This window comes from Petromyzon marinus, chromosome 85, assembly GCF_048934315.1.
Source record: "Petromyzon marinus isolate PM22_M1 ecotype Great Lakes invasive population chromosome 85, UKy_Petmar_22M1.pri1.0, whole genome shotgun sequence".
NCBI lineage: Eukaryota > Metazoa > Chordata > Hyperoartia > Petromyzontiformes > Petromyzontidae > Petromyzon > Petromyzon marinus.
The window spans coordinates 1,882,565-1,953,084 of record NC_133750.1 but is presented as its reverse complement, the minus strand read 5'-3'; the positions used below and the strand labels follow the sequence as shown (position 1 = coordinate 1,953,084).

Here is a 70,520-nt window from a genome sequence, read left to right as displayed (position 1 = left end):
TGTCTCTGTGTATAATGTCTCTGTGTACAATATGTCTCTGTGTATAATATGTCTCTGTGTATAATATATCTCTGTGTAAAATATGTCTCTGTGTATAATATGTCTCTGTGTATAATATGTCTCTGTGTATAATATGTCTCTGTGTATAATATGTCTGTGTATAATGTCTCTGTGTATAATATGTCTCTGTGTATAATGTCACTGTGTATATGTCTGTGTACAATATGTCTCTGTGTACAATAAGTCTCTGTGTATAATATATCTCAGTGTATAATGTCACCGTGTATAATATGTCTCTGTGTATAATGTCTCTGTGTATAACGTCTCTGTGTATAACATGTCTCTGTGTATAATATGTCTCTGTGTATATGTCTCTGTGTATAATATGTCTCTGTGTATAATATGTCTCTGTGTATAATATGTCTCCGTGTATAATATGTCTCCGTGTATAATATGTCTCTGTGTATATGTCTCTGTGTATAATATGTCTCTGTGTACAATGTCTCTGTGTACAATGTCTCTGTGTATAATACGTCTCTGTGTATAATGTCTCTGTGTATAATATGTCTCTGTGTATAATATGTCACTGTGTATAATATGTCTCTGTGTATAATGTCTCTGTGTATAATATGTCTGTGTATAATATGTCTCGTGTATAACGTCTCTGCGTATAATATATCTCTGTGTATAATGTCACTGTGTATAATATGTCTCTGTGTATAATATGTCTCTGTGTATAATATGTCTGTGTGTATGTCTCTGTGTATAATGTCTCTGTGTATAATGTCTCTGTGTACAATATATCTCTGTGTATATGTCTCTGTGTATAATATGTCTCTGTGTATAATATGTCACTGTATAATATGTCTCTGTGTATAATGTAACTGTGTATAATATGTCTCTGTGTATAATGTCTCTGTGTATAACATGTCTCTGTGTATAATACGTCTCTGTGTATAATGTCTCTGTGTATAATACGTCTCTGTGTATAATACGTCTCTGTGTATAATATGTCTGTGTATGTCTTTCTGTATAATATGTATCTGTGTATAATATGTCTCTGTGTATAATATGTCTGTGTATAATGTCTCTGTGTATAATGTCTCTGTGTATATGTCTCTGTGCATAATGTCTCTGTGTATAATATGTCTCTGTGTATATGTCTCTGTATAATATGTCTCTGTGTATAATATGTCACTGTATAATATGTCTCTGTGTATAATGTCTCTGTGTATAATATGTCTCTGTGTATAATATGTCTCTGTGTATAATATGTCTCTGTGTATAATATGTCTGTGTATAATATGTCTCTGTGTATAATGTCTCTGTGTATATTGTCTCTGTGTATAATGTCTCTGTGTATAATGTCTCTGTGTATAATGTCTCTGTGTATGTCTCTGTGTATAATGTCTGTGTATAATATGTCTCTGTGTATAATATGTCTCTGTGTATAATATGTCACTGTGTATAATATGTATCTGTGTATTATATGTCTCTGTGTATATTGTCTCTGTGTATAATGTCTCTGTGTATAATGTCTCTGTGTATAATGTCTCTGTGTATGTCTCTGTGTATAATGTCTGTGTATAATGTCTCTGTGTATAATATGTCTCTGTGTATAATATGTCTCTGTGTATAATATGTCTCTGTGTATAATATGTCTCCGTGTATAATGTCTCTGTGTATAATATGTCTCTGTGTATAATGTCTCTGTGTATAGTATGTCTTTCTGTATAATGTCTCTGTGTATAATATGTCTGTGTATAATACGTTTCTGTGTATAATACGTCTCTGTGTATAATACGTCTCTGTGTATAATGTCTCTGTGTATAATGTCTCTGTGTATAATGTCTCTGTGTATAATGTCTCTGTGTATAATATGTCTCTGTGTATAATGTCTCTGTGTATGTCTTTTTGTATAATATGTCTCTGTGTATAATATGTCTCTGTGTATAATATGTCTCTGTGTATAATATGTCTCTGTGTATAATATGTCTCTGTGTATAAAATGTCACTGTGTATAATGTCTCTGTGTATAATGTCTCTGTGTATAATATGTTTCTGTGTATGTCTCTGTGTATAATATGTCTCTGTGTACAATATATCTCTGTGTATAATGTAACTGTGTATAATATGTCTCTGTGTATAATATGTCTCTGTGTATAACATTTCTCTGTGTATAATACGTCTCTGTGTATAATACGTCCCTGTGTATAATACGTCTCTGTGTATAATACGTCTCTGTGTATAATACGTCACTGTGTATAATATGTCTCTTTGTATAATATGTCTCTGTGTATAATGTCTCTGTGTATATGTCTCTGTGTATAATACGTCTGTGTATAATACGTCTCTGTGTATAATACGTCTCTGTGTATAATATGTCTCTGTGTATAACATGTCTCTGTGTATAATACGTCTCTGTGTATAATACGTCTCTGTGTATAATACGTCTCTGTGTATAATACGTCTCTGTGTATATGTCTCTGTGTATAATACCTCTCTGTGTATAATACGTCTCTGTGTATAATACGTCTCTGTGTATAATGTCTCTGTGTATAATATGTCTCTGTGTATAATATGACTGTGTATAATGTGTCTCTGTGTATAATATGTCTCTGTGTATAATATGTCTGTGTATAATGTCTCTGTGTATAATATGTCTCTGTGTATAATATCTCTGTGTATAATATGTCTGTGTATACTATGTCTCTGTGTATAATATGTCTCTGTGTATAATATGTCTCTGTGTATATATCTCTGTGTATATGTCTCTGTATCTCTCCGTCTGTGTCTCCGCGTGTCTCTCCGCGTCTCTCTTCGCGTTTTTCTGTGTCTCTTTGTGTCTCTCTGTGTGTGTCTCTGTGTGTCTGTGTGTGTGTCTCTCTCTGTCTCTCCGTGCGTCTCTCCATGCGTGTCTCCATGCGTGTCTCCGTGCGTGTCTCCGTGCGTGTCTCTGTGCGTGTCTCTGTGCGTGTCTCCGTGTGTCTCTCTGTGTTTCTCTCAGTGTGTCTCTCACCGTCTGGATCATCAGCTCCAAATGAAGTTGTTCTTCTCTGTAACACAACACAAGATGGGCGAGTGGGTAGTCAGTGGGTGGTGAGTAGTGAGTGGGTGATTGAATGAGTGACTGGGTGGTGAGTGGGTGGGTGAGTGGGTGAGTCGGTGGGTGAGTGGGTGGGTGGGTGAGTGGGTGGGTGAGTGGATGAGTGGGTGGGTGAGTGAGTGGGTGGTGGGTGAGTGGATGGTGAGTGGGTGGGTGTGTGAGTGGGTGGGTGAGTGGGTGGGTGGGTGAGTGGGTGGGTGGATGAGTGGGTGGGTGAGTGAGTGGGTGGGTGAGTGGATGCTGAGTGGGTGGGTGTGTGAGTGGGTGGGTGGGTGAGTGATTGGGCGAGTCGGTAGGTGAATGAGTGAGTGGATGGGTGGATGAGTGGGTGGGTGAGTGGTTGAGTGGGTGGGCGAGTGGTGAGTGAGTGGGTGTGTGAGTGGTTGGGTGGGTGAGTGAGTGAGTGGGCGAGTGAGTGGTGAGTGGCTGAGTTCGTGGTGAGTGGGTGGTGAGTGGGTGGGTGAGTGGTGAGTGGGTGGTGAGTGGGTGATGAGTGGGTGGTGAGTGGGTTGGTGGGTGAGTGGGTGGGTGAGTAGTGAGTGGGTGGTGAGTGGGTGGCGAGTGGGTGGTGAGTGGGTGGCGAGTGGGTGGTGAGTAGGGGGTGAGTGAGACCTTCCCAGGACGTTCCGTGGGGTGGAACACGAAGCTGGCTGGGGCAATGGTTTTTCCAGTGCGGTCTGCACAACCACCACAACACAACCACAACAATAACCACAACTACTGTCAACCACCACCACAATCACCACCACAATTACCACCAAAGACAAAGATCCCCCGTGTAGTCTCTAGCAGAGTGTAGGGGCAAGTGCTGTCAGTCGCGAGGAGCAGCACCTACACACAAAGATCCCCCGTGTAGCCTCTAACAGGCTGTAGGGGCAAGTGCTGTGTGAGTATGGAGGGAGAAGCAGCAGCAGCAGGAATGTGGCCGCCGCCACCACCACCTCGCCCGGCCGCCTTTGTCTCTCCCGAGTGGCGATGTTTAACTCCGCACCGGGTGCCCGTTTCGACTCGCAGGGTCGCACACGAAAGACGCAGCTGTCCCGGTTACGAAGCCTCTAACGGGGCTGTTGTGTTGGTGAAGTGGGGAGTTTTGCGATGCCATTCCACGTTCCTGTGGCCGGGAGCTAGAGTCGCGTGCATCCAAAGCACAAAACCGCTATCCAGACTTCCGTCACGGGGTTCAGGGACTGGGTACTTGTTTTCCCCCCCTCCAATGTAAACGCTTCCAATCGCGAACCCCTATTTAACGAGGTTCCAATTCCACGTTCCTGTGGCCGGGAGCAATATTTTACGTTGGAGGAATGGGGGAGCCGGTGAGGCGAAGCGGGCTAAGCTGCGCGGCCTAGCATTTTCCTCGGTCTCCGAGTGGAGCCTACCGCCTTGCCTGGCCGCCTCTGCCGGGCCTCCCCTCACCATTAGCGGCAGGGAGACAGATAACCACCCACCCACCCTCCGCCGACCCCCATTCCTCAACCCAAGATTGGACTTCCCAATCTCATTTCGCTACCCCGCCTCAGGGTCTCCCTCTCTCTTCCTCTCCTCAATGAAAACCTCGCATCGATTAAAGATTTAATAAACAGAAACTATTAATCAGCGAAGCTAAACAACGTTAAACGGATAGCAAGGCCGCAGGCTTCACATTTCCCACAGCGGATAGGCGAGGCGCCCGCGCCATTAGCCGGCGCCGCCCACGTGACGGCGCGATCAGCCAATGGCGCGCGCGCCTCTCGCCTATCCGCGTTAGGAATTGCAACGCGGATAAGCGACGAACTCGGGGGGGGGGGGGGGTTGTGGAGATTTTCCCGCCAAAAAGAATCCTGAGGGGGGGCACGGGGAATGTGGGGGGCACCATTAAGTGAGTGGTGGGGGGGGCGCGAGGAGGAGGGGGCGCGAGAGGGGGGTGAGGGAGGAGGGGGGGGGGGAGCCCCTCTCCCCCGGTCGCGAGACGCTCACCGTCTCCGCCCGACTCCGCCATGACGGTGGCGAGACCCACAATGCAGCGCGGCGGAGAGAATGAAGGGGGGGAGGGGTGGAGGAGGGGGTGTGTGGGGAGGGGTTGGGGGGAGTGGAGGGGAGAGGGGGTGGGGTGGGGTGCCCAGGTGGGCCTTCCCTAGGTCGACTCAGCCTCGAATGAGTCGCTCTTGTTGCGGTGTGTGCAGTAATCATGGCCAGGTGGGGAGACAAAGGCGGCCGGGCGTGGTGCTGGCCACCCACCCCCTCTGTGTGTGCCGCAGTGCCGGTAGCCTTCGTAGGCGCTGCTGCTCGCTACTGACAGCACTTGCCCCTACAGTAGCTAGAGGCTACATGGGGGATATTTGTCTGTGTGTAGGGTGTGTGTTTAAGTTGGCACAGTGGTTGCCTCTGCCAGGCATCTCAGTCAGTCAACCCCTGGCACCTGCAAGGTGTGTCCCGTGACCTCCTACCGCTGCACCTAACCTGGCAGTGCTGAGTCTATGGGCAGTGCTGAGTCTATGGGCAGTGCTGAGTCTGTGGGCGGTGCTGAGTCTATGGGCAGTGCTGAGTCTATGGGCAGTGCTGAATCTATGAGCAATGTTGAGTCTATGGGCAGTGTTGAGTCTATGGGCAGTGCTGAATCTATGGGCAGTGCTGAGTCTATGGGCAGTGCTGAGTCTATGGGCAGTGCTGAGTCTATGGGCAGTGCTGAATCTATGGGTAGTGCTGAGTCTATGGGCAGTGCGGAGTCTATGGGCAGTGCTGAGTCTATGGGCAGTGCTGAGTCTATGGGCAGTGCTGAATCTATGGGCAATGTTGAGTCTATGGGCAGTGCTGAGTCTATGGGCAGTGCTGAGTCTATGGGCAGTGCTGAGTCTATGGGCAGTTTTGAGTCTATGGGCAGTGCTGAGGCTATGGGCAGTGCTGAGTCTATGGGCAGTGCTGAGTCTATGGTGCAGTGTTGAGTCTATGGGCAGTGCTGAGTCTATGGGTAGCAGTGTTGAGTTTATGGGCAGTGTTAGTCTATGGTGAAGTGTTGATTCTATGGTGAAGTGTTGATTCTATGGGCAGTGGTGAGTCTACGGGCAGGTTTGAGTCTATGGGCAGTTTTGAGTCTGTGGTCAATTCTTAGCCTATGAGCAGTGCTGAATCTGTGGGCAGTGTTGAGTCTATGGGTAGTGTTAAGTCTGTGGGCAGTGTTAATTCGATGGGCAGTGAAAAGTCTACGGGCATTGTTGAGTCTATGGTGCAGTGCTGAGTCTATGGGCATTGTTGAGTCTATGGGTAGCAGTGTTGAGTCTATGGGTAGCAGTGTTGAGTCTATGGGTAGCAGTGTTGAGTCTACGGGCAGTGTTAATTCTCTGGTGATGCACATTTGCCCCGTCCACTTCGTTCTGACACCCAGACGTTTGGTGACACTGCACGTCACGTGGGTGCTCTCTGACCTCAGGGCACATAGGCCCCGCCCACTTCGTTCTGACACCCAGACGTTTGGTGACACTGCACGTCACGTGGGTGCTCTCTGACCTCAGGGCACATAGGCCCCGCCCACTTCGTTCTGACACCCAGACGTTTGGTGACACTGCACGTCACGTGGGTGCTCTCTATCCTCTGGGCACATAGGCCCCGCCCACTTCGTTCTGACACCCAGACGTTTGGTGACACTGCACATCACGTGGGTGCTCTCTGACCTCAGGGCACATAGGCCCCGCCCACTTCGTTGCGCCGCGGGAGCTCTCGTGCCACGCCCATTTTTGAAACCTTCGTTCAGCGGTTTTACTTCACTTGATTCCTCTGTTTGTCTGGGTCAAATCCTGTAATCAAAATCTCGTCCACTTCCCGTTGTCCAATCAATTCCACATTTTGCACACGTACTCAGATCCGGTGACAATGCATGCCTCTATCAATTAATTCACTACTTTCAAGCAATTTACATTTTGTATGGACGCTTTATTATATATATTTGTGTAGGTCAAAAACGCCGCGGTCTCTATAACTGTGGAATCGGCTCGCACAAAAAGCAGGCGCCACGTGTCTCAGGCGCCATTAAAGCACTTCTCGACCGTGAGTTAAACGAAGTTGTTAATAAAACCATTGTTTAAAAACAAAAAATTCTAAACGAGTTTATTGAAACCTTGGTTGTGTGGTGAAGATGCCAGTTTATTAACACAAGGGTAACAAATGACACCAGAGATAGGTGTCCCTACACTTGGTCCTTCACTCGGACCTCCGGCTCTATCGGTCCCTAGCCCCAGCTATCTCTTGGGCTCTCTCACTCGAGTTGGGACGGGGGTTCAGCCAACACCGCCCGACCGAGGACAGCAGCTCCCCTCGTAACTCTGGCCGGCTCTCCGAGACTTCGCTGAGCCCTACTTCCCCTGGCTCTCTCGAATTCAGCTCTCCTACTCGTAGAACCCGGACAGGGGATCAGCCAACTCCGTCCCGTCACGAGCAGGAGAGGCCTCCTTGTCAGACGCTCGGTGTCCCCCGGCTCCCACAGCGACCCCCCTACGTCACGGGGTCCCCCTTAAGTACCCCCCTGACAATCCCCGTGACGTGACGTCATCCCGATTCACGGTGCTCATGACGTCATGTCATCCATTACTCCCCTACACCTTCACAAGCGGTTGCTTTCGGTGACTTTCCCCCTCTTTCCTCCTGAAGACGATCGCTTGTGTTGTGATGGAAATGTCGTGGTTTTTGTTTCTTATTTTTTTTTATTACCGAAAGAACCAAGAATAAGTCTACATAATAGACTGCCAGTACGCTCACTCAGATTAAGAACCAGGCTACAGTCTACATTATAGACTACCAGTACACTCACTCAGATTAATAACCAGGCTACAGTCTACATTATAGACTGCCAGGATGCTCACTCAGGTTAAGAACCAGGCTACAGTCTAGATTATAGACTGCCAGTACACTCACTCAGATTAATAACCAGGCTACAGTCTACATTATAGACTGGCAGTACACTCACTCAGGTTGAGAACCAGGCTACAGTCTACATTATAGACTGCCAGTACACTCACTCAGGTTAAGAACCAGGCTACAGTCTAGATTATAGACTGCCAGTACGATCACTCAGCTTAATAACCAGGCTACAGTCTACATTATAGACTGTCAGTACACTCAACCAGTTTAATAACCAGGCTACAGTCTACATTATAGACTGCTAGTACACTCACCCAGATTAATAACCAGGCTACAGTCCTCATTATAGACTGCCAGTACACTCACTCAGATTAATAACCAGGCTACAGTCTACATTATAGACTGCTAGTACACTCACTCAGATTAATAACCAGGCTACAGTCTACATTATAGACTGCCAGTACACTCACCCAGCTTAATAACCAGGCTACAGTCTACATTACAGACTGCTAGTACACTCACTCAGATTAAGAACCCGGCTACAGTCTACATTATAGACTGCCAGTACACTCACCCAGGTTAATACCCAAGCTACAGTCTAGATTATAGACTACAGTACGCTCACTCAGATTAAGAACCAGGCTACAGTCTAGATTAAAGACTGCTAGTACACTCACTCAGATTAATAACCAGGCTACAGTCTACATTATAGACTGCCAGTGCGCTCACTCAGGTTAATAACCAGGCTACAGTCTACATTATAGACTGCCAGTACACTCACTCAGGTTGAGAACCAGGATACAGTCTACATTATAGACTGTCAGTAAACTCACTCAGATTAATAACCAGGCTACAGTCTACATTATAGACTGCCAGAACACTCACTCAGCTAAATAACCAGGCTACAGTCTACATTATAGACTGCCAGTACGCTCACTCAGGTTGAGAACCAGGCTACAGTCTACATTATAGACTGTCAGTAAACTCACTCAGATTAATAACCAGGCTACAGTCTACATTATAGACTGCCAGTACACTCACTCAGATTAATAACCAGGCTACAGTCTACATTATAGACTGTCAGTACACTCACTCAGATTAATAACAAGGCTACAGTCTACATTATAGACTGCCAGTACACTCACTCAGATTAATAACCAGGCTACAGTCTACATTATAGACTGCCAGTACACTCACTCAGATTAATAACCAGGCTACAGTCTACATTATAGACTGCCAGTACGCTCACTCAGGTTGAGAACCAGGCTACAGTCTACATTATAGACTGCTAGTACACTCACTCAGATTATTAACCACGCTACAGTCTACATTATAGACTGCCAGTACACTCACTCAGGTTAATAACCAGGCTACAGTCTACATTATAGACTGCCAGTACACTCACTCAGGTTAATAACCAGGCTACAGTCTACATTATAGACTGCTAGTACACTCACTCAGATTAATAACCATGCTACAGTCAACATTATAGACTGTCAGTACACTCACCCAGGTTAATAACCAGGCTACAGTCTACATTATAGACTGCCAGTACACTCACTCAGATTAATAACCAGGCGACAGTCTACATTATAGACTACCAGTACACTCACTCAGATTAATAACCAGGCTACAGTCCTCATTATAGACTGCCAGTACACTCACCCAGATTAATAACCAGGCTACAGTCTACATTATAGACTGCCAGTACACTCACTCAGATTAATAACCAGGCTACAGTCTACATTATAGACTGCTAGTACACTCACCCAGATTAATAACCAGGCTACAGTCTACATTATAGACTGCCAGAACACTCATTCAGGTTAAGAACCAGGCTACAGTCTAGATTATAGACTGCCAGTACGTTCACTCAGCTTAATAACCAGGCTACAGTCTACATTATAGACTGCCAGTACACTCACCCAGATTAATAACCAGGCTACAGTCTACATTATAGACTGGCAGTACACTCACCCAGGTTAATAACCAGGCTACAGTCTACATTATAGACTGTCAGTACACTCACTCAGATTAATAACTAGGCTACAGTCTACTTTATAGACTACCAGTACGCTCACTCAGATTAAGAACCAGGCTACAGTCTACATTATAGACTACCAGTACGCTCACTCAGATTAAGAACCAGGCTACAGTCTACATTATAGACTGGCAGTACACTCACCCAGGTTAATAACCAAGCTATAGTCTAGATTATAGACTACAGTACGCTCACTCAGATTAATAACCAGGCTACAGTCTACATTATAGACTACCAGTACGCTCACTCAGATTAAGAACCAGGCTACAGTCTACATTATAGACTGCTAGTACACTCACTCAGATTAATAACCAGGCTACAGTCTAAATTATAGACTGTCAGTACACTCACTCAGATTAATAACCAGGCTACAGTCTACATTATAGACTGCCAGTACACTCACTCAGATTAATAACCAGGCTACAGTCCTCATTATAGACTGCCAGTACACTCACTCAGATTAATAACTAGGCTACAGTCTACATTATAGGGAACCGGTTCCCTATCTTTTAACATGGGCTAATGTTAAGTGATAGGGAACCAGAAATTTGTCACAATGGACTCGGGCTTGCCCCCCTGTGGGACTTTGTCACAATGGACTGGTCCAAGCCCCCCTGTGGGACTTTGTCACAATGGACTGGCCCAAGCCCCCCTGTGGGACTTTGTCACAATGGACTGGCCCAAGCCCCCCTGTGGGACTCGATGATAATGAACTCAGTTTCAGTTTAATTTATTTGGCATAGCCCTGTGAGCCATTCGGCTCTTGAATCGGGTGCAACCGCAACAAACAAAAAACAAAAACATGAACAAGAAATAATCTTAAAGTGACTATGTGACTGTGCAAACAGAAAATCCAGGAAAAAACAGCAAAATATTCCAGAAAAAGCACCGTACACCAACGCTGTGTGCAACAACAACAACAACCACAAGACAACTTAGATTAAGGCCATCAGTCTAACTCCGTACTACAACAAACAAACATGGCCAAACCAAAAAACTTTTCGAAATCACCAAAATAAAGCCATAAAAGCAATGTAACAGTAATCACAGGAAGTGTGACTGGATTTTCACGATAAACTACATAAACAACATGTAACACCAAACCCTGCAGCCATAGCTGGCTGCATGAGTCACTCCACAACAACAGGAGCATCAGAGTATCAAATTTTTCAACGCACCTTTAAGATCAGCACACTAAATCAAAATACAGATAATACTTTGCAGCGGTCATCCGGACCGAAACATTTTATTTTATTTTAGGCCACTGAATAGCAGTGGCAGCTAGGGGTGTACAACTCCTCTAGAGCAGTTTTGAGTGAAGATCTCATTGGTAGTGATTCAAGTTGCAGTTTATTGACAATAGCATTCCAGACCCTGGGGGCATCAATAGCAAAGACCCTTCCTCCAGTTTTTGTACGGCAATAGGGAATGTGAAGCTGGTAAATGAGCGAAGACCTTAGGTCAAATTTGTTCTTTCAAACAGAGAGGAGATCCAGTAGGTAGTCTGCGGATTTTTTTGTAAGTACATCGTGAATAAATAAGATCTGGTGCACAAGCCGTCGTACATTAAGAGATGTTAAGTTTGACCCAATGTAGAGATCACAGTGGTGAGTCCTATATGGGCAGTTCAATGCAAATCTTAAGGCCGAGTGATAGATGGAATCAAGCTTCTTCAGTACAGTACTTGGGGCTGATTTATACACGATGTCACAGTAATCAAGTGGAGGCAGTATGGTAACTTTTATCAATTCCATACGGAACATAGGGGGGAAGCAGTGATTGTGTCGATACAGAAAAGCAATTTTTATTTTTGTTTTTTTTACCAATATAATCAATGTGATCTTCAAAATTCAGTTTTGAATCCAGGATAACCCCAATATACTTATAGATCTTGACTTGCTCTATTTGATAATTATTTAAGGAATGTAATTGGGGAAAAATAACTTCCTGCTTTAGTTCTGGTGAGAAGCATAGCACCTTGGTCACTCCATTGCACTCTGTCCATAAGGGACTCGCTATACCCGTCACAGTTCACATCTATCAAAAAAAGAGCTTTATAGTTCATCGGATTCCTGCAGTATAAATGATAGACTCGCCCAACACCGCCCCCACCCCGCGCGACTCGGTTATAATGGACTCGCCCAACCGGCGGATCTCACGCGTCACGTGACCCGCTTCTCTTCCTTTCTTTTTTGGCGCGCAACCTCCGTCCCTTGAGAGGAAGAACGAAGCAGCAAGCAGCCGCCATGTCGACTGGTGAGGCGATTTCGTCCATCCGCAGCCATCCTCCCCTCCATCACATCGCGGGACTCGCTGCGATGGCACCGCCGCATGCGGCGTCGGTTGCCGCAGCGGGTTTCGGCAAAAATCGCTTTCGCGGAGCTCGATGCTCGGAGATTTGTTTCTTTTATCTTAGGGGAGTCCCATCGGATGGCGGCGATGGCTCGCCCCTGCTGGCGTCCCCTACCGGCGGGGGCTGGGTCAGCCCGGGAAACCCCGTAGCGCCGCGCGCCATTCGCGCTCGCTTTAATAGGCCTCAACCCGGCCCTAAAGTCGTTGAACGTTAAATATTTTATGTAAACTCATTTCAAAAATATATACACGAAAGATTCGATTGATATGAAGGGGTTATTTAAAATCGTGGATGTTTAATTTGTTAAGCTGCCTGTAAACGGCGATGTTTTTAAAATCCGATAAAGAAGTGCTTAGTCTATGGCCCACGATTCGGGTGGCGGTGGCGGTGGTTGATGATGGCGGTGGTTATGGTGATGGTAGGTGATGGTGATGATTTTGATGGTGGGTGTTGGTGGTTGTGATAGTGATAATAGTGGTGATGTTGATGGTGGTTGTGATGTTGATGATAGTGGTGATGGTGGTGATGTTGATGGTGGTTGTGATGTTAATAATAGTGGTGATGTTGATAATAGTGGTGATGTTGATGGTGGTTGTGATGTTGATGATAGTGGTGATGGTGATGTTGGTGGTGATGGTGATGTTGATGATAGTGGTGATGTTGACGGTGGTTGTGATGGTGATGATAGTGGTGATGTTGATGGTGGTTTTGATGATGGTGATGATAGTGGTGATGTTGGTGGTTTTGATGGTGGTGATAGTGGTGATGATGGTGGGGGTAATGGTGACCATGGTGGTGGTAAAACATTCTGTGAAGGCGATGCTGGGATCTTTGCGTTTATATCTACGGGAGAGACAAAGGCGGCCGAACAAGGGGTTTGTGGTGGTGCTGGCCCACCCACCCCCTCCAAGTTCCACAGTTCCGGCCTTCAAAGCTGCTGCTGCTTCCTGACTGTACTTGCTCACAGGGCTATACCAGCCCGCTAGAGGCTACCTGGGGGAGCTTTGTCTTTGTATCACAGCTGCTGCTTCTCACGAAGTGCACTTGCCCATCCAGTCCGCTAGGCTACCTGGGGGAGCTTTGTGTCTGTGACAGCACTTGCCCCAACAGCCCCCCCCCCCGCTCGAGGCTACCTGGGGGAGCTTTGTCTTTTCTAGATTTGAAGCTTTCGTGACTGCTAGGATCCATACTCTTTGGTTCTATTAGGTAAAGTCACGTAGGTAAAAAATAAAATAACAAAAATCACGACGTTTCGGCCACAACACAAGCGGCCTTCATCAGGTGAAGGGACGAGACTGTCTGGAGGACAGCGCTGGAGTGAAAAAAGCCACGCTCAGATCACGACCTTTAAGCTGTGTGAGAAGAAACAAAAGCGCCTTGACAAAGGAATTAGCATATAATTTAGCATTGAAATAGCTGAGTGATTAGCTTGTAACTGGTCACAGAAATAGCTATGTTAAAGTCAGAGCATATACATTCACCGAGGCACCTAGTACAAATCAAACAGCTGCTGCTTCTACTCACGAAGTGCACATGCCCATCCAGTCCGCTAGGCTGCCTAGAGGAGCTTTGTGTCTGTGACAGCACTTGCCCCAACAGCCCCCCCCCCGCTAGAGGCTACCTCAGGGAGCTTCGTATCATAGCCATTGCTGCTCGCTGCACTTGCCCCGCTAGAGGCTACCTGGGCGAGCTTTGTCTTTGTGGTGTTGGACTCAGGGCCGCCTTTGTCTTCCCTCACCCCCTCCCAACGCAGATTACGGAGCCTACAGCAGCAGCGGCGGTGGCGGCGGCGGCAGCGGAGGAGGGGGAGGTGGGGCAAGTGGGGGAGCAGGGCAGGGGTGAGTACCGGGTGTCTGTGGGTAAAGAGCTTTAAAGCTCATCAGATTTTTCTACTGTACATATTTGGTGGGGGGGGAGGGGGGTGAGGAGGTGGAGGGGGGTGAGGAGGTGGAGGGGGGTGAGGAGGAGGGGGGGTGAGGAGGGGGGGGTGATGAGGAGGATGGGTGATGAGGAGGGGGGGGAGATGAGGAGGGGGGGTGATGAGGAGGGGGGTGATGAGGGGGGGGTGAAGAGGAGTGGGGGTGAAGAGGTGGGGGGTGATGAGGAGGGGGGGATGAAGAGGAGGAGGGGGGTGATGAGGAGGGGGGGGATGAGTAGGAGGCGGGTGAGTGGTGAGTAGGAGGTCGGTGAGTGGTGAGTAGGAGGCGAGAGAGTGGTGAGTAGGAGGCGAGTGAGTGGTGAGGTGTAACTGCGGGCTGTGTGTGGACAGGTATGGAGCGTACAGCGGTGCCCAGGCGCAGTATGGACAAACCGGCCAGGTGAGTGTAGGGATCATCATCAATAATAGTATAATATAATAACCTCTACTTTATAAAAAGCGCCTTTTGTTTCGGAATATCTCAAAAGTGTGAAAATGCTACAAAAATGACACTCGCAAGCATCCACGAAAATCTTAAGCAAAATCGAATATCAAAGACTCTTCTTGAAATTACAATAAAATTAACAATTATGATACAAGTGGATAATTATTACTGGTTCTTTCGGTGAAGTCACGTAGGTAGAAAATAAAATAAATCACGACGTTTCGGGCGCAATACAAGCGTCCATCATCAGGTGGGCAAGATTGGTCTGCTGCTGAGGCAGACTGTTTTAAAAGAAAAACTCGTGCTTTATGTTTTAAATAAGACCATGCTTTCACACTTGATGACGGACGCTTGTGTTGTGCCCGAAACGTCGTGATTTATTTTCTTTTAATTGATACCTACGTGACTTTAATCTGGATTTGACTTTACCGAAAGGACCAAAGAGCACTGCCCATAGACTCAGCACTGCCCATAGACTCAACACTGCCCATAGACTCAACACTGCCCATAGACTCAACACTGCCCACAGACTCAGCACTGCCCATAGACTCAGCACTGCCCATAGACTCAACACTGCCCATAGACTCAACACTGCCCATAGACTCAACACTGCCCATAGACTCAGCACTGCCCATAGACTCAGCACTGCCCATAGACTCAACACTGCCCATAGACTCAACACTGCCCATAGACTCAACACTGCCCATAGATTCAGCACTAGCCATAGACTCAACACTGCCCATAGACTCAGCACTGCCCATAGACTCAGCACTGCCCATAGACTCAGCACTGCACCATAGACTCAGTACTGCCCATAGACTCAACACTGCCCATAGACTCAGCACTAGCCATAGACTCAACACTGCCCATAGACTCAGCACTGCCCATAGATTCAGCACTGCCCCATAGACTCAACACTGCCCCATAGACTCAGCATTGCCCATAGACTCAACACTGCCCATAGACTCAGCACTAGCCATAGACTCAGCACTGCCCATAGACTCAGCACTGCCCATAGATTCAGCACTGCCCCATAGACTCAACACTGCCCCATAGACTCATCACTAGCCATAGACTCAACACTGCCCATAGATTTAGCACTACCCATAGACTCAGCACTACCCATAGACTCAACACTGCCCATAGACTCAACACTGCCCATAGACTCAACACTGCCCATAGACTCAACACTGCCCACAGACTCAGCACTGCCCATAGATTCAGCACTGCCCATAGACTCAACACTAGCCATAGACTCAACACTGCCCATAGACTCAGCACTGCCCATAGACTCAGCACTGCCCATAGACTCAACACTGCCCATAGACTCAACACTGCCCATAGACTCAACACTGCCCATAGACTCAGCACTAGCCATAGACTCAGCACTGCCCATAGACTCAGCACTGCCCATAGACTCAGCACTGCCCATAGACTCAGCACTGCCCATAGACTCAGCACTGCACCATAGACTCAGTACTGCCCATAGACTCAACACTGCCCATAGACTCAGCACTGCCCATAGATTCAGCACTGCCCCATAGACTCAACACTGCCCATAGACTCAGCATTGCCCATAGACTCAACACTGCCCATAGACTCAGCACTAGCCATAGACTCAACACTGCCCATAGACTCAGCACTGCCCATAGATTCAGCACTGCCCCATAGACTCAACACTGCCCCATAGACTCAGCACTAGCCATAGACTCAACACTGCCCATAGATTTAGCACTACCCATAGACTCAGCACTACCCATAGACTCAGCATTGCCCATTGACTCAACACTGCCCATAGACTCAGCACTGCCCATAGATTCAGCACTGCCCATAGATTCAGCACTGCCCATAGACTCAACACTGCCCATAGATTCAGCACTGCCCATAGACTCAGCACTACCCATATACTCAACACTAGCCATAGACTCAACACTGCCCATAGACTCAACACAGCCCATAGACTCAGCACTGCCCATAGACTCAACACAGCCCATAGACTCAACACTTCCCATAGACTCAACACAGCCCATAGACTCAGCACTACCTACTTGGCTTTACCGAAAGAACCAAAGAGTATGGATTCCTGCAGTCATGAAAGCTTCGAATCAAGGCTTTCCCTGCAAATCAAGATTATTGGATAATTATTACAGAGTAATCCGATTGGACAACAGATTTTCTGTTTTGAATGTTAAGTTACAGGAAAAGCCTTGATTCGAAGCTTTCGTTACTGCAGGAATCCATACTCTTTGGTTCTTTCGGTAAAGTCACGTAGGTAGAAAAATAATAGACCAAGACGTTTCCATCGCAACACAAGCAGTTGTCATCAGGTGGAAGAGCCACAGCAAGAAGACAAAACTGCTGAAGTGGCTGTCCCACCTGATGACGATTGCTTGTGTTGTGATCGAAACGTCGTGGTATATTATTTATACGCTTTCATTTAACTGTCATTGTATTCTCAAATCTTGTAACTCAATTTTAACCCACTTCCCAATGTGGTATCGACTGCAAACTTGGTATACTCATGTCATACTGATGACAACACTATATTCTATCATAAAAAATATATACAGTAAATCCTTGGATTGCGAGTAACTTGGTCTGCGAGTGTTTTGCAAGACGAGCAAAAATTCTAAATAAATATTAATTTGATAAACGAGCCAGGTCTTGCATTACGAGCAGTGCACGTGTGGACGCTTTGTCTGCTGAGCGTCACGTGATCACAACTGATGTACTAGTGCTTTGATATACGAGTGCTTTGGATTACATACACGGTTCCGTAACGAATTATGCTCGCAATCCAAGGTTTTACTGTACTTTTTAAACATTTTTTACGTGTTATGTTTCGGCATGAATCTAATTGCCCACGCTCAACTAACGTTGGCTGTAATTGGCCACGGTCCCTTACGCCATTGCAAGCTTCGGGGCCACTTCCTAGAGTCGTGGAGTTCTGCCATTACTAGTACATTTCATAAAAGCGTATTTTAAAATTTTAAAAAATATATTTTTCTATCTACGTGACTTACCGAAAGAACCAAAGAGTACAGGGAAAGCCGCTCTCCCCCCAGTCCCTGGGGCCCTGAGTGGTGCTGGCCACCCACCCCCTCGTGTGCCACAGTGCTGGCCTTCATCGGTGCTGCTCGCTCACAACACTTGCCCCAACTGTGTTAAGGCTATATGGGGGATCTTTGTCTTTTGTGTGGCGGTGGTGGTGTGAATCAGCAGAGCTATGGGAGCTATGCTCAGCCCACTGACTCCACCTCCTACTCGGCTCAGGGCCAACAGCAGACCGCCACCACTGGGGGAGCCTACAACCAGCAGAGCTACGCAGGTGAGAGGCTGACAGCCCTGTGGGAGCTCCTGGGGCTACTAACACTCAGCCCTGTGGGAGCCCCTGATCCTACTAACACTCAGCCCTGTGGGAGCCCCTGGGGCTACTAACACTCAGCCCTGTGGGAGCCCCTGGGGCTACTAACACTCAGCCCTGTGGGAGCCCCTGGGGCTACTAACACTCAGCCCTGTGGGAGCCCCTGGGGCTACTAACACTCAGCCATGTGGGAGCCCCTGGGGCTACTAACACTCAGCCCTGTGGGAGCCCCTGGGGCTACTAACACTCAGCCCTGTGGGAGCCCCTGGGGCTACTAACACTCAGCCCTGTGGGAGCCCCTGGGGCTACTAACACTCAGCCCTGTGGGAGCCCCTGGGGCTACTAACACTCAGCCCTGTGGGAGCCCCTGGGGCTACTAACACTCAGCCCTGTGGGAGCCCCTGGGGCTACTAACACTCAGCCCTGTGGGAGCCCCTGGGGCTACTAACACTCAGCCCTGTGGGAGCCCCTGCGCTACTAACACTCAGCCATGTGGGAGCCCCTGATCCTACTAACACTCAGCCCTGTGGGAGCCCCTGGGGCTACTAACACTCAGCCCTGTGGGAGCCCCTGGGGCTACTACACTCAGCCCTGTGGGAGCCCCTGGGGCTACTAACACTCAGCCCTGTGGGAGCCCCTGGGGCTACTAACACTGAACCCTGTGGGAGCCCCAGGGGCTACTAACCTATGGGAGAGCTTACAGTGTGTGGCCGTCCCATCCTGCATGTGTCTCAGGTTATACTGGCAGCAGCTCCTACGGGGGCACCCAGTCTGCGCAGGGCTACAGCAGCAGCGGCTACGACTCCGGCGCTTCCTCGGCCGGATCCTATGGGCAGCAGGCCGGGGGGCAGCAGCAGCAGGGCAGCTACGGGAGCGGCTACAGCAGTGGACAGCAGCAGAGCACTCCTGCTGGCAGGTACGGTGGTTGTTGCGTTGTGTGAGTGTCTGGGTGAGTGTCTGGGTGTTGTGTGTTTGTGGGGGGTGTTGTGTGTGCGTTTGGGGGGTGTTGTGTGTGCGTTTGGGGGGGGTCAGTGTGTGCGTGTTGGGGGGGTCAGTGTGTGGGGGGGGGTCAGTGTGTGGGGGGGGTCAGTGTGTGGGGGGAGTCAGTGTGTGGGGGGGGGGGGTCAGTGTGTGGGGGGGGTCAGTGTGTGGGGGGGGGTCAGTGTGTGGGGGGGGTCAGTGTGTGCGTGTGGGGGGGGGGGTCAGTGTGTGGGGTCAGTGTGTGGGGAGCAGTAGTGGAGTGGTTCGCACGCTGTGCTATGAACCTGCCCACCTGAGTTTGATTCCCGCTCACGGCCATCAACGTCAGTGACGATTATCTGAACCGGTCCTGGGCCTCCCCTAGGTCGACTCGACCTCAATTGACTACCTGGTGCGATGTGTGAACATCGCTACTCGGGAGACAAAGGCGGTCGGGTGTGGTGCTGGCCACCCACCCCCTCGTGTGCCGTCCTGGCCTTCATAGGTGCTCAATAACAGCACTTGCCCCAGAAGTGTGTTTGAAGACTATACAGGGGATCTTTGTCCTTTGTAGGTGTGGGTGTGTGTATATATGCGAGGGCCATCTGGGCCATCTTTGTGTTATGAACCCTCCCTCCCTCTCTCCCTCTCTCCCTCCCTCAGCTACGGAGGGGGGTCCAGCAGCAGCTACGACCAGCAGGCGTCCGGCTACAGCAGCGGAGGCGGCAGCAGCGGCCAGACGGCCACAGCCGGCTACCAGAGTCAGCAGCAGTCGTCGGGAGGCTACGGAGGAGGGGGGCAGTCGTCGGGAGGCTATGGAGGAGGGGGGCAGTCGTCGGGAGGCTATGGAGGAGGGGGGCAGTCGTCGGGAGGCTATGGAGGAGGGGGGCAGTCGGGAGGCTACGGAGGAGGAGGAGGTGGGCAGGGCGGCAGCTACGGTGAGTCCGAGGGGGCGTCAACGCGACGGCGGCTTCTGTGCCGTCTCGGCAGAGGACGGTCGCCGCGCCGCGCGCTCTGGGATCCTACGTTCGGACGCTCCTTGACGTGTAATCGATCGCTGCGTTGCTGGAAAAGCTCGCGCGTACCTCGTCACGTACGTCAAAAGCAATTTTCCCATTGGTGTTAGCAGTTCTGCACACCGGTGTGTTGGAGAGAATTCTAAATGTTAGTGGGTTTATATTCTTAGCTCTTTCGGTAAAGTCACGTTGAAGGGAAACGATAGAATAAAAAAAATATATAAAACAATACAAATTCTCACGATGTTTCGACGATAAGACAAACGGTCGTCATCGGGCGTGTAGGTTTGCATTTATTTATTTTTAAAACGGTGTACTTATAAAACGTCAGCGCCACGCGCAGCGATTTGGCAGTTTATTTAGAAGGACTTAGTCCATCTATGTTCTGAAAAGAGGAGGGGGGAGACGAAAAATTAATGTATGCTGTCTGAAAGCCACTGTAAGCGTGAACAACCAAGACCTGAAATGGTTTATCAAATCTTTCCAATGATTTCTAAGCCAGAATCCATCTTCTCGGTTTAAATTGTCTCTGTGCTTGTATATGTGGATAGCCTCATGAACGAATCTCTCATGGTAGCCAGATGGCTTACAAAGAACCTCTGTCTTGGAAAAGTCAATGTCATGTGAGCCTACTGAATTATAAAAATGATCTGCCACGGCTGAGGTGTTGGTCCTACCGTGTTTAAGGTCTGCTTTGTGTTCACGAATGCGGTCCGAGACATGGCGTTTGGTTTCTCCAATGTAACTACTACCACAGAGGCAACTTAGTTTGTAGACACCAGGGTACTGTATGTCCAGAATCACATCTTTTACAGACGGAACCAGATCACGGATTTTATGTAATGTGTTGAAACGGACCTGGATCTTGTGTTTATTCAAGATTTTGGAGATCTTTTTTGTGATCCCCGCAATGTAGGGTAAAGTGATGGTTTTGAAAGGCTCCTCAAGAGGGTCCTTCATGGTTTGAGTGATAGCTTTGCGGATTGTATAGTCGGAGTAACCATTAGCCTTAAGAGCTTGGTGTACGTGCTTGAGTTCACTGCCTATGTGTTCCTGGTCGGATATGCATTGGGCTCTATGATACAGTCTTGATGAGAGAATTCTTCTGTGATGGATGGTGGTGGGAATCCGGTTTCAGATAAGCATCCATATGGGTAGCTTTCCTGTAGACAGTGGCTCATTGAACCATCAGGTCTCTTTTTAATTAGGACATCCAAAAAAGATAGCTTGCCATCTTTTTCGACTTCCATGGTAAATCTGATGGCTGGGTGTATGGAATTGATGTGGTCGAAGAATTGGTCTAGAGCAGGCCGACCATGTAGCCAGATGACAAAAGTGTCATCCACGTACCTCTTCCATAAAGTTGGGCGCAGAGTGGCAGTCTGGATGGCGTCAGTCTCAAATTTCTCCATGAAAATGTTAGCTATAACCGGAGATAGGGAGGAGCCCATTGGGGTACCCTCAGTTTGTTTGTAGAAAGTTCCATTCCAAGTGAAGTATGTATTGGTTAAACAGTGTTTCACCAGGGGGGGTATCTCAGTGTTTAGTCCTCGATGAGCCAAGTCTTCAATGATTGCGATGGTGTCAGGTACAGGAACCTTGGTGAATAAGGAAATTACATCAAAACTGACAAGCAGGTTGTCTGGGGACAGGGAAATACCTTTGATTGTCGATACCAGGTGATAGAATTTTGTACCGCAGAGGTGGTTTTTCCAGTGAAAGGACGCAGGATTTCAGACAAAAAACGAGCCAGTTTGTAGGTGGGGGAGTTGATAGGGATCACAAAAAAGATCTCCAAAATCTTGAATAAACACAAGATCCAGGTCCATTTCAACACATTACATAAAATCCGTGATCTGGTTCCGTCTGTAAAAGATGTGATTCCGGACATACAGTACCCTGGTGTCTACAAACTAAGTTGCCTCTGTGGTAGTAGTTACATTGGAGAAACCAAACGCCATGTCTCGGACCGCATTCGTGAACACAGACCTTAAACACGGTAGGACCAACACCTCGGCCGTGGCAGATCATTGTTATAATTCAGTAGGCTCACATGACATTGACTTTTCCAAGACAGAGGTTCTTTGTAAGCCATCTGGCTACCATGACAGATTCGTTCATGAGGCTATCCACATATACAAGCACAGACAATTTAAATCGAGAAGATGGATTCTGGCTTAGCAATCATTGGAAAGATTTGATAAACCATTTGAGGTCTTAATTGATTGTTCACGCTTACAGTGGCTTTCAGACGGCATACATTAATTTTTCGTCCCCCCCCTCTTCTTTTCAGAACATAGATGGACTAGTCCTTCTGAATAAACTGTCAAATGGCTGTGCGTGGCGCTGACGATTTTTTTAAAATATATAAATAAATAAGTACACCGTTTAAAAAAAATTAATGCAAACCGACACACCTGATGACGACCGTTTGTGTTATGGTCGAAACGTCGTGAGAATTTTTATTGTTTTATATATATTATTATTTTGTTTCCCTTCAACGTGACTTTACCGAAAGAGCTAAGAATATGAATTACTGCAGTCACGAAAGCTTTAAATCAAAATTTGTAGTGGGTTTACTCTCCAACACAGAATTGTAAATGTAGTGGGTTTACTCTCCAACACAGAATTGTAAATGTGGTGGGTTTTCTCTCCAACACAGTTTCTCTCCAACACAGAATTGTAAATGTAGTGGGTTTACTCTCCAACACAGAATTGTAAATGTAGTGGGTTTACTCTCCAACACAGAATTGTAAATGTAGTGGATTTAATCTCCACAGAATTGTAAATGTAGTGGGTTTACTCTCCAACATAGAATTGTAAATGTTGTAAGTTTACTCTCCAACACAGAATTGTAAATGTAGTGGGTTTAATCAAACGTGTACCGGTGTACTGAAGGAGCCCCTGGGGAGTGCCATTGTCCATAATTTGTAATGTAACAATAGGTTTTACCCTCTCTAGCAATTAAACAGGTGTCAAGATGTTAAAACGCCAAGCAGAATCCTTATTCATCTTGACAACACTGTTTCATTGCCAGAAACAGGGTGAAAATATTTTTTTAATGCTGGTAAGAAAGGTCCCATATCATTCGGAATATTTGATAATTCAGCAAGGCCAGGGCCATATGTGTGTCACATGAACCAGGGGTCGCTGTCTTTTATTTGACTAAAATGCCGACAAAAACCGAGGCCACGTTCATTGGCTTCCACCCCCGCTCTAGAATTTGTTTGCTTCGCCTATCAATGCAGCACAGTCCCGAGTTGGATTCCCGCTTGGGCGATTGTCTAAAACCGGTCCTGGTGGGTCTTGCCCCACCCCCTCCTAGGTCGACTAGGCGTCAAATGAGTTGGCTGGTGTGGTCTTGTCCCCTACAGCCTGCTAGAGGCTACACGGGGGATCTTTGTGTCTAGGTGCTGCTGCTCGCTACAAACAGCACTTGCCCCTACAGCTTGCTAGAGGCTACGTGGGGGATCTTTGTTTAGGTGCTGCTGCTCGCTACTAACAGCACTTGCCCCTACAGCTTGCTAGAGGCTACGCGGGGGATCTTTGTGTGTAGGTACTGCTACTAGCAGCACTTGCCCCTACAGTCTGTTAGAGGCTGCATGGGGGATCTTTGTCTGTGTGTAGGTGCTGCTACTAGCAGCACTTGCCCCTACAGTCTGTTAGAGGCTGCATGGGGGATCTTTGTCTGTGTGTAGGTGCTGCTACTAGCAGCACTTGCCCCTACAGTCTGTTAGAGGCTGCATGGGGGATCTTTGTCTGTGTGTAGGTGCTGCTCACGACAGCACTTGCTGTACAGTGTTAGACTACATGGGGGATCTTTGTGTATTGCTGCTGCTACTCTTGCCTAACAGCATTTGCCCGTATGGTCTGCTCGAGGCTACTCGGGGGATCTTTGTGTATAGGCGCTGCTGCTTGCTGATAGCACTTGCCCTTACAGTCTGCTCGAGGCTACTCGGGGGATCTTTGTGTATAGGCGCTGCTGCTTGCTGATAGCACTTGCCCTTACAGTCTGCTAGAGGCTACTCGGGGGATCTTTGTGTATAGGCGCTGCTGCTTGCTGATAGGTTGGTGGGTTGTGGTGGGTGATGGGGGTGGTGGTGGAGGGTGATGGGGGGGGTGGTGGTGGATTGTGATTGGGGGGGTGGAGGGTGATGGGGGGGTGGTGGTGAAGGGTGATGGGGGGGTGGTGGTAGAGGGTGATGGGGGGGGGTGGTCGCGGGTGATGGGGGGGGTGGTAGAGGGTGATGGGGGGGGTGGTGGCGGGTGATGGGGGGGGTGGTGGGGGGGGTGATGGGGGGGGGTGATGGGGGGGTGATGGGGGGGGTGGTGGCGGGTGATGGGGGGGGTGGTGGTAGAGGGTGATGGGGGGGTGGTGGTAGAGGGTGATGGGGGGGTGGTGGTAGAGGGTGATGGGGGGGTGGTGGTAGAGGGTGATGGGGGGGTGGTGGCGGGTGATGGGGGGGGTGGTGGGGAGGGTGATGGGGAGGGTGATGGGGGCGGTGATGGGGGGGGTGGTGGGGAGGGTGATGGGGGGTGATGGGGGGTGATGGGGGGGGTGGTGATGGGGGTGGGGGGGGGGCGATGGGGCTGTCGTGACGACGGCTTGTGGTGGTGGTGGTGGTGGTTGGGCGCTCAGTCTGACCGTATTTTCTGCTGCTGCTGCTGCCACTGCAGGTGGAGGAGGGGGAGGGTACGGGCAGGACGGGGGATACCGCGGGCGAGGAGGAGGAGGCTTTGGTGGCCGTGGCGGCGGTGGCGGTGGGTACGACCGCGGAGGGTACGAGCGAGGTGGTGGTGGTGGGGGGTACGAGCGAGGTGGTGGCCGGGGCGGGCGCGGCGGAGGTGGCATGAGGTAGGCACCCACCCACCCACCCGCACCGTGATGACCGGTGGCGCGGGCAGACACTACACCCACTACACCCCACGCTCACGCTCACGCCTCGCACTTTGCGCACACGCACCACTTGCGCTTCACACACCAGACTCGCACGCTGCAGTCCCCTCGCACTACTATCTCACACCACACTCGCATCACACTCTCACACTATCACACTACTCTCACACTATCACACTACTCTCACACCACACTCGCACTACTATCTCACACCACACTCGCATCACACTCTCACACTATCACACTACTCTCACACTATCACACTACTCTCACACTATCACACTACTCTCACACTCTCACACTATCTCACACCACACTCGCACTACTATCTCACACCACACTCGCATCACACTCTCACACTATCACACTACTCTCACACTCTCACACTATCTCACACCACACTCGCACTACTATCTCACACCACACTCGCATCACACTCTCACACTATCACACTACTCTCACACTATCACACTACTCTCACACTATCACACTACTCTCACACTATCACACTACTCTCACACTATCACACTACTCACACCACACTCGCATCACACGCTCACACTATCACACTACTATCTCACACCACACTCGCACTACTATCTCACACCACACTCGCACTACTATCTCACACCACACTCGCACTACTATCTCACACCACACTCGCATCACACTCTCACACTACTCACACCACACTCGCATCACACTCTCACACTACTCGTGCGCCGCTCGCGACACTACTCGCGCTACTAACACTACGCACTCCACACACTACTCGCTGTACACTCCATACACACTACACTCACGCTACACGATGCTCGCACACCCCACTCGCACACCCCACTCGCACACCCCACTCGCACACCCCACTCGCACACCCCCCACTCGCACACCCCCCACTCGCACACCCCCCACTCGCACACCCCCCACTCGCACACCCCACTCGCACACCCCACTCGCACACCCCACTCGCACACCCCACTCGCACACCCCACTCGCACACCCCACTCGCACACCCCACTCGCACACCCCACTCGCACACCCCACTCGCACACCCCACTCTCGCTGGCGTGCCGGGCTTGTTGGTGACGGAGCTGAGACAGAGACTCAGGGTCGGCGCCGCACGGCAGAGGCAGCCACGGGGTTTTGGGTTCATGGCGCCCATAGGATCCGGATGCAGTCTGTGGGATCCGCACGCAATCTGTGAGATCCACACTCAATCTGTGGGGTCCGCATGCAATCTGTAGGATCTGGATCCATACAGAATCTGAAGGATTTGCATAAAATCTATAGGATCTGTATACAGTCTGGAGGATCCGGACACAATATCTGTCGGATCCGCATACAATCTGGAGGATCCCCACAGAATCTGTAAGATCCAGATACAAATCTGGTAGGATCTGGACGAGGAATTCCCCGGCGATTCCTGCCTCAGGACCCCGATAATGAGTCCCTTGGTCTCAGCTCCGGCGATCAATCCTACTGACTGTGTGGTGGTGGTGATGGTATTGATGATGGTGGTGGTGGTGGTCTCCGTTTCCAACGCTGCTCGTGCCTCAAGACTCCAACCTCCCACCCATCCCCACCCGTACAGAGACAGAATCTGAATCAATAATTTTCCCCGGAGGGACCCTGCCACCCTGTTAGATTCCCGATGACCGGTCAAGGTCTCAAGGCCCTCTCTCCTAGGAGTCCGCTTGGCCCTCAAATGAGTAACCCCCTCCCCCGGGTGTACATAGCGGTGTGTGTGGTGTGCATCGCCCACTGGGGAGAGACAAAGACGGCCGTGGGGGGGGGGGGCGGCGCGTGCCTGCTGTCGTAGGCGCTACTCGCTGACAGCACTGCTGCCCACCTTGGTGGGGGGGAGCGCTTTGGCGGTGGCAGGTGGGTCCAGGGGCCCCTAACGCGCCACGATGGCAAGGAAAAAATGTTGAATACCTCGCCTGGTATACAGGAGGTCGTGGGTTCGATCCTGACCCTGACACCACGGTGGCTAGGAGGTGTTGACTACCTCGCCTGGTACGCAGGAGGTCGTTGCTTCGATCCTGACCCTGACACCACGGTGGCTCGGAGATGTTGACTACCTCGCCTGGTATACAGGAGGTCGTGGGTTCGATCTTGACCCTGATACCACGGTGGCTAGGAGGTGTTGACTACCTCGCCTGGTACGCAGGAGGTCGTTGCTTCAATCCTGACCCTGACACCACGGTGGCTCGGAGGAGATGTTGACTACCTCGCCTGCTATACAGGAGGTCGTGGGTTCGATCCTGACCCTGACACCACGGTGGCTAGGAGGTGTTGACTACCTCGCCTGGTACGCAGGAGGTCGTTGCTTCAATCCTGACCCTGACACCACGGTGGCTCGGAGGAGATGTTGACTACCTCGCCTGCTATACAGGAGGTCGTGGGTTCGATCCTGACCCTGACACCACGGTGGCTAGGAGGTGTTGACTACCTTGCCTGGTGTACGCAGGAGGTCGTTGCTTCAATCCTGACCCTGACACCACGGTGGCTCGGAGGAGATGTTGACTACCTCGCCTGGTATACAGGAGGCCGTGGGTTCGATCCTGACCCTGATACCACGGTGGCTAGGAGGTGTTGACTACCTTGCCTGGTACGCAGGAGGTCGTGGCTTCGATCCTGACCCTGACACCACGGTGGGTAAGAGATGTTGACGACCTCGCCTGGTATACAGGAGGTATATTTGGAGTTTGCTCATTTCAATCTTTCCCCCCGTGGTGATCACTGCGTGGATTTTTTTCCCCCCTTCACATTTTAGAATCAACGCATCTACGCATTTTTAAGAGTTACTTTCGCTGCCGCTATAAATTTCCGCCCGATGACGACGATGATGGTGGTCGAGCTGCTGTCGTTCCGTGCAATGGCCAGGGGTCGCTCCAGTGTTGAGGCCTTTCCCCCGGTAGAAAATTCAAAAGAAGACGAAAATACGAGTAGCCATCATCGGAAGTCTCCCTCGCACACGCACGCAGCGCAGGGAACGGAGAACGCGCGCCAGCCACCCCCTTGTCTCATGTCCGGCGTTAAGGCTGCCAGGCACTGTTTCTGTCTGCCTTTAATTGAGTGCGCTGGGTGGTGGTGATGGTGGTGGTGTTTGTTGAGTCATCCCTTGAAGGGTGTTTGTGGGCGAGGAGGGTGATGGTGGTTCATTGTTGCTGCCGGCGGGGGCGGGGAGAGACGAGAGGTCGAGTTGAGCAGTAGGCTGGTCAGGGGCTGGTGTGTGACCCAAGTTGGTTGGTCGGCATATCCCAGAGGTTGGTTGGTCGGCTGGTGTTGAAGAGGCGGTGTAACAGAGCCACTCACAGCTCACACGGGGAAATCTGCTGAGGCAGCGCCTGCCTGGTGGTGGTGAGTGATCATTTGAGGGGGACTCCAGGGATGGTGGGTGAGGGTGTGGGTGAGGGCACGGTTGGTCCAGCGTTGCTGCTGGGGGAGTGAAGAGGTTTTAGCGAGCGAGTGGTAGGCAGGCCGGGTCACCCGTCCGTCACCGATGCCATCTCTGTGGAAGATGGAGGGTGGGGGGTCCCTCGACCCTAAGTGGTGGCCACGTGTGACCAGGGCGCTTGGTTTGTGTTGGGTGGTATCCCAGAGGGAGGTTGCTCGGTTGGTGTTGGTTGTAGAGGTGTAACAAAGAGCCACTCTCAGTTCACACGGAAGGCTGCTGAGGCAGCACTTGGTGGTGGTGGTGCTAGAGGTGGTGGTGGTGGTGCTAGGGGTGGTGGTGGTGCTAGGGGTGGTGGTGGTGCTAGGGGTGGTGGTGGTGCTAGGGGTGGTGGTGGTACTCTGGATGGTGGTGGTACTCTGGATGGTGGTGGTACTAGGGGTGGTGGTGGTACTAGGGGTGGTGGTGGTACTAGGGGTGGTGGTGGTGGTGGCGAGTGACTGCACGTGAGCATGCTCGGCCAAACGCCCCCATCTCGGGGCCGAATGAGGAGTGTGGACGTCTCTTGGTCTCAAGGTGGTTCAAGGTGGTGGTCATGGTGAGGGGTGTCAGGACGGTGGTGGTCAGGGTGGTTGGAGGGCTCCTGATTCATCACGACACAAGAAGTAGTTTGACACCCGTACGAGGTGGTGGTCTCTCTAGGGGTGGGTGGAGGCCTCCGTGAGGTGTCGTGCTGAGTGGCGAAGAGGGTGGGGGGGGAAGGGTTGCGGGGAGGTGGTCCGGTCCGTGGGTGTCGTTACCGAGTGCTATCTGAGTGTTGGTGGTCTGTAAAAGTTGTGGTGGTGCCTTGGGTGCCTGCGTGGTAGTACACGGTACAAGAGGTGAGATGGTGGAGGTGGTGGTGGAGGTGGAAGAGGAGGAGGAGGTGCAGCCCTCGAGTTGATCTGCTTACGATGGATATCCTCCAAGCGAGACCCAATGGATCGGCTCAGTGACTGTCACCGTCCCTGTCAATCCCGTGTGCTTGTGTCCGTGCCTGCGAGTGTCACTGCGAGTGTGCGTGCGTCTTGTCCGTAACCTCTGGCATGAGCTGTGGCTGTGGTGGAAGTGGTTGGACCCCTGTGCTGTGGTTGGATGGCTTGTGACGGAAAGTGGAAGTGTTAATGTTTGCGATGCATTTGTACACTGCAGGTTACAAACTCTCCCCCCCCCATCCCCTCCCCCCCCCCCCCAACACACAAAGGCAGACGCAACAAAACTGAGCAGGAGTGCAAATGGCCACACACAGGGAGAGAGTTGGGGAGAGGCAGGGAATATCAAAGCAAATCGAAGCAATGCTGCCACCACAGCTTTTGTAGTCACGCCCCCCCCCCCCCCCCATCAAGCCGAGTTGCGTTGCCCCCCCCCATCCCTCCCCCACAGAACAACCACGGCAGTAGTTGCCAGCGCCCCCCCCTCTCCTTCTGGGTTTTTGGTCAAAGTAGCGTGAGGGGTGTGCTGAGGGAGAGGCAGAGGTTTTCAGTTTGTGGTGTCAGGCAGGTGGGGTGATGGTGATGGTGGGAGTTGGTGGATAGCCAACAAACATCGGTCTGGTGTCAGGTTTTTCAGTGTCACCGTTGACACCAACAACTTAAATGCCAACAACAATGCCAACAACCCTCCACGATGGTTGGGTGGTGGGAGTGGTGGTGTATAGACAACAGTAGGACGATCGATCGGGTGTCAGGTTTCATTGTCACCGTTAACAACTCGCAACAACGACACGACGAGATGGATTTTCCGACCACCGTGGTGGGAAAGGTGGTGTCTAGCCAACAATTGGCGCCCGGGTGTCCGGTTTCAGTGTCACTGAACGGCAACAACAATAACAACGCCAACAAGGACGCACGTGGGTTCTACCAGCAAATCGGCGGTCAAAATGTCAGGTTTCGGTGTCACTTCACAACAACGCCGACAACTCCCAACGACAGAGATGGGGTTCGTTCTACCCACTGCCATGCTCGAGTGGTGTTAGAGGTGGTGGGTATCTAGGCAACGATCGGCGTTCAGGTGCCAGGTTTCAGTTTCACTGTTAACAGCAGAAGAGCTAACAATGGGAACAACCACAACAGAGATTGGGCCACCCACCGCTGCCGTGGACGAGCGGTGGTTGTGGCGGTGGTGGTGCTGCAGCCGAATCCTCGTGGCCGGAGGTTCACAGGGGGGCGTGGGGGGAATCGGCCTCGAGGCTGACAAATGGCAGGTGGGGAGGTGGTGGATGACCAGCGATCGGACGACAGACGTTAGCGCGGGGTTCTGTACCGGCAGCGTTCGCGCCCACAGCGCGCGCGTGGGGTGGTGGTGGGTGGGCGCTCTGAAAGGTAGAGCGGTCGCTCAACCCACGGCACCTGCAGGGTCTTGTCCCGTGACCTCCAGCTGCGCCTAGCCTGGCACAGCAGTCAACCCACGGCACCTGCAGGGTCTTGTCCCGTGACCTCCAGCTGCGCCTAGCCTGGCACAGCAGTCAACCCACGGCACCTGCAGGGTCTTGTCCCGTGACCTGCCAGCAGCAAGCGAGCCTTCGACGCGTCACGTGAGGGCCTGGCGCAGGCGCCGTGGTGACGTCGCCGCAACTTTAGTGGAGGACGTCGACACAGTCGGGCGCCAATGCCACCGCCGCCGCCGCCTGTGGGTGCTTTGACCCCGTACTGCCGGTAGTGGTGGTGGTGGATGGCGACAGCAGCGTCAAGACCGCCCACACCACCACCACCACCACACGACAGCGACGAGCCACGCAGCTTAAACAAAATGCAGGAGAGAGCCGGGGGGGGGGGAGGTATCATCGGCTCCCCCCGGTGTGGCAGCGGTGGTGGTGGAGCCGGGGGTGGTGGAGCAAGCGAAGGGTGGAGCGGTTGACCGCTCCTCGGCGGTGGTGGGTGGGGTGGTTGTGGTTTTATTTTCGGTGCCACAGTCCCCCCCCACCCCCTCCCATGGAGAGTGCTTCACTTTTGTCTGCCGTGTCCTCTTGTCGCACCGACTACAGCGCTGGTGACCATAGCGGATACGGTAAACCCAGTGGTAAGTGAACCAGAGTTACTACTACTAACTACTGCCTTCTGTGGTGCCGGTGTGTTGGGGAGAGGCGTGGTGGTGTTAGGTTGGGGGGGCTACTTTGGTTCCTATTTGGCTTCCTAGTTGGGTAGCGATGTCCGAGACATCACTGCAGTGGGGCGGGGGTGGGGTGGTGCAACGCCGGCTTGCCGGGGCGGCGGTGGCGCACTCCTGCCTCTGACCCCCAGCCGTTGAGGCAGCAGCGCCTGGGGTTGGTGGATCGCCGCAGAGGTGTTGGGAGACTCCCTCAACCCCTGGCTGCTTTGAGGAGTAAGCCGTAGCCCCTGGCTTCTTCCGGAAGGTGGTAGAGCGCAATGTGTGGACTGTTCTCTATCTGTTAAACACTACCTCGTGGGTGGGTGTCGAGGAGCCGTAGCCCCAGGCTTCTGCCAGGAGAGGGCGGTACAGCACAGTGTGGACTCATCTCCCATCTGTTCCATCTCCTTCATTCCGGTGGGTTGGGTTGGCCGTCAAGGAGTAAGCCAAGGCCTCTGCCAGCAGAGTGCCGTGCAGCAGCACGTGGATTGGTACCGCCTGTCCATTCTGTGCGATGTCTCGACAGCTGCAGAGCAGTCGGTATCGCCGGCTCGACACCACCGCAGCCCCGCCACAAAAGGAACAATCTTGATTTGAAGCTTTCGTGACTGCAGGAATCCATACTCTCTGGTTCTTTCGGTAAAGTCACGTCGTTAGAAATCAAATAAAAACATCATGACGTTTTGATTGCAACACAAGCAATCATCATCAGGTGGGAAAACCACAGCAAGAGAAAACAATTCTTACTGAAAAGATGTTTTTTTCTTGCTCTGGTTTTTCCATCTGATGATTGCTTGTGTTGCAATCAAAGTCGTGATTTTATTTTATTTTTAACTACGTAACTTTTACCGAAAGAACTAAACAGTACAAAAAGAACAGTGAGATCGAGGGTTATAATTTTTGTTCTCGCCCAGTGTGGTATGCGAGTTGGGACTGCAGTGTTGGTAGGGAATCCTCTGGAGGGGTAGTAGGTAGAGGGAAGGACTGTTTACAATTACTTTGTGTGCACTCATTCTTTGTTGGTTGGGGGTGGGAGGTGTCTTGACTTGGTGAGTAGTTGACACGGGGGCGCTGATAATACGCAACAGATGTGGGATCCCCACGCTTTGGTGTCCAGCTTCTGAACAGAATTTAGACTAAAGTTCCCAGTGTAGAATTCACGGACTCCAGCTCTAGTACAGAGATCAGACTCCAGCTCCAGCACAGAGATCACAGCTCCAGTACAGAGATCACGGATTCAAGTGGTACAGAGATCATGGATTCCAGTACAGAGATCACGGATTCCAGCTCCAGTACAGAGATCATGGATTCCAGCTCCAGTACAGAGATCACGGATTCCAGCTCCAGTACAGAGATCACGGATTCCAGCTCCAGTACAGAGATCACGGATTCCAGCTCCAGTACAGAGATCACGGATTCCAGCTCCAGTACAGAGATCACGGATTCCAGCTCCAGTACAGAGATCACGGATTCCAGCTCCAGTACAGAGATCACGGATTCCAGCTCCAGTACAGAGATCACGGATTCCAGCTCCAGTACAGAGATCCTACTCCAGCTCCAGTACAGAGATCACAGATTCAAGCTCCAGTACAGAGGTCACGGATTCAAGCCTCTGTACAGAGATCAGACTCCAGCTCTAGTACAGAGATCACAGCTCCAGTACAGAAATCACGGATTCAAGCTCCAGTACAGAAATCAGATTCCAGCTCCAGTACAGAGATCACGGATTCCAGCTCCAGTACAGATATCACGGATTCAAGCTCCACCGAGTCTCCGTTGTACTGCATCATTACGAGTGGACGGGGTGATGCATGGGGTTAACATTGGCCACCCGACGGATGGGCGCACGGCCGCGCCACAACACAAACCCCCTCGCGTTTAGCCGGGGTGGCGCGACACTCCCCCAATTAGTGGTGTAGTGCGTTGAGGCGACGCCGGGATAGGAGGGACTGCCCGTTGTGGTGGTGATAGTGGTATTGGTGGTGCTGGTTTTCCCCCTCCCTGTGTGGGTGAGGGTGGATGGGTGGTGGTGGTATCACGTCAGCCTTCACGCAGACCGCTCCGTTACAAAAAGAGGAAGTTGTGACCCAATGCCACCTCAGCCCTGGCGACCGAAGATGGACCGACCCGGTTTTTTTCTCTGGTCTCCTAGAGCGAGAGCTCAAACTCGCCGTGGCCTAGAGATGTTGACTGGCCTCGCTTGTTATACAGGAGGTCGTAGGTTCGACCCCAGACCCTGACACCACAGTGGCTCGGAGATGTTAGCTACCTCGCCTGGTGTACAGGAGGTTGTGGGTGAGATCCCGACTTAACACCGGTATATTTTGAGTTTGCGCGTCTCAATCTCCTTTTGGTTGCATGGATTTTTTTTCCCCTTCAAATTTAGAATTAACATCTCTACACTTTAAGAGTATTTGGTTGCTTTAAATGTGCACATGATGAGCCTGTTCTTTGAGATATAATTTTTGACAGCCAGGTTGCTTCTGAAAGAGCTGTGTAGCTCAGTTGACCTTACCACCTTGTAAAATGAAAACAGTTTAGTTTTAAGTTTAATAGTGGGCAGTTACAACGGATGCTGCACTGCAAGTCCAAGGCAGTCGCCCTCCAAACAACAACAGCGGAGGGCAGAGGAGCGACGCTCACAAAGAGCGGAGCGCCGGGCGGATAAAACGCAATGAGTTGGCACAGTTGGGATAGCACCAAGTGGTGCGTCTGTCGGTCAACCCATGGCACCTGGGTTTGTCCTGTGACCACCGCCTCCTGCACCTAGCCTGGCACAGCAGTCAAACCCATGGCACCTGCAGGGTCTGTTCCGTCACCTGCCAGCGGCTAGCCTTCGACACTTCATGCGATAGCCTCGGTGCACCCAGCTTGGCACGGGTGCCATAGTGACGTCCACCGCCGCTTGCTAGGGTGCCTCCAATTGAACACGGCTTCGTACGGTGCGAAAGAAGTTAATCGTACACACGCACGTATAGAGAGCTGAACGGCGGCTGCTGTAATGCGATTCGTGCAGACGGCGGCCAATCGAAAACAGCGGGGCGGGGGGGGGCGTTTAACCCTCGATGAATCGATGCTCTTCCGATGTGGATGCGTTCGTGATAGACTTCGAGCGGAATCGATTCGCCGTCTTGTGGTTCGATTGACGATATATGGGCAGAGACGTCCCCCTTTGCAGCCAAAGACACACCTACTTTGCATATATTGGCAGGTCCTCTGATGGATATGGATACCTCGCCAGGTATGCAGGAGGTCGTGGACTCAATCCTACTACCTCGCCTGTTATACATTAGGTCCTGGGTTTGATCCTGACCCTGACGATACCTTGCATGCCTCATCATCATCACGCTGACTAGGAGATGTTAACCACCTCACCTGGTATACAGGAGGTCGTGGGTTCGATCCCGATCCTGACGACACCTGTATAGTTTGAGATTGCGTCTCTTTCCCCGTGATGGGTCACTAACGTGGATTTTGTTTCCGGATCTTCCCGGTTTTCCCCCTCCACATGTGGAATCGACATCTCCCACACGTTCAGGAGTGTTTTGGCTGCTGCTATCAATTTCCACGCGGTGGTGATGATGATGATGAGCCACCACTTCGGCTGAGCTATTGGTTGATGCCTTACACCTGGTAAAAAATAAAATAAGGTTTAGTTTTCAGTCGTTTAGGGGAGGACGAGGATGAGCAGTGTCCCGGATTATGGTGAGATCCGCACGGTTGGCTACTGTGCGAAAGAAGTTCTGCAGACTGACATTGATTCTTTGCCCTAAGCTGGTTAAGCTTAAATTGGTGGGGAGGAGAAGGGGGGGGATGGAGGGGTGGGGAGGTGGTCGAAAGTCCGGTCGGGGAGAGGCAGGGGTGGGGGTGTGGATTGGGGGCGGTGGCTGCCCTGGGCCCCACGCTTTGGGGGGCAGCGATTGCGCCGCCATTCTTCCGCTGCTGGGCGGTTGTTGGTTACTGGTTGTTGTTGGCGGTGGCGGTTGTTGTGGTTGAGCGGTGGTTGTGGACAGATTTCTCATCGCTCCCCCCCCCACCCCCCCCACAGACCAGGATAATGCAGACAACAACACCATCTTCGTCCAGGGCATGGGCGACGAGGTCACTGTGGAGCAAGTGGCGGAGTTCTTCAAGCAGATCGGCATCATCAAGGTGAGATGGAGGAGGAGGAAGGGGGAGCTAGGTGGACGTGGGAGGTGGAAGGAGGTGGTGAGAGTGGGAGGTGGAGGTGGGAGTGGGAGGTGGAGGTGGAGGGGGGAGTGGGAGTGGGGGGTGGGAGGTGGGGGTGGGAGGAGGGGGTGGGAGGAGGGGGTGGGAGGAGGGGGTGGGAGGAGGGGGTGGGAGGAGGGGGTGGGAGGAGGGGGTGGGAGGAGGGGGTGTGAGGAGGGAAGGATAGGAGGAGGTGGAGGCTGTGGCTCTAGATTTGTAGGTCTCTTGAGTCTCTTAGTCTGTGGGTGAATCTCTTTGGTCAAGGTCTCTGTGTGTCTGCGTGACAGATCAACAAGCGCACGGGTAGCCCCATGATCAACATCTACACAGACCGTGAGACCGGCAAGCCCAAGGGGGAGGCCACCGTCTCCTTTGACGACCCCCCTTCCGCCAAGGCCGCCATCGACTGGTTCGACGGTGAGATGAACGCACACGCGCGTGTGTGTTGTGTGTGTGCAGGCACGTGCGTGTGTGTTGTGTGTGTGCAGGCACGTGCGTGTGTGTTGTGTGTGCAGGCACGTGCGTGTGTGTTGTGTGTGTGCAGGCACGTGTGTGTGTTGTGTGCGCGCTAGTGTAGGGAGCACAGGTGGTGCATCAGCCAGTCATCTCAGTCAACCTATGGCACCTGGGTCTGTACCCGTGACCTGCCAGCGGGCATTTGACGCTTCACGTGGCTTTAACGTGCACATAGCCTGGCACAAGCCCCGTGGTGTAGTCACCGCCACTTGGTGGTGAATGGCAGTGCACTAGCATGCGTACAGGCATGTTTACAGGCGTGTGGTTGTGATGGTGATGGTGGTGTGATGGTGATTGTGGTTGTGGTGGTGGTTGTGGTGGTGGTTGTGGTGGTGCAGGCAAGGAGTTCAACGGAGGCAAGATCAAGGTGTTGTGGTGGTGATTGTGGTGGCGATTGTGATGGTGATTGTGGTGGTGATTGTGGTGGTGCAGGCAAGGAGTTCAACGGAGGCAAGATCAAGGTGTTGTGGTGGTGATTGTGGTGGTGATTGTGGTGGTGATTGTGGTGGTGCAGGCAAGGAGTTTAACGGAGGCAAGATCAAGGTGTTGTGGTGGTGGTTGTGGTGGTGATTGTGGTGGTGATTGTGGTGGTGCAGGCAAGGAGTTCAACGGAGGCAAGATCAAGGTGTTGTGGTGATTGTGATGGTGGTTGTGATGGTGATTGTGATGGTGATTGTGGTGGTGATTGTGGTGGTGCAGGCAAGGAGTTCAACGGAGGCAAGATCAAGGTGTTGTGGTGGTGATTGTGATGGTGGTTGTGGTGGTGGTTGTGGTGGTGGTTGTGGTGGTGATTGTGGTGGTGATTGTGGTGGTGATTGTGGTGGTGCAGGCAAGGAGTTCAACGGAGGCAAGATCAAGGTGTTGTGGTGATTGTGGTGGTGGTTGTGGTGGTGGTTGTGGTGGTGGTGGTTGTGGTGGTGATTGTGGTGGTGATTGTGGTGGTGATTGTGGTGGTGCAGGCAAGGAGTTCAACGGAGGCAAGATCAAGGTGTTGTGGTGGTGATTGTGATGGTGGTTGTGGTGGTGGTTGTGGTGGTGGTTGTGGTGGTGATTGTGGTGGTGATTGTGGTGGTGATTGTGGTGGTGCAGGCAAGGAGTTCAACGGAGGCAAGATCAAGGTGTTGTGGTGATTGTGGTGGTGGTTGTGGTGGTGGTTGTGGTGGTGGTGATTGTGGTGGTGATTGTGGTGGTGATTGTGGTGGTGATTGTGGTGGTGCAGGCAAGGAGTTCAACGGAGGCAAGATCAAGGTGTCGTTTGCCACTCGCCGCTCCGACTTTGGCTCCAACTGGCGCGGTAGAGGTGAGTCGGCCATCGTGAAACACCACCAAAAAGAGCTTGAGAGCTCTTCAGATTTTTGCCGGATGAACGCAGATTCTGAGTTGATTGGGAGGGGTGGGGGATGTGAGGGGGTAAGGGAGGGGGTTGGAGGGGTTGCGTGCTGAGGGCTGGTGGTTGCGGTGGTGGTGAGAGCGGTGGTGAGTGTGAGTGTTTTTGTGTGGCGCCGTCTCCCCAGGCCGCGGGGGTGGGGACCGCGGGGGTGGGGACCGAGGGGGGGGTGGAGGCTACGGGGGCCGTGGAGGAGGGGGAGGGGGTCCTGGAGGCCCCAACGGGGGTCAGAGAGCTGGAGACTGGGACTGCCCCAACCCGTGAGTGACCGCCGGCAACGTCAACCACACGGCAACCACAACCACACGGCAACCACAACCACACGGCAACCACACGGCAACCACAACCACACGGCAACGTCAACCACACGGCAACGTCAACCACACGGCAACCGCAAACACGGCAACCGCAAACACACGGCAACCGCAAACACACGGCAACAACAAACACACGGCAACAACAAACACGGGCGACTCGGGGGTGGGGGGGGAGCGACTCGGGGTGCAGGCTGCGTGTGTTTGGGGGTTCCCTTCCGTGGACTCCAGGGTTGATGGCCCCCCCCTCTCTCCTGCTGCTGCTGCTCCTGCTGCAGGTCGTGTGGCAACCAGAACTTTGCGTGGAGGAACGAGTGCAACAAGTGCAAGGCTCCCCGTCCAGACGGGGGCAGCTCCCCGGGCGGAGGTACCAACAGCTACGACAGACTCACGCGTGTGTGTGGGATACTCACGCATGTGTGTAGGATACTCGCGTGTGTGTGTGTGATACTCACGTGTGTGTGTGTGTGGGATACTCACGTGTGTGTGTGTGTGGGATACTCACGTGTGTGTGTGTGTGGGATACTCACGTGTGTGTGTTTGTGGGATACTCACGTTTGTGTGTGTTTGTGTGTGTGTGTGGGATACTCACGTGTGTGTGTGTGTGATACTCACGTGTGTGTGTGTGTGGGATACTCACGTGTGTGTGTGGGATACTCACGTGTGTGTTTGTGTGTGTGTGGGATACTCACGTGTGTGTGTTTGTGTGTGTGTGGGATACTCACGTGTGTGTGTTTGTGTGTGTGTGGGATACTCACGTGTGTGTGTGTGTGTGGGATACTCACGTGTGTGTGTTTGTGTGTGTGTGGGATACTCACGTGTGTGTGTTTGTGTGTGTGTGGGATACTCACGTGTGTGTGTTTGTGTGTGTGTGGGATACTCACGTGTGTGTGTTTGTGTGTGTGTGGGATACTCACGTGTGTGTGTTTGTGTGTGTGTGGGATACTCACGTGTGTGTGTTTGTGTGTGTGTGTGGGATACTCACGTGTGTGTGTTTGTGTGTGTGTGGGATACTCACGTGTGTGTGTTTGTGTGTGTGTGGGATACTCACGTGTGTGTGTTTGTGTGTGTGTGGGATACTCACGTGTGTGTGTTTGTGTGTGTGTGGGATACTCACGTGTGTGTGTTTGTGTGTGTGTGGGATACTCACGTGTGTGTGTTTGTGTGTGTGTGGGATACTCACGTGTGTGTGTTTGTGTGTGTGTGGGATACTCACGTGTGTGTGTTTGTGTGTGTGTGGGATACTCACGTGTGTGTGTTTGTGTGCGGTGGTGTAGCGGTTAGCGCTACGCTGCGCTACGAACCTGGCGACCCGGGTTTGGTTCCCGCTCGTGGCCAACACCGGTGACGATTATCGGAACCGGTCCTGAGCCTCCCCTAGTCGACTCAGCCTGAAATGAGTAGCTGGTGCACTGTGTAGTAAAAATTTCTACCACTGGGGAGACAAAGGCGGCCGGGCGTGGTGCTGGCCACCCACCCCCTCGTGTGCCATGCCGGCCTTCATAGGTGCTCGCTAACAGCACTTGCCCCTACAGTCTGTTAAGGCTACACGGGGATCTTTGTCTTTGCGCCTATAATGCCACGGGTGTGTTGTGTAGAGTGGCGGTGCAGCGGTTAGTCTGCTGTCCTAAGAACCCGGCAGAGCGGGGGGTTTGATTCCTGCTCGTGGTCGTGACACTGATGATTGCGATTATCTGAACTGGTCGACTTCGCCCTCGGATGAGTTACCTAGCGCAGTGTGTAAGTGGCGCGAGGTCCGTGCGAGTCGTTTGTGTTCTCTGTAGGTGTCCGTGTCCCCTCGCTGACTGTGCGCGCGTTTCTGCGTTGGGTGTGCAGGAGACGGATTCCGGGGGGGCCGTGGGGGTGGCTTTAGAGGCCGGGGGGGTGGCATGGACCGGGGGGGCCGGGGGGGTGGCGATCGTGGGGGGTTCAGGGGGGGCCGCGGAGGCTGGATGGGCGGTGGGGGTCCTGGCAAGATGGACGGCCGGTGAGTGAGGACCCTCCCCTTGCCCACATTGTGTGTTGCACACGCACACACGCATGGACACGCTGCATGGTGGGGGTGGTTGTGGTGGTGCTGCTGAGCCTGGAGTGTGCCACAAAGAAGAGGTGTGGGGTCTTAACCTTCAGCCCCACCAAATCTAAGCAACCTGCCTGGGTGTTTTGTGCCACCACAAAACACTCCACCCCCTCGGCTCCCCATTGTTGATGGGAGTCGTTGTGTAGAGTTCCCATACCTGGCCTGTGTGCTTATGACCAGCTCCAGTTTGACAGCAAGAGGTCTCACTCCGAATCAGTCAGGTGGCTATTATCGTTTCATCGGCTGTGCAAGCTACCCTTGGTCTGTCGCTCCGCACGAAGCTTCGGGTCTTCTCGGCCACAGTCATGCCCTCCCTTTCTCTATTCTCATGAAACGTGGACCCCTCTAATGGAACATCTGCGCCGGTGAGAAACATTGAGGCTGGCCTGCCTACGGATCCACCCTGGGTTTAACCAGCAGGCTGGATTGTGTGAGGAGTTGACAAAATTCTTGAAAGATCTGGACACATTCCCATCAGTGGGCTGCGTTGGCTGGGTCATGTAGCCCGCATGCCTCGCCACTGCATACCCAAGCAGCTTTTGTTTTGCCGCATAGAGGAGACTAAATGGGCACTACACAGGCTGGAGGAAAGATGGACTGATGTGGAATCGGAGAATGTGGAGCCAAGTGGACTTGGCAATGACCGGTACCAGCGGTGTCAGATTCGGCCTCTTTGGAGGAGGCTCGTGAAGGACGCTGCTGCTACCGGGCAGTCGGAGGCAGTCGCCCTCCAGCAACGACGGGGGGCAGAGGAGCGCTCACAACAACGAGCGGCGTGCCGGGCGGCTAAAATGCAGCAAGCTGGCACAGTGGGGGGGGGGGGGGGTACAGGTGGTGGTGCTTATCCCGGTCATCTCAGTCAGCCGATCCATTGCACCTGCTGGGACTGTCCCGTGACCTGTAAACAGCGAGCCTTCGACACTTCACGTGGCCTCAAAGTGCACCTGGCCCTGGCACAGGTGCCCTGGTGACTTCACCGTCACTTAGTGGTGAATGGCGAGTGTTGTTATTGGTGGGTGGGGGATTGTGGTGTTTGGTGGCTGTCGTGGTTGTTGACTCGTGTGTCCGTTTCCTCCTGCAGAAGTGACTACCGCCACGAGCATCGCGACCGCCCCTACTAGGAGCCTGGGTGGGAGTCTGGAATCCAGAATCCCGGGAGTCAAGAATCCTGTGAATCCAGAATCCCTGGAATCCTGGGAAGTCCGGAATCCCGGGACCCTGGGCGTCGTGCGCTGCCCGTGGTGCTGCACCCCCTTGACTGACTCCGGATTCCGGAGCCCTCGTCCACTCCGGACTCCGGAGGCAAATGGCCGGGCAGTAGGGGGGGGGGGGGAGGGGGGGGGGGAGGGGGGGGGGTGTTGATGAGGTGAGGATTGTCGAGCAGGCAGAAGAGGCTGCGGGTGTTGGGTAGCTGCCGCCATCGTGAGTGAGTGGTGGCGGCGGTGGTGGTTGAGGAGGTTGTCGGTGGCTGCATCGTGGTTGTGGGTTTTTTTTTTACGTGGGTTATTCCGTTCGTGTGACTGTCGCGGGGTAAGGGGGCCGAGGTCTGTGAAGGGGATTGTGGAGATCAATAAAGAGTCGAGTTTTAAGTTACCGTGACCCCCCCCCCCCTTGTGTCTCCTTCTGTGGCATCTCCCGCCGTCTCCCCCCCATCCCTCTTCCATCTCAAAGACAAAGCTCCCCGCCGTGTAACCTTAACAGACTGTTGGGGCAAAGCGCTGTTAGCGAGCAGCACCTATAAAGGCCGGCATGGCACACGAGGGAGTGAGTGGCCAGCACCACGCCCAGCCGCCTTTGTCTCCCAAGTGGCGATGTGTATACACACAGCACCAGGTACTAATTTTTGGGCTGAGTCGACCTAGGGGAGGCCCGTGCGGTCGGCTCCCGCCGGGCCCCCCGCCAACCAGTTGATCGGCCCCCCGCGCCGGAGCCCTCTGAGGGACGTGGCTACAGCGCCGGCTCACCGCCGCACGGGGTTACTCCACACACACGTCACAGACACCGCACCGATGCTCTGTGCTCAACGTTTGTTCACGGCGCAAACCCAGCGCTGCCCGGAGGGAATATTCTGCGACTTTAGCCTCGCCTACTGCTACCCAAGTCCCCAAATACTCGCACGCCCTACCACGTACCTCGCGGCGTCGCACGGACGCTGTGGGAGTCGGAGGGAGGATGACGGAAACGCCTCGCCCATCGCTGCCTCGTAGCGGCACTCGCCGGCATCACACGGATGCCGTGGGCGGCTCGAGGAGGCAGGACGGTGACCAAGCTGTGGGAAGATCTCTGAACGGTGTTTGGCTCCCCTTTTTTATGCCCCTTGACTTCAAACAAAATCCGGGATTACATTATCCCGCGCAGCCAATGACAATGGTGCGCCTGCCTGTGGCTTTTCGTAGCGCCGGTTACTTCTCGACCTATCTTACGTGCGCCTGTACTCGTTAAGTCCTGACTCGGCCTGTCTAATCTGGAAGGGTGTCCCGGCCTGGCGAATACGCAACCTGCCAGGTGGGCATTTGGTCTGTGGCGCTGGGATCCCCTGACCTCATTGTCTGCTCGCTTAAAGTTTCACCCCAGCCCCCTCCCCGACGTCGTGTCTGACTCGTTGCGGCTGGCCCGGTGAACCTTCGTGCGCCCATAATTTCAAGCCAATTTAGGGGCACCGCAATGTGACCTGTCCCGCGAGGGTCGGCCAATCTCCTGGCACCGGAAAACCGCGGGAGGGACCCTTGGGATGAAAACGCGTTGTGCCAGGCGATCCCCCGCTGGGACGCTTCGTGGGTGTGTGCTCGGGGTGGGGCCAGGACCGGTTAAGATGATCGTCACCGATGTTGGCCTTGAGCGGGAATCGAACTCGGGTAAGTGGGTTCGTAGCGCAGTGCGCCAACCTCCACGCTACCGCTCCTCAACACGCCGACTCGACAAGAGAAAGGTGCCCCTTATAGCCAGGACAGACTGATCTCACACGCACACACTTATTCACTGCATGTATGTATGTTATACTTTCTTCCCACTGTACGTAGTCAACCATGCTAATAGGAGGTGCGTAACGAGGAGAACGTACAAACTTCACAGTAAGGTGCCCGAGTTGGTAATTGAACCCATGCCCTTCTTGCGCCGCCCAAGATTGCACGCTGTGTTCTATTCTCTGTCTCGTCAAGAATTAATCCGCGACTGGCACTTTCTCCCAATGGACCACAACCACCAAGAGAAGCTCGAGAGCTTTGAAGACGCGACGCCGAACCTCCTCCTGCTTGCCAAGAGCCGGGCCGAGGAGCCGTGCGCAGCGCCTGGGGTCACGAGAGGGGCGTCTGACTCGAGGGCGGGGGTGTGGGCGAGGTCACCCGCGTGCTGCGGGGACTCCTCCTCGGCCGCCTCCTCGGCCTTCTCCTCGGCCTCCTCTTCGGCCTCCTCCACGTCCAGAAGTCCGTGGACCTGGAAGATTCCGTCCAGCGAGACATTCTGCAGTGGGAATTCCCGGACGACTTCTACAGCCTCGCCCTCGAGGACAAGAACTGGCTACGTTGGATCAGCATCTGCAGCCGCAGCCGCGTGGCCTACGCGTTCGAGGACGACGAGGAGGAGGGCAACGAGGAGGAGATGTTTGTGAACGTGGACAACATCCTCGACTACCTCTTGGCAACTGCTCAAGGTGGCGGCAGCCCTCTCCTCCTGGGCAGCGTGGTCACGGACTCGCATGTCGTCCGCGATGCCGGCAGCAAGCACTTCGACGGGGACACTTCGTGCGCCGGGGTCGGCTTCGTGATGTCCCGCGAGGTGATGAGGCTGCAGGCCGTGTCGGGCGACGTGCCGAAGTTTCCCCCTCGACGACGTTTGGCCTGCACTGAGCCAGCGTCGCACCAAGGCCTCGGCACGCCGGGTGTGCCTCGGCTCCAGAGCGCTGACACGCAGGCGTGCTCATACCGGGATGTGATGTCAGTCCATCCCTGTCGACCTGCACGGTCGCCGCTCAACACGTGGAGAATGTTGACTGACCCCACGACAAAGTGTGCTCGACTTCATTAATTTACGACTTTTTTTCAGGATTTTCTGGTTACAACATAAGTAATACTGGTAGGAACGAAGTTGTAAACTGAGTGTACCAGCCTGCAATAGATGAATGTGTCCGTCCGTCCGTCCCCTTTCAATACTTTAACGAAGTGAAATCTCGTGCTGTTGGGGTGTAAAAATAAAAATGCGCAAAATTCCAATGTTCCTACCCGCCCACCCTGCAGGGACCTGTTATTAAAAATATTTTTAAAATATTTTTTAATAACACGCTTTAATGAAATGTACCGTACTAGTAATGCCACGACTCCAGGAAGTGGCCCCGAAGCTTGCCACAACGTAAGGGACCGTGGTGATTTACAGCCAACGTCAGTTGAGCGTGGACAATTAGACCCATGCCGAAACAGAACATATACAAAATAATGTTTTAAAAAATGTTTTTTTATGATAGACTATAGTATTGTCATCAGTATGACATAAGTTTACCAAGTTTGCAGTCGATACCACATTGGGAAGTGGGTTAAAATTGAGTTACAAGATTTGAGGATACAACAACAACAGACAGAGTGAGTTCATAGAAAGCGTTTAAAATTGTAATGATGGCTGTTGATGCAGCGGTCCCAAACCTTTTTGTCAGCAGGGACCGGCTTCGAGGAAGACAATTTGTTCACGGACCGGGGGGGAGGGGGTGGGCTCATCATTGGATCTTTACCCCTTTTTGGTTATTTCGGTAAAGTCACGTAGGTATAAAATCAATTAAATCACGACGTGATTTATTTTATTTTCTACCTACGTAACTTTACCGAAAGAACCAATGAGTATGGATCCCTGCAGTCAGGAAAACTTCAAATCGAGATTCTTTCCCCCTTTTCAAAGAAGCTCTCCAGGGACGTTTGTTTTTGTTTTACTCGTTTTGGCCACTAGGGTTAGCTTTGTGGGCTTACCAACACCACGTGACTGAGACAAGTGCTCAGTAGTGCGGGAAAGAGGCGCGGACGGATGTGGTAAATAAAATATTGGGGGCGGGCCACGCGTGGACTCACCGCTCACCTCCCGGTGTGTGGTCCGGGGGCTGTGGACCGCTGTGTTGATGAAGCACCCTTTACACACTGGGGTGTCTCAGAGCGACTTACATCGCATCTCTCTATAACAGGTCCCTGCAGGGTGGGCTGGTAGGAACATTGGAATTTTGCGCAATTTTATGACATTGTTATGTAAAATTGTGCAAATTGAGAGCGTCTTCCCACCTTTTTGCCCTCAAAATCGTTGAGGGTTCTTCGGACAAATTAACCTCTGTAGAGGAATGGAATGGTGAAATCCTTATTCTCTGGTTCTATTGGGTAAAGTCACTTTACCCAATAGAACCAGAGAGTATGGATCCTAGCAGTCACGAAAGCTTTAAATCTAGAAGTGAAATCCTTATTGACTGAAATCTGCTCATTTTGGAGCAATGTATCATAAAATCGTTAAGGGCTGGGCCGAAAAATGACAACAATTGCATTTTAAAATGAGGAATTGTTTCCCGGTATACGGTAGTATGGGGCTTTTGAAAGGGGACGGACGGACACATTAATCTATTGCAGGCTGGTACACTCAGCTTACAACTTCGTTCCTACCAGTATAAATATATGTTATTCACTAGTGTCTATTCGTCACGATCTGTATCTCCCAAACATTTTCTCGGATTGACATACAATCAGTAAAACCAAAATACGTTCAACTTGTTGAGGATTTTTTCGCCAAACTTCATTGCGCTTGAAAATTCCACCAAACACCTTGGAGCATTCAATCGGGCACCGTGTGCAAATGATGACGTCATATGAATGTGCTTCATTCGTAAGGGGCCGTCCGTAAATGACGTCACGCGATCTTGGACGATTTTTGACCCCTCCCCCCCAATCGTCACACGGCGCAACAAATAGTCAGACCCCCCTCAAATATGACGTCACAAAGCTCTGCCCCCCCCCCACCCAAAAAAACATGCTCCAAATCGCTTTAAACTGTTGATGTTGTAGGAGAAAACATTTCTTAAAAGGTATAAGTAGAACGTGTTTATATTTATTTATAGTTGCGCATTTTGATGTGACGTTTCTCAAACCCCCCCGCCCCTCGTCACACATCGTCACAAATGTCTGACCCCCCTAGGTGCGTGACGTCATTTATGGACGGCCCCTATACACAAACACCACTGGATACCCAAAACCGACTGCCAGACCAAGTGCTGTGAGCCAACAGCACCGATGAAGGCCGGCACGGCACACGAGTGGGTGGGTAGCCAACACCACGCCTAGTCGCCTGGGTTGATCAAGTGGCCATGTTCACAGATCGCACCAGGCACTCATTGCAGGCTGAGTCGATCTTAAAAACGTTCGGAGAATCGTTATTGGTGTTGGCTGTGAAACTGCTCCTGAAGGATATTGGTTTGAGCCATTGTGATCTCGTAAACTATCGCCCGATCTCAGACCTGAGTACAAAGGTCATTGTAGTGCCCTTGTCCGCAGTGGTTACTGACCAACATCGCTCCCGACAGGCAGCACACCGGGACTTTCACAGCACTGAGGAGGCTCTACTAAAGGTCGCCGATGACCTCGACAAGGTCATGGATGACCGGTGAAGCTGCAGCGTTGGCTGGCCACTATCTCTCGGCCGCCTTCGACACCAACGACCTCATCGGGCGGCTAAGGGCAAGGTTCGGTGTATTCGGTACAGCACTGGGGTGGACTGGGTCATGCCGACATGGTCGGTCACAGTTCGTCAAGCTGGGTGATGAACAGTCGTTACCTGTGCTGTGTGGAGGTGGCGTACCACAGGGAGTCGTCCTGGGGCCCTCCCCATCTTCAACATGTCTCTCCGATAGATGACCTCAAGTTTCCATCAATGTGCTGCTGATGCACAGTTGTACACCGCGGTGGAGTCAACGTTAGATATGGAGAGCCTTGGTAACCTTGAAGTGGCCGTATGCCCTTCGACTCTGCTCAACAGAGTCGAGCCATTTACGATTCAACTCATCTCGCTGAGATGCGTTTAAAGGCATAGGGGTTAGCGTTAGGGATTAGGGCAGGGGTCGGGAACCTATGGCTCGCGAGCCAGATGTGGCTCTTTTGATGATTGCATATGGCTCGCAGATAAAACAAAATATTCTCACTTGTTTTAATCCATCCATCGATTTTTCACTGCGCATGTCCTGTTCAGGGCTGCAGGAGCAATTGTCCATTATTTTAATTGGATGATACTGGCCTACGTTTGCCGTTGCTGGGTAAAACAGGTAAACGCCCCCTTTTGAATCAGTCTGAGACTGCGTCTGCTCGGTCATTAGCTCAAAGCTAACCCTTCGACGAAGAAGATGGCGAAAAGAAAAAAAGACGACGAGTATCGTACATTTCAGGACGAATGGACCGAAGAATTCGCCTTTGTGGAGAGAGCGGGTTCTGCGGTGTGTCTAATTTGCAATGACAAAATTACATCGTTGAAACGGTCGAATGTAAAGCGGCACTTCGACACGCGCCACGCTACCTTTGCATCAAAATACCCTGCGGGAGACAGCAGAAAGAAAGCGTGCCAAGAGCTTCTGAGCAGGGTGCAAGCTAGCCAGCAGCAACTCCGCGTATGGACCCGGCAAGGTGACTATAATTCGGCTAGCTTTGCTGGTTCTTTAGCAATAGTGAGGAACGGAAAACCATTCACAGATGGCGAGTATGCTAAAACGTTCATGCTGGATGTAGCCAATGAACTTTTTGATGATCTTCCGAACAAAGACAAGATAATCAAACGGATACAAGACATGCCTCTGTCGGCAAGAACTGTTCATGATCGTACCATCGTGATGGCAAACAAAGTGGAGGAAACGCAAGTGAAGGACATAAATGCAGCGCCGTTCTTTTCTCTGGCTTTGGATGAGTCAACAGACGTGAGCCATTTGTCGCAGTTCAGCGTGATTGCAAGATATGCTGTTGGTGACACACTGCGCGAAGAAAGTCTTGCTGTTCTGCCATTAAAAGGGTCCACAAGAGGTGAGGATTTATTCAAGTCTTTCATGGAGTTTGCTCAAGAAAAAAGTCTACCTATGGATAAACTTCTCTCAGTGTGTACTGATGATGCTCCGTGTATGGTGGGGAAAAACAAAGCATTTGTGGCGCTTCTCCGTGAACATGAAAATAGACCCATCCTAAGTTTCCATTGCATTATACACCAGGAGGCACTTTGTGCTCAGATGTGTGACAGGCAGTTTGGCGAAGTGATGTCGCTGGTCATTCGTGTGATCAACTTTATTGTTGCCCGAGCCTTAAATGATCGCCAGTTTAAAACACTGCTGGATGAAGTTGTAAATAACTATCCTGGTCTGCTTTTGCACAGCAATGTGCGTTGGTTGTCAAGAGGGAAGGTGCTTAGCCGTTTTGCGGCTTGCCTGAACGAAATCCGGACTTTCCTTGAAATGAAAGGCATCGGGCATCCTGAGCTAGCCGACACCGAGTGGCTCCTCAAGTTTTACTATCTCGTAGATCTGACTGAACATCTGAACCAGCTCAACGTGAAAATGCAAGGCATTGGAAATACAGTGTTATCCCTTCAACAAGCTGTATTTGCTTTTGAAAACAAGCTGGAGCTTTTCATCACGGATCTTGAAACAGGTCGTTTACTACATTTTGAAAAACTGAGCCAATTTAAAGATGCATGCACAGCAAGTGAGCCCATTCAAAACCTTGATCTCCACCAGCTAGCTGGCTGCACATCCAGTCTCCTACAGTCCTTCAAAGCACGCTTTGGAGAATTTCGTGAGCACACTCGTCTTTTTAAGTTCATCACCCATCCAAACGAGTGTTCACTGAACACAGCCGACCTGAATTACATCCCTGGTGTCTCCGTCAGAGATTTTGAAGCAGAAGTGGCTGACCTGAAGGCCTCAGACATGTGGGTGAATAAGTTCAAGTCACTGAATGAAGATTTGGAAAGAATCACACGACAGAAAGCGGAGTTGGCGAGCAAGCACATGTGGACAGAAATGAAAAAACTCCAACCCGAAGACCAGCTGATTCTCAAAACTTGGAACGCGCTTCCTGTCACATACCACACACTGCAGCGTGTGAGTATTGCTGTATTGACCATGTTTGGATCTACGTATGCATGTGAGCAGTCATTCTCACATCTTAAAAACATCAAGTCCAACCTACGATCACGTTTAACGGATGAAAGCCTCAACGCTTGCATGAAGCTTAACCTCACCAAGTACCAACCCGACTACAAAGACATCAGCAAATCCATGCAGCACCAGAAGTCGCATTAATGGTGAGTGTTATAAGAACATTATTTAAAAGAATAAATTCAGAGGCTTATTATACTGACATTTAGTTGAATTCACTTTTAAAATATATTATATGGCTCTCACTGAAATAAATTTCCAAATTTTTTGCTTTCATGGCTCTCTTAGTAAAAAAGGTTCCCGACCCCTGATGTAGATCGTAAAGAAGTTCAAGCGAGGTCGTTGGTTTGGGCGCAGACCTCAAATGTTTTCATGATGTTTGATCAGTCACGTTACGGCATGTTTTTGTATTCGTGTGCGTGCAATTTGTTAAATTGCCTTGCAAATAAATGCTTTGCCACCTGTTAAAGGCCAAATCCTTTCATGTGATGATTTTTAACGTGTCATTTATATTAGTTCACACAAACACTCCATCCATCTGTTCCTGGCCCGGCCCCTCTGTCAAATTTTAGAACCCATTGTGGCCCGCTAGTCAAAAAATGTGCCCACCCCTGGGTTAGAGGTTTTGGGTTATGGTTACGGGTTAGGGTTTATGTTTGGGGGTTAGTGTCAGGGTTCTGGGTTGGGGTAGTTAGGGTTAGGGCTCCGATGCAGTTTTTTGCCAAAATGAGCCAAATTTTCATAGCTACATTTTCTAATAAGTGAATTCCTCCCGTTTGTTTAGCATTAGTATGCTATATATTACGTTAAAAGTGGGACATTTCACCATGAAAATTTCAATTAAAAAAAGCAAATCGGCATATAACCTAAGCCGTTTTTTGGCAAGATTGGCCCAATTTTCATAGCTTTATTTTTCAACAAAAGGTGCATTTCTTGGTTGTGTTTAGTCTTATATATATAAAAGTCTGCGTACGGCACGCTTGCGAGGAATTTGGCTCTCAAATGGGGTTTACGCTGAAAAAAAATTGCCAGGCAGCACGCCCTAAGCCCTGCGGTGGGCATAGGCTATTCCGTTTTCCCATCCGTAAACTTTAAAGTAGTTTAATTAACAATGTAGTGCTATTTTATTTATTTAATTCCCCCGCTCAAGCTGCACGGGGATTGCCCCTAGCAACACATGCGCGTCATCGGTGGAGGGCTGGGGGGGATTTCTCCTTCGCGTTCAAAATGCTAAAAAAATACACGCAACACTGAGGTAAATTCATCCAAGTGTCATGTCCTCTTCTCTCCCCACCCCAATGTGTGCACTTACTACTGTAGGCTCAATACATACTAATATTATAGCGCTTAGATAGTATTATTGTAGTATTATTGTAGCTCTGGCGGGGGGATGGTAGGGGGGGGTGGGGGTAGCGGCCCAGCCCCCACTCTGGCAATGTGTCAGCTCCTCCGGCTGGACAATCCAGGCGAGGCCACGGGCTCTGCACGGGACTAGGCCTCACCACGGAACTCCGTCAGGTGAGTACTTTGTGCTATAGAGTCGATAAATACTGCTATAGTCAGTATATACTACTGTAGTGATAGCAGGTACCACCACAGGGCCGCACGTCAACGTTGGGGATGGGTCCGGCGTTGCGGACCCATTCCAAGTCCGGTCGATTTCGTTAAATTCTTGTGTTATGCTCGGCTATGCAGCGTTCTTCGTCCTCGTTTTATGCTTGTTGTTGTGCTCGTCAGTATCTTCGGATTTGCTCTCCATTACCTGGCCTTACCTTTTCCTAGCCGGGATGGCTTGGTTTTTTTCTTGGGGGGGGTGGTGGTGATGTAATGAGAGCACACCTACGGGTGACGGAAGGCTGCATAGGCGTTGCCTCATCGGCGATAGCCAATCAGGGCTATGGGTTCCATCTGGGCCAAAATTCACGGGCGGAGCTCGCGGTGGGTATGCGGGAACCATCGGGAAGCTTCTGAGGGGGCGTGGTTAGAGGCGGGGCTTTGCTCCGGCGAGAGAGATGAGGGGAGGCGAGTGATGGACTCGGGGTGCGGTGTGGAAGCCTGGGTCCGGACTGCGTCTCCTCCACCTCGTCAGCCACCGACCACGTGGCAGCCTCGAGGACAGTGAGCAGGTGGTCTCCGACACCGCCAACCAGCGGGGTGCGGGGAACGCGGGGGCGAGGGAAGCAGTGAGCGTGTGCCGCGGTGCGGAAGAGAGACCATCTTGGAAGAGGGTGTGAAGCCGAGCAGTCGCAAGTAATAAAGAAAGACGCAAGTCACAAGTGGTGGAAGTTTATTATTATTGCTATGAAGCAGATCAGCGGACACGACATCTTTCATTTATCGATCTCTCCACGAAACAAAGGAATGTTTTACACAAACTATAACCAGCACAGCCTTCTGGGAGTGCATCATTGATTCAGTGCAAGCCACCTGTGGACCCTGATTGGTTTACAGCGTCTCAAGAGCAGCCGGGCTTGCATCAACCGATGGTTACGAACATCCAGACGTTAATCAGCAAGGAGCATTTCTCGTCTTAGACAAAATCTACGTCAACACGTAATGCAAAATTACGTGTTGTAGAGAATGTATCTCCTCTATAATAACTTTTAAGTGGTATGCCTTGTAACTGATGAATGATCCGAGTGTGCTCCCTATTGCAAAGACAATGAGTTGCTCCAGAGGCAGACGCTTCCTGAAAACACAAAAATACCCTTTGACCTGTATCACAAGCACAACGGGTCTCACTCGAGTTATCTGTACAGGTTACTTCCAAAATACACACTTTGTCCTAACATCACTTATTCAACGTTTGACCCTTATAGACAAAATGTTACATGTACGCACACAATCAGACAAGTATTCATTCTAAATTATTGACAGGCATGTTAACAAAATTGAATTACTGCAATGAAATATACTGCAACAGGTTACATCGTATTAACAAGAAGCTATTTACAAAAATACACACCGTCTGCTTAACAGTGTATGTACAACAAACTATTGTACCATTCAAAACGAGTAGGCCATTGCAGGCTGGCGTCTGGGTCAAAATTGAGCAAATTCTAAACATTACCTACAAACTCCACAACTGAGATGGCACGTCAATGATCACCCCCTACTGACAGGCTCTTGTTCACATGCAGGCCAGTGCAGGGCCACCCCCTTGTGCCACACAGGGGCAGCTGCTACTTGGGGATGCTTTTCGAGTGTCTGAAACGAGATACGATACAAAACTCCGAATTGCCGAGGTGATTAAGCAAGCACCATATAAATGGAATCATTAGAACATAGTGAATGCTTGGGAGCTTATTGGCTCTCGCTCCTGGTTAAAGATCTACCCAACCCACAGGTCCACAGACTGGCCACTCTTACCCTGCAGGTTTAACCAAGGAAGTGAGTGTTCAACTTCACATTCTTGTCATTAAAGGCCTGTGACAAAGGTTCATCTATTGGAGTGACATCGTCTCAAGCTTACACATCTACCGGGTCTCTATTTGACTTTGCATTGTCTCGGAGGAAGTCCACCCACACCTCCACTTCCACAAACTGCTGGGAGTTGCCTCGCTCTGCCTCACAGTCAGAATTCTCCTCCTGCTTCACGTTGCCTCCATCGATGTGAAGGTCCCATTTTGGAGTTGAATCTTCATCTTCACATTTTACCTTCACTTCTTCGCGCTTCACCATCACTTCTTCACATTTCACATTCACCTCTTCATATTTCACCTCGATACCTTTAAAAGTGTCCAAGCTGGGATTTTCTTCCGGTTCTTGTTTCAAGAGGAATGGGCTCATTGCGGCACTTAGACTTTCACAAGCTGATTTCAGACTCCACTCCTTGTGGATCTTCTGATGCTTGTGTGATTTCTGGTGTCTTTGAAGATGTGGTGAAAGTGCAAACGCCTTCCCGCACGGAATGCACCTGAAGGGGTTCTCTATCGTGTGTGTTCTCTGGTGTGCTACAAGAGTAGATAACTGTGCAAACGCCTTCCCACACACACTGCACTTGAAGGGGTTCTCTCCCGTGTGTGTTCTCTGGTGTTTTTTAAGAGCAGATGTTTGTGGAAATGCCTTCCCACACATACTGCACTTGAAGGGTTTCTCTCCCGTGTGTATTCTCTGGTGTACACGACGATTTGATGAACGTGCAAACGCCTTCCCACACACACTGCACTTGAAGGGTTTCTCTCCCGTGTGTGTTCTCTGGTGTTTTCTAAGGGTAGATGACTGTGCAAACCCCTTCCCACACACACTGCACCTGAAGGGTTTCTCGCCCGTGTGTGATCTCTGGTGTATTACAAGAGTAGATGACTGTGCAAACGCCTTCTCACACACACTGCACTTGAAGGGTTTCTCTCCCGTGTGTATTCTCTGGTGTGCTACAAGAGTAGATGGAAGTGCAAACGCCTTCTCACACCCACTGCACTTGAAGGGTTTCTCTCCCGTGTGTGTTTTCTGGTGTTCTACAAGAGTAGATGAACGTGCAAATGCCTTCCCACACACGCTGCACTTGAAGGGTTTCTCTCCTGTGTGAGTTCTCTGGTGCTGTGTCAAATGTTCAGTACGATCCGTGCTGTTTGCACGCTGGTTGCATTGTTGCCTTTTTGCACCGAGCCGCGCCGAGTGCCTTTGCTCCATCAGACCAATTCTGCAGAGGAAGCGACAGCTGCAGACAGAAAAAAAGAATATCCACACCATCTACGCGTCAGTATCGAGGCACAGAGGAATGCATACACACAGAAACACATGACTTACATGTCTATACTTATTCATATATTCATGATATAGTGAAAAAGTGTCCCAAATTCATCACACGGGCTGTTATGGCACACAATGAGAGGGCAAATAGTCATAAACATGCCTGGAAGCCCTCTATTCTTCAAAATGAATGTTAACCCAAAACTCCGAGCACACAATTTCGGCTGTCTGGCTTCAAAAGGAATATTTATGAAAGCTAAATTCAGCTGACATAGCAAAGGGTGTTGAAAATAATATCAATTTGTGTTATGCAGAAATGCATTAATTCATGTTCAATCGAAACTTAGAGGTGTGAAGCCAGGCACAGATGTCCTTGAATGCTGGGATGAACAGTTCTGACTTCAGGTGCACGTGTGCTGTGATAACTTCCTGACTCCATTCTTACAAAGAGTTCCAAAGGAAAACAAAAATAAACTACTGTTTTGATATAACCTCCGTGCTCAATAGAGTTAATAGATTTTACTGTCTGTTCGAAATGTTTAGCATACTTCTCAACATGTAACACATTTGAAATTTGGCATGTGGGTAGGTTCCATACTGTACACAATGTAAAAAGTATAAAAATAGACTATTTTGCGGCTGGGGAAATGATCATGGAGTGTGTGGCGTCAACCCGCAACACACCTGAGTTAAGCGCTCTGCAATGCTTACCCCTACCATATGGCTCTTCACGCGCCATACTTCTAGAGCTGTTAACAGCGTGCCGGGAGATTTTAGGTGACACTTCGCTCTTGGCCGATTAAGTCACTGGCTTCTCAGAGTTTCAATACATATCCGTGCGAAGAACGGGTACACAACTGCTATTTTAAATATGAAGCAGAAATTACATCTGTTTGTTTGTGTGCAGTAGCAAAAACTCTCCAACGCTGAGCTCTGGCGTCATTAAATTTTACAGCTTATGCTCTGAAATTTCTAAGTCAACGTGACTATTTTCAGCTTGCCACGTCATTCCCTTCCCGAGTGGCCAAAATCGACATTACATAGAAGTGGGTTAAGGTAAAATTTCCTTCAGTGAAAAACATCCGATTTAGTTAAATTGATTGTTTCGGCTTTTTTCTTTCTTGCAAGCATCAATATTTTCAGGGTTTTTCAGTGAAATAAGGGAATATGAAATTAATCCAAGACAAGAATCCAAGACCCGGGCAAAGCCGGGTAGTGAAGCTAGCTACTAATAAACCCTGATGATCCGATCAAAATGAGGGATTTCGATCGGATCGTTCGGGGGGCACGTGCCACCCCACCCCCACTGACTCCGCCACTGTTACACACTGGCATGGTTCACAGGTGGTGGTGTGTCCAGACCCACACCTGGCCACCTTCACCTGCTCAGTATTAATGCTTCCTCACTCCACCAAGTAATTCATTGAGGATCAATCAACACAGCCGAGGCTGCGTGTCTCTCTCTCTCTCTCTACCGGTGGTCGAGTGGAATTCCTTCCCGATCCCCCGGTTTCCGCTCCACATGTAGAGAGTGAACACCGCCACGCGTCTAGAGTGAACACCACCACGCGTCTCGAGTGAACACCGCCACGCGTCTCGAGTGAACACCGCCACGCGTCTAGAGTGAACACCGCCACGCGTCCAGAGTGAACACCGCCACGCATCTAGAGTGAACACCGCCACACGTCTAGAGTGAACACCGCCACACGTCTAGAGTGAACACCACCACGCTGTTGACAAGCCCCACCTTGTTGTTGTTGTGGGCAGGTCGCTTCTGAAAACAAGAGTGGTATAGCAGCTCAACGAGGGCGTGGCCTGGTAAAAAATGAAAAAAAAACTGTGAATATTTAAAATAAAACAAAGTTACAAAGTAGCGAGCCAGGTGAAGAGAAATTTAAACTTAAGCAAGATACTCTTTGGTTCTTTCGGTAAAGTCACGTAGAAAGAACATAATAATTAAATAACTGCGCACGACGTTTCGATTGCAACACAAGCAATCATCATCTCCATATATATAAAATGGAAATTTGTGAATGTGTCTGTTCAAAATGTTTAGCATACTTCCTGACATGCAACAAACTTGAAATTTGCCAGGTGGGTACTTTCCAGACTGTACACCATGCAAAAAGTATAAAAAAATACTTTTTTTGGGAGGGGAGCTCAATAATGCACATATTTTTTGCACGGCAAGTGAGCTGTGACCTCAAATCTGTCACGTGACCCACACATGTAGCAGCGTAACGCATTGTAGTGTAGCGGTGAACGCGCCGCGCTACGAACCCGGCGACCCGAGTTCGATTCCCGCTCACGGGTACCACCGGTGACGATTATTTGAACCGGTCCTGGGCCTCTCCTAGATCGCCTCAGCCTCAAACGAGTAACTGGTGTGGTGTGAACATCGCCACTGGGGAGACAAAGGCGGCCGGGTGTGGTGAATCCAAGTCCCGGGCGAAGCCGGGTAGTAAAGCTAGTCTATATATAAAAGGGAAATTTGTTAATGTGTGACTGTTCGAAATGTTTAGGATACTTCCCGACAAGCAACAAACTTCAAATTTGGCATGTGGGTAGTTTCCAAACTGTACACAATGCAAAAATAATCAAAATAGACTTTTGTTATTTTTTGTGGGGGGGGGGGGGGCGCAATAATGGATATTTTGCACTGCAAGGGAGCGGTGACGTCACATATATGTCATGTCACCCGAATGCGGCAGCGTCACGCAGTGTGCATGCTGACGTCACCTATCTCCCCCCCCACCCTCTGCGTTGGCCGTGTATTAATCCAAGTCAAAAATCCAATTCCCGGGCGAAGCCGGGTAGTAAAGCTAGTCAGGTACAAGTGAAAGAGGGAACAAACATAGTACACTTAGAAATACAATACAACATAGAGCGTCGGCTAACATAACAGTCAACACCACACCTGTTTGATTACGTTCTTACACAGATTGATAAATTTGAGAGAGACAGAACACAGACACGGAGACACACACAGACACATAAGCAGAGAGAGATGACACACAGACACACAGAGAGAGACACACACAGAGACACAGAGAGAGACACACACATAGACAAAGCGATAACACAGAGACACGGAGAGACAGACACAGAGAGAGATGACACACATAGACACACACAGAGATGACACACAGAGAGACACACAGACACACAGAGACACACACAGACACACACAGAGAGATGACACATACACACAGAGAGAGATGACACACAGAGAGATGACACACAGACACACAGAGAGATGACACAGAGAGACACAGAGAGATGACACAGAGAGACACAGAGAGAGAGAGAGACACACACATAGACACAAAGCGATAACACAGAGACACAGAGAGAAACAACGCCTCTGTGTCGAGGCCTTGCATAGAGGGGGGCAGAGAGAGAGGGGGGGGTGTAGAGAAATTAACAAGTCAATGCAAGGCCGTAGTCATGGAGTCAACATTGGGGAGGGGATGTCACCCCCCCAATAAATATAATTATTATAATATATTATTACATATTATTATAATACATTATAATATATAATAATTACTATAATAAATTATATTTTCTAATATATTATTATAATATATTATAATGATTATATTATAACAATTATAATATATTATAATTACGGCCTTGTGTCAATGAGAGATTTGGAGGTTTGGTGACTGCAGGAAATAAAAGCGCGACAACACGAGGACACACAGAGAGAGAAAGCACACTTAATCAAACAAACTCAGTAAAATTTGTAAATGTAATGCAATGCAACACAGAGAGTCGGTCAACACACAATTAACGCATAGCCTGGTTGATTACGTTCTTCCAGGCTAGGCCCCGCGTGGCTAGGCCCCGCGTGGCTAGGCCCCGCGTGGCTAGGCCCCGCGTGGCTAGGCCCCGCGTGGCTAGGCCCCGCGTGGCTAGGCCCCGCGTGGCTAGGCCCCGCGTGGCTAGGCCCCGCGTGGCTAGGCCCCGCGTGGCTAGGCCCCGCGTGGCTAGGCCCCGCGTGGCTAGGCCCCGCGTGGCTAGGCCCCGCGTGGCTAGGCCCCGCGTGGCTAGGCCCCGCGTGGCTAGGCCCCGCGTGGCTAGGCCCCGCGTGGCTAGGCCCCGCGTGGCTAGGCCCCGCGTGGCTAGGCCCCGCGTGGCTAGGCCCCGCGTGGCTAGGCCCCGCGTGGCTAGGCCCCGCGTGGCTAGGCCCCGCGTGGCTAGGCCCCGCGTGGCTAGGCCCCGCGTGGCTAGGCCCCGCGTGGCTAGGCCCCGTTGATTACGTTCTTCCAGGCTAGGCCCCGCGAGGTTAGGCCTAGCAACGGGGTGAAGACAAATTAAGCTTAAGCAAGAGAATTGAAGCGAACGCGATCAGGCGAGGGCAGGAGGCAAGGCCCCGCGTTGTAAAGTTCCAACCTGGACATCGCTTCCATGTTCGCTGCTACTCAGTTGACATCCCTACGAGAGAGAGCGAGGCTCTACCTCGGTAAACAACAACCACCACCACCACAACAACCGCTGATGAGAATTTCTCACCTCGAATTTCAGTGCACGGGCGGAGCGGCAGCCTCAGTTACCTCGCGAGGTCACGCGGCAGTAGGTGGTGACATGACGTCAAACTTGATTTGGCGCTTACGTGATTGCAGGGATTACTCTTTCGTTTTTTGACGTCACTTGATCGGTACAAGACACTCCTTTACCACAACGAGCGGGTCTTAACTTAAATAAATTATGTTAATGAGCCCAGCCACTACGTGGAGGGATGGGGCGTGGGTGCCGAACTCGTCGCAATAAACTCGCGACGGCTTTCACGAAGACATTATGTTAATGAGCCGCCAGCCACTGGGCGTGGCTTTGCCCAAATTAGGATTGTACTTGAACAGAGAACGGAGGTGGCCCAGGCAGAGGTGACGTCACGCCCAAGCGCGCGGTGGATGGGGTGGGGTGAGTACCTTGGTGACATGACGTCACTAGAAAGGAACACCTCCCCTGGCGTTTCACGCCGATGAGGTAATGCTGAGTGGTGACGTCATAGAGCGGGGTTGGAGTTTTATTTTGATTTAGATTCATTTTCCATTGCTCCCTCCCGTGAACAGAGACCCCTTGGGTGTGTGAGCTCAGCAACAACAACGTGTACACTGTGTATGTGTGTACACTGTATGTGTGTGTACACTGTATGTGTCTACACACAGGACTGTTTTACACAAACTATAACTAACACAGCCTTCTGAGAGTGCATCATTGATTCAGTGCAAGCCACCTGTGGACCCTGATTGGTGCACAGCGCCTCAAGAGCAGCCGGGCTTGCTTCAACCGATGGTTACGAACATCCAGACGTTAATCAGCAATGAGCATTTCTAGTCCTAGTTAGACAAAATCTACGTCAACACGTAACACAAAATTATAATTCGTGTTGTAGAGAATGTATCTCATCTACGTGTAACTTTTAAGTGGTATGCCTTGTAACTGATGAATGATCCGAGTGTGCTCCCTATTGCAAAGACAATGAGTTGTTCCAGAGGCAGACGCTTCCTGCAAACACAAAAATACCCTTTGCCCTGTATCACAAAAACAACGGGTCTCACCTGAGTTATCTGTACAGGTTACTTCCAAAACACACACTTTGTCCTAACATCACTTAATCAATGTTTGACCCTCAGACAAAATGTTACATGTACGCACAATCAGACAAGTATTCATTATAAATGATTGAGTTATTTTAACAAAATTTAATTACTGCACTGAAATATGCTGCATCAGGTTACATCGTATTCACAAGAAGCTATTTACAAAAATACGCACCGTCTGCTTAACATTGTATGTACAACAAACTATTGCACCATTCAAAACGAGTAGGCCATTGCATGCTGGCATCTGGGTCAAAATTGACCAAATTCTAAACATTACCTACAAATTTCGATTTAAAGCTTTCGTGACTGCAATGATTCATCTTCTTTGGTTCTTTCGGTAAAGTCACGTAGAATGAGAATAAAATAATAAATTGATAAAATAACACAATAATATTCTCACGACGTTTCGGCCACAACACAAGCGGCCTTCATCAGGTGAAGGGAGCGAGACTGTCTGGTAGGACAGCGCTGGAGTGAGAGAGCCACGTTCAGATCACGGCTTTTAAGCTGTGTGAGAGGAACAAAGAGCCTTGACGAAGGAATTAGCATAAAATTTAGCATTGAAAAGGCTGAATGATTAGCTTGTGACTGGTCACAGAAATAGCTATGTTAAAAGTTAAAGCATACACATCCGCAGAGGCACCCATTGTTAAAAGGAATTAGCATAGAATTTAGCATTGAAATAGCTAAATTAAGGCATTCGCTTGTAACTGCTACAGAAATAGTTACGTTGAAGTCAGAGCATACACATTCACCGAGGCACTTAGTACAAATCAAAACAGGAGAATTTAGCATTGAAATAACTAGGCGAATTTAGCATTGAAATAACTGGGTGATTTGCTAGTGACTGGTCACAGAAATGACTACAAATCTGAGCTATTCACAGTACTATATAGTGAACCAATAAAAACTAAAATATAAATTACCTTCATGTTATCAATAAACTCTATATTCTCCAATCAGCTAAGCTACCAACCATAAGTCGTTATATATCACAATGCTATATGGCGAAAAAATGGGTGGATTCTTACCCTCAAATTTCCGTACCACGGATAGCTACGGGCCCCATTCAGACGGACGAGTTCGCCATATAGCATTGTGATATATAACGACTTATGGTTGGTAGCTTAGCTGATTGGAGAATATAGAGTTTATTGATAACATGAAGGTAATTTATATTTTAGTTTTTATTGGTTCACTATATAGTACTGTGAATAGCTCAGATTTGTAGTCATTTCTGTGACCAGTCACTAGCAAATCACCCAGTTATTTCAATGCTAAATTCGCCTAGTTATTTCAATGCTAAATTCTCCTGTTTTGATTTGTACTAAGTGCCTCGGTGAATGTGTATGCTCTGACTTCAACGTAACTATTTCTGTAGCAGTTACAAGCGAATGCCTTAATTTAGCTATTTCAATGCTAAATTCTATGCTAATTCCTTTTAACAATGGGTGCCTCTGCGGATGTGTATGCTTTAACTTTTAACATAGCTATTTCTGTGACCAGTCACAAGCTAATCATTCAGCCTTTTCAATGCTAAATTTTATGCTAATTCCTTCGTCAAGGCTCTTTGTTCCTCTCACACAGCTTAAAAGCCGTGATCTGAACGTGGCTCTCTCACTCCAGCGCTGTCCTACCAGACAGTCTCGCTCCCTTCACCTGATGAAGGCCGCTTGTGTTGTGGCCGAAACGTCGTGAGAATATTATTGTGTTATTTTATTTTATCAATTTATTATTTTATTCTCATTCTACGTGACTTTACCGAAAGAACCAAAGAAGATTACCTACAAACTCCACAACTGAGATGCCATATCTAAGTTACAAGCCGTAACAGTATTGTGTGGAATGACAAGACAATGTCACACTTTCAGGAACATTCTTAGAAGGCAAAAACAGACTTCAATGGACAGGTTTTTAGTAAAACTCAAACCTGGTGAGCCTCAACCAGGTCCATGTCAAGAAAAAAAACGCAGAAAAGAGAAAAAAACCCCAGAATATCAGCTTGCTGAAGTTTTAATGGAAGGGGACTCTCCTTCCATAAAATAACATCTCCTCCCCTTCTCACCACCATCCTCGTAGGCTATCAACTCCCCTCAGCAAGGTAAAGTGATGTTCTATTTTAGATTTAAAGCTTTCGTGACTGCAAGGATCCATACTCTTTGGTTATGAGTATGATGTTCTATTTAATTTTTATTTCAATTTACTTTAATTTACTTATGCATTTATTTTAATTTACGTATGCATTTTAGTAATTAGTGTCTAAATTATTTTAACCCCATTAATGTATAATATGGCATATAAAATATAATTTATTATACTCTGGAACGAATCATTTCCTTTCCCTTTATTTATGGGAAAAATTCGTTTGGTATTCGTCATTTTCGGTGTAAGTCTTCCTACCTTCTGGAACGAATTAAGGACGTATACCGAGGTACCACTGTATTAGAACATAGTGAATGCTTGGGAGCTTATTGGCTCTCGCTCCTGGTTAGAGATGTACCCAACCCACAGGTCCACAAAGACTGGCCACTCTTACCCTGCAGGTTTAACCAAGGAATTGAGTGTTCAACTTCACATTCTTGTCATTCAAAACCTGTGACAAAGGTGCATCTACTGGAGCGACATCGTCTCAAGCTTACACATCTACCGGGTCTCCATTTGACTTTGTATTGTCTCGGAGGAAGTCCACCCACACCTCCACTTCCACAAACTGCTGGGAGTTGCCTCGCTCTGCCTCACAGTCAGAAGTCTCCTCCTGCTTCACGTTGCCTCCATCGATGTGAAGGTCCGATTTTGGAGTTGAATCGTCATCTTCACATTTTACCTTCACTTCTTCGCTCTTCACCATCACTTCTTCGCTCTTCACCATCACTTCATCACCTTTCACCTTCACCTCTTCATATTTCACCTCGATACCTTTAAAAGCGTTCAAGCTGGGATTTTCTTCCGGTTCTTGTTTCATGAGGGATGGGCTCATTGCGGCACTTTGACTTTCACAAGCTGATTTCAGACTCCATTCCTTGTGGATCTTCTGATGCTTTTGTGTTCTCTGGTGTACTTGAAGATTTGGTGAAAATGCAAACGCCTTCCCGCACGGAATGCACCTGAAGGGTTTCTCTCCGGTGTGTGTTCTCTGGTGTGCTACAAGAGTAGATAACTGTGCAAACGCCTTCCCACACACACTGCACTTGAAGGGTTTCTCTGCCATGTGTGTTCTCTGGTGTTTTACAAGAGTAGATGAAAGTGCAAACGCCTTCCCGCACAGAGTGCACCTGAAGGGTTTTTCTCCCGTGTGTATTCTCTGGTGTATTACAAGATTGTATGACTGTGCAAACGCCTTCCTGCACAGAGTGCACTTGAAGGGTTTCTCTCCTGTGTGTGTTCTCTGGTGTAGTTGAAGATGTGGTGACTGTGCAAACGCCTTCCCACACAGAGTGCATTTGAAGGGTTTCTCTCCCGTGTGTGTTCTCTGGTGTATTTGAAGATGTGGTGACTGTGCAAAAGCCTTCCTGCACAGAGTGCACCTGAAGGGTTTCTCTCCCGTGTGAGTTCTCTGGTGATACAAGATTATATGAATCTGAAAACGCCTTGCCACACAGAGTGCACTTAAAGAGTTTCTCTCCTGTGTGTGTTCTCTGGTGTTTTTTAAGAACAGACGACCGTGAAAACGCCTTCCCACACACACTGCACTTGAAGGGCTTCTCTCCTGTGTGAGTTCTCTGGTGCTGTGTCAAATTTCCAGTATGATCCGTGCTGTATGCACACCGGTCGCATTGTTGCCTTGTTGTACCGAGCTGCGCCGAGTGCCTTTGCTCCATCAGAAAAATTCTGCAGAGGAAGCGGCAGAGGAAGCGATAGCTGCAGACAGAAAAAATTACATCAACACCATCTACCGTATTTTCATGCATATAACCCACGGGGTATACCACTTTTTACAAACAAAACAAGACCCTGCGGGGTATATGGAGGTGCAGGCTATCCCAATTTTTTTTTAAGTGTGACATGTCATAACTCGTTTAATTTTTTCATGGTAGGACTATCCACTATGCAACACTTATCTTTGATTAAAGCACTGCTGAATAAACTACTCGCCCCAAAATTGCACATGTTATCACGTTTTCAATTATTAAAATTGTTTGTACAATGAACCGACAATGTTTGAAGTGGGCGCACTTTGTATACCGGCTACAGGAGAGCTGCGGGGAGAGAGGTGGGGGGGGGGGTTGGTGGCGAGGCAACGCGTTACCGGAGTGCCGCTATTGTCTGCGTTGTGCGCAATCTACCAGTGCTAAAACTGTACTTACTTATCTACCAGTTATGTGTTACTTATTTATTGGATATTTACTTTTGTTACTTATTTACTGTTTTACGTTCACTCGTTTCCAGTTAGTTTGTTTTCTTTGTGCACGTTATGATTTTAATGTTAACAATCGATAGTGAAATGTATTACAAATGTAAACTTCGTATTAATATGAAATTTAGCTGCGGTAACTACGATAAAGATTTGAATGCATGCGGGGTATATGGAGGTGCGGGCTATCTGAAATTTGTTTTACACAAAACGCTATTTTTGCGGGGTATATGCGTATGCGGGCCATAAGCGCGAAAATACGGCACACGTCAGCATCGAGGCACAGTAACACGTGACTTACACGTCTATACTTATTCATATACTAGCGATTACTACCCGGCGTTGCCCGGGCGAAAAAGGCAGACACACACATGAACTTACAAACAGACATGGACCCATACAAATAGAAACCCACTGACTTACACTCACGCAAACACATATGGCCTCACACACACAGACATCGACTTGAGAGACACATGTAGTTACACACACAAATCGACTCAAACACACAGAGTTACACACATATATCGACTCACACATACATACATAGACTGAAAAACAACAGCCGCCATTCGCCACTAAGTGGCAGTGACGTCACCACAACGCTTGTGGTAGGCTATGTGCACCTTGAGGCCGCGTGAAGTGTCGAACACCTGCTGGCAGGTAACGAGGCAGACCCAGATGGCACAGGTCGACTGAGATGACTGGCAGATGCACCACCTGTGCCCTGTACCCTGCTAAATTGCTGTGCTTTAACCACACAGTGCACCGCTCCGCCCTCCGTTGTTATTGGAGGCCGACTGCCTCCATCTGGCCTGTGCGTCCTTCACGAGGCTCCTCCACAGATACCGACCTTGACACCGCTGGTACCAGTCATCGACAAGTCCACTCAGCTGCACATCGTCCTGTAGTACATCACTCCATCTCTTCTCTAGCCTGTGCAGCGCCCGTTTAGAGACCTCGATCCGGCGGAACAAAAGGTGTTTAGGGATGCGGTGGCTGGGCATGCAGGCTACATGGCCCAGCCAACGCAGCCTTGCCTGGCCATGCAGGCTACATGGCCCAGCCAATGCAGCCTTGCCTGGCGGAGGAGGTCACCAATGGGACTTTGTCCAGATCATTCAAGTATTTGTGAGCTCATCACACAATCCAGCCTGGTTAAACCCAGGATGGATCGTAGGCAGGCCAGCTTAAATGTGTGTAACCGGCGAAAATGTTGCATTAGGGGGGTCCAAGTTTCGCAAGTGTAGAGAAGGGAGGGAATGACCGTGGGCGAGACGACGTGGAGCTTCGTGCGGAGCGAGAGACCAGGTAGCTTCAACACAGTGTTACACAGCCGATGAAAAGATAATGCCGCTCAACTGATTCAGAGTGAGACCTCTGGTGTTAAACCGGAGACGGTCATGAGTACACTGGGCAGGTATGGGAAACTCTGCACTCTCCACAACTGGCCCATCAGCAATTGTGAGTTATGGGGGTGGATTGTCCGATGGTACAAAATACCCAGGCAAGTGCTTAGTTTTGGTGGGGCTGATGGTAAGGCCCCACATCTTCGTGGCAAGCTTCAGGTTGAGCAGCAGCGCGTCCAACTCCTCTTCTGAGTGAGCAATAATTACCAGATCATCGGCATACATAACGTGGTTGATCAATAGGGAGCCATCGATTGACCGCACCCGGGCATCGATGAGCCTCCCATTGTATCTGTACCAGATGTGAATTCTTCCGGTAGAGGCATTGAAAGCTTAACAAAGTACATGGTCCAAATATACGTAAAAGAATGTGGGAGGCAGTGGACATCCCTGTCGCACCCCAAGATGTACAGGGAGTGGCTCTGATTCACGGTCACATAGTTTGATGTGGGGCCGCTCACCATCATGAAGGTCCTTAAGGATGGTAAGCAGAGGGTCAGGGACTCGAAAAGTACGAGGAGCAACCCAGAGCCCAGGGCTAATGATGGTATCATAGGCCCTGAGCAAGTGAATAAAGCACACATATGGACTAACACGCACACATGGACCTACAGGCACGCAACGAAATGGACTAACACTGACTAACATGGAGCCACGCACACACAGCGACGAACACACATGCGCATGGACTGACACACACACACACATCAAGTCACACACACACATTGACTTACACACACACATCGAGTGACACACACACATACATAGACTTATAGACACATTGACCTACACACACACATATGGACTTACAGACACACATACAGGGACTTACACACACACATGGACCCACGCACACACATCAACTGACAGCCACACATCGACTTACACATACATCTGTCACACATAGACACATTGCCATACATACATAGACGTACGCACACACATGGACGTACGCGCACACACATGGACGTACAGACACACACACATGGACTCACACGCACACATGGACCAAAACACACACACATAGAAAGAAATGTACTTACACTGACTGACATGGAGCGACGCCCACACACACACACATTGACTCACACACACACATGGCCGCAGACATGCACATCGACCCACACACACACATGGACTTAGACGCAGGCATTATTACTGTGAAAGTAACTTAATTAAAAAAGAGTAGTTTTCCACACACACACGACGCACACACATTGACTTACGCACACACATACATGAACTTACGCACACACACCACGACGGTATGCACTATGACTACAGCAGTGCATACTGACTGTGGTGGTACCTGCTTTCACTACAGCAGTGCACACGGCCTGTGGTGGTACCTGCTTGAACTACAGCAGTGCAAACCGACTGTGGTGGTTTGTGGTATCACTACAGCAGTGCCTAGTGACTGTGGTGGAACCTGCTATCACAAAGGCAGTGCATACTGACAGTGGTGGTAGCGGCTATTACAAAAGCAATGCATACTAACTGTGGCGGTAGCTGCTATGATAACAGCAGTGCATACTGTGGTGGTACATGGTTTAACAACAGCAGTGCATACTGAATGTGCTGGTACCTGGTATGATTACAGAAGTGCATATTGTGGTGGTACCTGCTTTCCCTGCAGCAGTGCATGTATACTGTGGTGTAAGCTATGATTACAGCAGGGCAAGCGACAGTGGTGGTACCTGCTATGAGTAGAGTAGTACATGCTGACTCTATAGCAGTAGATATCGACTCTACAGTAGTACATGCTTACTGTATAGCAGTATTTATGGAATGTACAGTAGTACATGCTGACTTTATAGAAGTATTTATAGACTCTATAGTAGTACATGCTGACTCTATAGCAGTATTTATGGACTCAACAGTAGTACATGCTTACTCCATAGCAGTATTAATGGACTGTACAGTAGTACATGCTGACTCTATAACAGTATTAATGGACTGTGCAGTAGTACAGGCTGACTCTATAGCAGTATTAATCGATGGTACAGAAGTACATGCTGACTGTATATCAGTATTTATAGACTCTACAGTAGTACATGCTGACTGTATAACAGTATTTATAGACTCTACAGGAGTACATGCTGACTGTATATCAGTATATTTAGTAACTCTATAGCACAAAGTAGTCACGTGACAGAGTGCCGTGGTGTGGCAGTGAGCTCGACTGAACGCGCATCACTTGGCAGGGTCCGCCCCCCCCCCACGCAATTGGCGTCAGTTGGTACGGTCGAGCTCGTGCAGTAAGTAAATCATTAAAAGAATGCCACTAAATCGCTAATTAAACTAATTTAAAGTTGACGGCTGGGAAAACAGAATAGCATATACCAAGCAGGGGGCTCGGGGCGTGCCACCCGGCAATTTTTTTCGGACTTGAACACAACCGTTTGAGAGCTAAATCCCCCGCAAGCGCGCACATGCGGAGACTTTTATATATAAGATTCATGATGTAGTGAAAATGTTTCCCAAATTCAGCACACGGGCTGTTATGGCACACAATGAGTGAGCAAATGGTCATAAACGTGCCTGGAAGCCCTCGTATCTTCACAATAAATGTTAACCAAAAACTCTGAGCACACAACTTCGGCTGTCTGGCTACAAAAGGAATATTTATGAAAGCTAAATTCAGCTCACATAGCAAAGGGTGTTGAAAATAATACTATTTGTGTTATGCAGAAATTCATAAATTAATGTTCAATCGCAACTTAGAGGTGTGAAGCCAGGCACAGGTGTCCTTGAATGCTGGGATGAACAGTTTCGACTTCAGCTGCATGTGTTTCCATTCGCATAAAGATTTTCAGAGGAAAACTAAAATAAACTATTGTTTTGATATAACCTTCGTGTTCAACAGAGTTAATAGACTTTACTGCAAATAGAAACTTTACATTGTCACACACTGGCATGGTTCACAGGTGGTGGTGTGTCCAGACCCACGCCCGGCCACCTTCACCTGCTCAGTATTCATGCTTCCTCACTCCACCAAGTAATTCATTGAGGATCAATCAACACAGCCGAGGCTGCCTGTCTCTCTCTACCGGTGGTCGCATGGATTTCCTTCCCAATCCCCCGGTTTCCCCTCCACATGTAGAGAGTGAACACCGCCAAGCAGCCAGAGTGAACACCGCCACGCCTCTAGAGTGAACACCGCCACGCGTCTAGAGTGAACACCGCCATGCGTCTAGAGCAGGGGTCGGGAACCTTTTTGGCTGAGAGAGCCATGAAAGCCACATATTTTAAAATACAATTCCGTGAGAGCCATATCATATTTTTTAACACTGAATACAACTAAATGCGTGTATTTTTAACTAAGACCGCCAATTTTAGAATATAAGTCTCTGAATATATCCTTTTTAATAACGTTGTTATACCAACAACCAATAATAAATAAAATACTTCTTACCATTAATGCGACTTCTGGTGCTGCATGGTTTTGCTGATGGCTTTGTAGTCTGGTTGATACGTGGTGAGGTTAAGCGTCATGCAGGCGTCGAGGCTTTCATCCGTTAAACGGAATCATAGGTTGGTCTTGATGTTTTTTAGATGTGAGAACGACTGCTCACATGAATACGTAGAACCAAACATGGTCAATACAGCAAAACGCACACACTGCAGTGTGTGGTATGTGACAGGAAGCGCGTTCCATGTTTTGACAATCAGCTGGTCTGCGGGTTGAAGTTTTTTCATTTCTGTCCACTCGTGTTTGCTCGCCAGCTCTGCTTGCTGTCGTTCAAGTCTTTACAAATCTTAATTCAGTGACTTGAACTTATTCACCCACATGTCTGAGGCTTTCAGGTCAGCAACTTGCAGCTCAAAATCTCTGATGGAGACACCAAGGATGTAACTCAGGTCGGCTTTGTCCACTGCACACTCGTGTGGATGAGTGATGAACTTGAAAAGATGAGTGTGCTCACGAAATTCTCCAAAGCGTGCTTTGAATGACTGCTGGAGATCAGATGTGAAGCAAGCTAACTGCTGGAGATCAAAATGTTGAACGGGGTCACTTGCTGTGCACACATCTTTAAATTCTCTCAGTTTTTCAAAGTGCAGTAAACGACCTGTTTCAATATCCACGGTGAAGAGTTCCAGCCTGTTTTCAAATGCAAACACTACTTGTTGAAATGATAAGACTGTATTTCCAATGCCTTGCATTTTCACATTGAGCTGGTTCAGATGTCCAGTCATGTCCACAAGATAGTAAAACTTCAGGAGCCACTCAGTGTTAGCTAGCTCAGGATGCTCGACATCTTTCATTTCAAGAAAAGTCCGGATTTCGCTCAGGCAAGCCGCAAAACGGCTGAGCACCTTCCCTCTTGACAACTAACGCACTTTGCTGTGCAAAAGCAGACTGGGATAATGATTCCCAACTTCATCCAGCAGTGTTTTAAACTGGCGATCATTTAAAGCTCGGGCAACAATAAAGTTGACCACCCGAATGACCAGTGACATCACCTCACCAAGCTGCTCGCCACACATTTGAGCACAAAGCGCCTCCTGATGTAGAATGCAGTGAAGACTTGGGATTGGTCTTCTTTCATGTTGACGAAGAAGCGCTACAAATCCTCTGTTTTTCCCCACCATACACGGAGCACCATCAGTACACAACGAAATAAGCTTATCCATCGGTAGATTTTTTTCTTTAGCGAACTCAATGAAAGACTTGAATAAATCCTCCCCTCTTGTTGACACTTTCATTGGCAAAACAGCAAGACTTTCCTCACGCAGTGTGTCACCGGCAGCATACCTTGCAATCACACTGAACTGGGATAAATGAACTACGTCTGTTGACTCATCCAAAGCGAGGGAAAAGTATGGCGCTGCATTTATGTCCTTCACTTGTGTTTCCTCCACTTGATTTGCCATAATTATGGTACGATCATGAACAGTTTTTGGTGACAGAGGCATGTCTTTTATTCGTTTGATTATCTTGTCTTTATCCGAAAAGTCTTCAAAAAGTTCGTTGGCCACATCAAGCATGAATGTTTTGGCATACTCGCCATCTGTGAATGGCTTTCCGTTCCTCAATTGCTAAATAACCAGCAAAGCTTGCCGAATTCACGTCACCTTGTCTGGTCCATACACGGAGTTGCTGCTGACCAGCTTGCACTCTGGACAGTAGCTCTTGGCATGCCTTCTTTCTGCTGTCCCCCGCTGGATATTTCGATGCAAATGTAGCATGGCGTGTGTCGAAGTGCCGCTTTATATTTGACCATTTCATTGATGAAATTGTATCATTGCATATTAGACACACCACAGAACCTGCTCTCTCCACAAAGGTGAATTATTCTGTCCATTCATGCAAAAAATGTGCGGTACTCCTCATCTTTTTTTCTTTTCGCCATCTTC

General features: G+C 49.8%; 5 protein-coding genes and 1 long non-coding RNA gene across 13 annotated transcripts in view; 2 read left to right on the top strand and 4 right to left on the bottom strand.

Moving 5' to 3' along the window:
- LOC116936923 (ran-binding protein 3-like) overlaps nucleotides 1-5,165 on the bottom strand; it is a 36,593-nt gene extending 31,428 nt beyond the window's left edge. For all 5 annotated transcript variants that reach the window (XM_032944070.2, XM_076057863.1, XM_076057864.1 and 2 more), the window contains exons 1-3: nucleotides 5,060-5,165; nucleotides 3,719-3,783; nucleotides 3,020-3,056 (exon numbers count right to left, since the gene is read on the bottom strand). In XM_032944070.2, the coding sequence (XP_032799961.1) occupies nucleotides 3,020-3,056; nucleotides 3,719-3,783; nucleotides 5,060-5,081 (124 nt within the window). In that variant the 5' untranslated portion in view covers nucleotides 5,082-5,165. The remainder of the gene's footprint in view (nucleotides 1-3,019; nucleotides 3,057-3,718; nucleotides 3,784-5,059) is intronic.
- Nucleotides 5,166-12,077: 6,912 nt separating this feature from the next.
- Nucleotides 12,078-41,555, top strand: LOC116936933 (uncharacterized). Of its 4 annotated transcripts, none has more exons than XM_076057853.1 (15): nucleotides 12,078-12,230; nucleotides 14,081-14,165; nucleotides 14,597-14,645; nucleotides 17,913-18,018; nucleotides 18,790-18,970; nucleotides 19,678-19,952; nucleotides 24,708-24,885; nucleotides 31,347-31,381; nucleotides 35,499-35,602; nucleotides 35,947-36,076; nucleotides 37,395-37,475; nucleotides 37,681-37,822; nucleotides 38,155-38,243; nucleotides 39,713-39,863; nucleotides 41,038-41,555. In XM_076057853.1, exons 1-15 carry the CDS (start codon nucleotides 12,221-12,223, stop codon nucleotides 41,075-41,077), a joined length of 1,656 nt encoding a protein of 551 aa, XP_075913968.1. In that variant the 5' UTR covers nucleotides 12,078-12,220; the 3' UTR covers nucleotides 41,078-41,555. The 4 variants fall into 4 exon arrangements, with proteins under 4 accessions (XP_075913968.1, XP_032799966.2, XP_075913967.1 ...); XM_032944075.2 differs by having other exon boundaries at nucleotides 17,910-18,018; nucleotides 37,690-37,822; XM_076057852.1 differs by having other exon boundaries at nucleotides 17,910-18,018.
- On the bottom strand, nucleotides 25,129-25,458 carry LOC142907915 (uncharacterized). The gene is made up of 3 exons (XR_012931387.1): nucleotides 25,365-25,458; nucleotides 25,280-25,317; nucleotides 25,129-25,232 (listed from the first exon to the last, which is right to left on the bottom strand). It is a non-coding gene; the product is annotated as an uncharacterized LOC142907915 (long non-coding RNA).
- Nucleotides 41,556-43,268: 1,713 nt separating the features above from the next.
- On the top strand, nucleotides 43,269-45,681 carry LOC116936931 (acetylgalactosaminyl-O-glycosyl-glycoprotein beta-1,3-N-acetylglucosaminyltransferase-like; the record flags this gene model as incomplete). The annotated part of the gene is made up of 1 exon (XM_076057948.1): nucleotides 43,269-45,681. A coding segment is annotated over one exon (711 nt), but the record flags the coding sequence as incomplete, so codon positions are not given.
- A 5,687-nt stretch (nucleotides 45,682-51,368) lies between these two features.
- The window catches only part of LOC116936925 (uncharacterized), a 33,143-nt gene continuing 13,991 nt past the window's right edge, over nucleotides 51,369-70,520 (bottom strand). The window contains exons 2-3 of the mRNA XM_076057862.1: nucleotides 55,538-55,605; nucleotides 51,369-53,758 (exon numbers count right to left, since the gene is read on the bottom strand). Of these exons, the coding sequence (XP_075913977.1) occupies nucleotides 52,567-53,730 (1,164 nt within the window). The 5' untranslated portion in view covers nucleotides 53,731-53,758; nucleotides 55,538-55,605 and the 3' untranslated portion in view covers nucleotides 51,369-52,566. The remainder of the gene's footprint in view (nucleotides 53,759-55,537; nucleotides 55,606-70,520) is intronic.
- Nucleotides 59,487-69,712, bottom strand: LOC116936928 (uncharacterized). Its single transcript, XM_076057941.1, has 3 exons — nucleotides 69,632-69,712; nucleotides 61,187-62,811; nucleotides 59,487-59,679 (listed from the first exon to the last, which is right to left on the bottom strand). Exons 1-2 carry the CDS (start codon nucleotides 69,710-69,712, stop codon nucleotides 62,038-62,040), a joined length of 855 nt encoding a protein of 284 aa, XP_075914056.1. The 3' UTR covers nucleotides 59,487-59,679; nucleotides 61,187-62,037.

What these genes read in the sequence shown, in the direction of transcription:
- LOC116936928 (XM_076057941.1), bottom strand. Translation starts at nt 69,712, where the DNA reads ATGAAAGAAGACCAATCCCAAGTCTTCACTGCATTCTACATCAGGAGG. An exon ending in AATGTGTGGCGAGCAGCTTG is followed by an intron (nt 62,812 to 69,631) that starts GTGAGGTGATGT and finishes GCGTTTGCACAG; the next exon opens with TCACCACATCTTCAACTACA.
- LOC116936933 (XM_076057852.1), top strand. An exon ending in AGTATGGACAAACCGGCCAG is followed by an intron (nt 14,646 to 17,909) that starts GTGAGTGTAGGG and finishes GGTGTGAATCAG; the next exon opens with CAGAGCTATGGGAGCTATGC. An exon ending in CGCGGCGGAGGTGGCATGAG is followed by an intron (nt 24,886 to 31,346) that starts GTAGGCACCCAC and finishes CACCGACTACAG; the next exon opens with CGCTGGTGACCATAGCGGAT.